This window comes from Pongo abelii, chromosome 1, assembly GCF_028885655.2.
Source record: "Pongo abelii isolate AG06213 chromosome 1, NHGRI_mPonAbe1-v2.0_pri, whole genome shotgun sequence".
NCBI classification, from domain to species: domain Eukaryota; kingdom Metazoa; phylum Chordata; class Mammalia; order Primates; family Hominidae; genus Pongo; species Pongo abelii.
This window is the reverse complement of record NC_071985.2, coordinates 229828541-229900629: the sequence shown is the minus strand read 5'-3', so window position 1 is coordinate 229900629 and position 72089 is coordinate 229828541. Positions and strand designations below refer to the sequence as shown.

At 47.2% G+C, this 72089-nt stretch overlaps 1 long non-coding RNA gene across 1 annotated transcript; it reads left to right on the top strand.

The window, feature by feature from the left end:
• Window positions 1-53091: 53091 nt before the first annotated feature.
• On the top strand, window positions 53092-58734 carry LOC129060523 (uncharacterized). The gene is made up of 2 exons (XR_008527335.1): window positions 53092-53229; window positions 58410-58734. It is a non-coding gene; the product is annotated as an uncharacterized LOC129060523 (long non-coding RNA).
• The last annotated feature ends 13355 nt before the right edge of the window (window positions 58735-72089 follow it).

The window sequence follows — 72089 nt, the reverse complement described above, 5'->3', positions numbered from 1 at the left end:
ATGGTTTATTAGGGTTTCGAAGTTCCTCCTTCCTTCCTCTCTCCCCTGCTGCCTTGTGAAGAAGGTACTTGCTTCTCCTTTGCCTTCCACCATAATTGTAAGTTTCCTGAGGCCTCCCCAGCCATGCAGAACTGTGAGTCAATTAAACTGCTTTCCTTTACAAATTACCCACTCACTCTCAGGGAAGTTCTTTATAGCGGTGTGAGAATGAACGAATACACTGAGTCAAGATTTATGCCAGGCATTCTGGCTCCCTGGCCTGAACCTTCCCCAGGAGACCACACTGCCTCCCAGACACTCAGCTCACTCCGTTCACACACTGGCCAGATGCACTGAACGGTCTTCTCTGCTTTCCAAACACGGGGGTGGACAGGGCTGAGGAAGGGCCCTGCTCATGTACTTGCCCGTGGTTGGCCTCTGAGTTTGAGGAAGGAAGATGCAATCTGTTCCCACCAAGGATGCTGAGGAGCCTTTTCCTTGAGAATCATGGCCAAGACAAGGAGCTGAGCCCAGGAAGCCAGATCCAAGCTGTAGGAAGGATAAATACATAGACAGGCAAAGGAGCCAAGGATGGCCAACCATCATCAGACGTAGGAGCTCCTTGACCAAGAATCCAAGTCAGAAAGTCTGTCTAGCAGTTGAGTAAATGACCAAGAGCTCCCAACAGCTGGGAGCTGGCCTGGCTGTATGGAGTAGGCCTTGGTGTTCTGTTGATCAGAAATGGTTTAACAGCATGTTAATATCTGACAAGGCCACCATGTCAGAGCACAGCCGAAAATGTCCAGTCCACAGAATAACCAATCCACCTGACCTGACCAATGTGAATGACTGCTAATTCCTTACCAATTGCAGCTTTGTCCTCACTCCATTGTTCTGGCCTTCTCCATACAAATACTAAGATATCAAATTATTAAATTATCTCCACTTCTTGGCAGCATCCAATCCAGGGCAAAGCCCCAAATTCCTCCCACAAATCACCTAATACAAGGTCAAAGCTCTAATCAGTTCTTTCAACCCCAAATCCCCTAATATAAGGTCAAATCTCTAATCAGTTTTTTCCTCCCCCAAATCACCTGATATAAGGTAAAAGCTCTAATCAGTTCTTTCAACCCCAAATCACCTAATACAAGGTCAAATCTCTAATCAGCTATTTTTCCTCCCCCAAATCACCTAATACAAGGTCAAAGTTCTAATCAATTCTTTCCTCCTCCAAATCACCTAAAACAAGGTCAAATCTTTAATCAGTTCCATCCTCCCACAAATCACCTAATATAAGGTCAAACCTCTAATCGTTCTTTCCTCCCCCAAATCACCTAATAGAAGGTCAAAGCTCTAATCAGTTCTATCCTTCCCCAAGTTACCTAATACAAGGTCAAATATCTAATCAGTTCTTTCTAACATGCTCTTATGAAGACGCTCCATGGCTTTCCATGGTGTGTGGTCTCCCGCATTGCAATGAGACAGTAAACTTAACTCTGTTTAACATTAAAAGTGTGTTCTTGGAGGGTTTGGTGGCAGGATATTGACACGGGAAAATAATCGTAGCTACCAGTATAAGCACTGTCTGTGCCAGGTACTGAAAAAGTGCTTTAGATATATTATCACATCCTTCTCCTCATCAAACTTTGGAGTACTTACTCTAAGAGGGGAAACTGAGACACAGAGGCGACTGGTTCTTGGTTGTGCATATCTATGCCTGTGTGTGTATTTATATCCATATTCAATTGTGGCCATCTGCACGTATACCTAGTTGCGTGCCTATTCGTGTAGCTCTATCTGTATCTATATTTATGTCTATGTGCATATCTAAATCTATACTGGGTTGTGCATATCTATATCTATATTTATATCTGATTATGTATGCATATCTGTGCATTGATCTATATCTATGTATTTTCAACTTTATCAGATGCTACAGAGGAGGGAACAGAGGCATGAAGATGTTGTATAACTCACCCAAGGCTGTCCTATTAGTCAGTTGTGGAGTTAGGTCTCGCATCCAGACAACCTGACCCAGCGTCCACCACGGTTCTGGACCACAGAGCACCTGTGTTTGTGTCCCCAGTGCTGAGAGCTGTGCCTGCACAAGGTAGGTGTTCACCAAATATACTTTTGGGATGAGTGAGTGCAGGCATGAATGAAAGAATCCACTACTGTTGGAAGTGTAAATTGCTACAACCCTTAGGAGAGTAATTTGACAATATTCAGTAAAATTAGAAATACTCACATTCCACAGCTCATAACATCACTCCCGGGATATAACTAGAGAAACATTCACACACCTGCACAGAGACACATAAAAGAGTATTCACTGCAGTACTGTTGTGCTCACGTGGGCTGGTGTGAAGTGGAGAGGAGTTTGGGGAAACACACGCTGCAAGTTCCCCAGTGGGGTGTCATGTCATACCACAGTTAAAACGGATACATTCCATCGGTATTTACCAAGACGGATGGATCTCAGAATTAATAATATTGACATAAAAGCAAATTACAAGAAGATAAATAACATAATAATGTTATTTATGTAAACCTATAAGTACTTCTAACAATACCATATATAGATATATCTGCGTGTGTGTGTGTGTGTGTGTGTGTGTGTATAGAAAAAGAAAGAGAAAAGAGAGAGGGAGAAAGAAGATGGAAGTAGAAGAGAGAGAGAGAGAGAGCATGAATCAAAACATGGATGGGAGGAAATTCCAATCTCAGGTGGGGCAGAGAGCTGGCACCTAGAGACCCAACCCTTTCTGCAATGTATTCATTTAAAAAATAGGTTTGAGACCAGCCTGACCAATATGTCAAAACCCCGTCTCTACTAAAAATACAAATATTAGCCGGGCATGGTGGCATGCACATGTAATCTCAGCTACTCAGGAGGCGGAGGCAGGAGAATCGCTTGAACCTGGGAGATGAAGGTTGCAGTGAGCCGAGATCGCGCCACTGCACCCTAGCCTGGAGACAGAGTGAGACTCCGTCTCAAAAAAAAAAAAAAGGGTCTGAAGTACACATAGGGACATAGGTCACACACAGGGTGCAGGTGCATGGTGTCTGTCTTTTTTATGTTTTTAAGTTTTTCATAACTAAAATTGTGTAAAAGAGAGAAAGAATGAATTAGAGTTTGCTTGACTAAGAGGAGAGGGAACAGTGTTCCCATTCATGCTGCTTCTGTAGGGGGCAGGGCAGTAGTGAGAGAGGAGGCTGGGGAGGCACGTGGGGCCAGTCCCGGCCTGGAGACTGACCGCATTAAGGATTTTTATTTTATATGAAGTGAAATGATGTCTGAGCAGAAAGGGAAAGGGGATGATTTGCCTTGTGCAAAGTTCAGTCTCCTTCCAAGTGAAGACAGGTTACAAACTGTATTAGTGTTGGTGGCTGCTGTGACAAATGGCCACACACGGGCTCAGAACAGAAGTTTATTCTCTCACAGTTTTGGAGCCAGGAGTTCAAATTCAAGGTGCTGCAGGTTTGTGCTCTGTCCTAGGGCTCCAGGGAAGGATTTCTCCTTGCTGCTTCCAGCTTCTGGTGGAGGGCGGCAACTCTCGCTCTTCCTTGGCTTGTAGCTGCATCTCTCCGCTCTGCCTTCAACATGCCACGACCGTCTAACCTCCGTATGTGTCTGTGTCTGCATCTCTTTCATAGAATCATGCCAGTTAGAATGGTGAGCATTAAAAAGTCAGGAAACAACAGATGCTGGCGAGGATGCAGAGAAATAGGAATGCTTTTACACTGTTGGTGGATGTGTAAATTTGTTCAACCATTGTGGAAGACAGTGTGGCAATTCCTCAAGGATCTAGAATCAGAAATACCATTTGACCCAGCAATCCCATTACTGGGTATATACTCAAAGGATATACACATATAAATCATGCTACCATAAAGACACATGCACACGTATGTTTATTGCAGCACTGTTCACAATAGCAAAGACTTGGAAACAACCCAAATGCCCATCAATGATAGACTGGATAAAGAAAATGTGGCACATATACACCATGGAATACTATGCAGCCATAAAAAAGGATGAGTTCATGTCCTTTGCAGGAACATGGATGAAGCTGGAAACCATCATTCTCAGCAAACTAACACAGGAACAGAAAACCAAGCACTGCATGTTCTCACGCATAAGTGGGAGTTGAACAATGAGAACATATTGGACACACGGAGGGAAACATCACACACCAGGGTCTGTCAGGGGGTGGGGGACTTAGGAGGGAAAGCATTAGAAAAAATACATAATGTAGATGATGGGTTGATGGGTGCAGCAAACCACCATGGCACATGTATACGTATGTAACAAACATGCACGTTCTGCACATGTATCCCAGAACTTAAAGTATTGAAAAAAAAGAAGGAGATCTATAGCTTAAAAAATAGTAATCACCAAGTTTAATCAATTAAAAAATAAATATTCTCTTAATTTAACAGAAAAAAAAAGAATGACACCAGCCACTCCATTTAGGGCCCATCCTAATGGATGATATAACCACATCTTAACTAATTACATCTCCAAAGACGCTATTTCCAAATAAACTCACATGGTAAGGTTCTGGGTGGGCATGAATCTGGAAAGACACCCTTCAACCCCGTGCACAGGGATCAGAGGGCAAGCAGGAGAGCAGCCCCTGGGTTATCAGGGTCCAGGAGAGCTGACGGAAGCTCAGAGCAGAGTGGCAGTGGAGCTCTAGTGGAGCCAGAAGTGGGGATTCTAGAAGTATTTGGAAGTGGTTCGGCCACCACTCAGTGATGGACTGGCTGTGAGGGAAGAAGAGGCATCTGCATGAGTGGATATCATGGAGAGTTGACCCGAGGGCAGTGGTCCAGGCAGTACCTCCTCTCCTGGGGTGAGCTCACCATTCTGCAGGGACACAGGCGAGACCACCTGGAAAGACAGGGCCAAGCGGGACTCTGAGGACCCCTCCCTCCAACCTGCATCTCCAAGCAGCATCTCACGGTGGAGCCAGGTCTTTAGTGGGTCCTGCCTGAGGTCCAAGGAAGAGCTTGGTTGCCTCTGGGATTGTTTCTAGAACGATTTTTTTTTTGTGGCAAGTGTTCAAGGGTGATGTGAAGCCTGGCCTCCCTTTGCTGGCTTGAAAAATAGGAGTCTGTGTCAACTGGGGGGGCTGGAAGTCACAATTAGGGGCCCACACACCCACCCAAAATAGCCCTGGGAAGTGGTAGGTGGGGTCCGGAAGGCAGCGGCAGGAGGCTTGGAAGTCAAGCCTGTTATTGACACAAATGAGCAACTACACCCAAGATGGGAATGCACAGCTGAGGCCAGAGCAGCCAGGCGGGGGTGGGGGGCAAATTGCCCTTGAGGAGCAATTCCTGCCGCGGCGGAGGAGATGGGGGCTCCACGGGGTCACCTCTAGCTAATAAGGAAGAGGGAACCAGAGTGCTTCCGAGAAGTCCTGCTGGCAGGTGGCCCGGTCCCTGCACCCAGCGTCCCAGGCCACCCCAGCCACTGCTCACTCAGTCCCACAGCTAGACTGTCTTGGCTTCAACCGATGGGAACACCACGTGGACTGACTGAAGCCAGGAAGGGGCTATACTGACTCACATATGAGTGCGGCTGGATTTGGGCTCAAACCAAGTCAACCCGTGGGCCTGGTCCTCTGCTCTCTGTGGCAGCCCCACTGGTGTCAGGCCCGCTGTCACATCTGGAGCAGCCCCGGGGACCAAAGGGCTCTTTTTCCTACACAGCTCAAGCTGCATCCTGGGGTTGATGGGCACCAGCCTGGTTCAGGCTGATGTGAGTGGATGCGGTGTGGGTGTGTCCACTGGGTCAGGTGGGGTCAGGTGGTGTCCTCTCCCCGTGACTTACTTAGAGAGGGATCGGGGCCAACCCACCACCAGGTGTTTCTGGAGGCAGGGCCAGTGGCTGCCAAGCCAGCAGAAATCACAACTGTTGGTTACACCGCGCACATCTTCTCCCAGAGAGGGAAATCCCACTGGACATTTCAATGGAAATCATTTAATATTAAAAAAATAGTTAACTAGGGGCTGGATTTGGTGGCTTATGCCTGTAATCCCAGCACTTTGGGAGGCCGTGGCAGGTGAATTGCCTGAGGTCGGGAGTTTGAGACCAATGTGGAGAAACCCCGTCTCTACTAAAAATACAAAATTAGCTGGGCATGGTGGTGCATGCGTGTAATCCCAGCTACTTGGGAGGCTGAGGCAGGAGAATTGCTTGAACCTGGGAGATGGAGGTTGTGGTGAGCTGAGATCATGCCATTGTAGTCCAGCCTGGGCAACAAGAGTGAAACTCCGTCTCAAAAAAGAAAAAGGCCAGGCGCGGTGGCTCACACCTGTAATCCCAGCACTTTGGGATGCTGAGGCGGGCAGATCATGAGGTCGGGAGATCGAGACCATCCTGGCTAACATGGTGAAACCCCGTCTCTACTGAAAATACGAAAAATTAGCCGGGCGAGGTGGTGGGCGCCTGTAGTCTCAGCTACTCGGGAGGCTGAGGCAGGAGAATGGCGTGAACCTGGGAAGCGGAGCTTGCAGTGAGCCCAGATTGCACCACTGCACTCCAGCCTGGGCGGCAGAGAAAAACTCCATCTCAAAAAAAAAAAAAAAAAAAGAAAAAGAAAAAAATAGTTAACTAGGTATAAAAATTGTTCCTCAGTAACAGGAAGGCAAACAGAGAAGAAAGTGAATGCAGAAGCTGCTCGCAGCCCCCAGGGCTGGGAGAACGCAGGGAAGAGGCTGGACTAATTCAGGTGAGGCCTTGGAGAAGGGTCCAGGCTCCGAGATGCAGCCCCCTGCTGCTGCCAGCCCTGCTGCGGACCCGCGGGCTTGGCTCTGCAGGATGAGAAAAGCTGCAGCCTGGTTGACCTCATGCTGTCGGGGAAAGGAAGGGCTGTGGAGTGAGACTGGCAGGAAGGGGGAGCCTCCAGGCAGGAGTCGCCTCCAGGCAGGAGTCGCCCCCCTCCTTGGTTCAGAGCCCATGGACCCATCATCAGAGCTTCCAGGAGCTGCAGGTGTGGGAGGGTGGGAGTTGGGTGGGGTGGGCCTGGAGTTTGCTGCCTTCGGTGTTTCTCTCCCATGTAGGTCTGTTCTCCAGACCTTCCCTCTCAGCACCAAATGCTGGCCCCAGGCATCCCTCCCGTCGACCCTGTCTCTGTGTCTCCTCTGCTACCTATTTCATTCCTTCTGGTTCTAGGCTGCAGCTGGCCTGAGTGTCCCGCCTGCCTTCCTCCACCCCACCCTTCTTCTGATGGGAGCCATGCTAGCGGCTACCACCTGACAAGCCTAGCATCCTCAGTGCCTCAGCCTCATTAGGTTTGTTTCCTGCTTACATTGGTCCTCTTGGAAGGAGTCACTGGGGTGCTCTGCAATGCACAGCCAGTCAGGGCCCCAGGCTGAGGGAGGCTCTGCTACCTCCAGCACATGGTCTCCAGGTTTAGCACATGGGTTTGCTAGAGACACGCTAACAAAGTAGCCCAAACGGGGGACCCAGAGCCAGATGAATGCATCCCCTCACAGTTCTGAGGTCTGAAATCAAGGTGTCTGCAGAGCTGGTTCCTGTTGAGGGTTGCAAAGGAGAATCTCTTCCAGCCTCTCTCCTAGCTTTGGTGTCTGTGTGTGTGTGTGTGTGTGTGTGTATACATGTAGATATATGTGTGCATGTGCATATATGTGTCCACATGTGTACATGTGTGCACCTGTGTTGTGTGCATGTGCATATCCATATAGGTGTGTGGTACACATGTGTGTGCTTGTGTCTGCATGAATATGTACGTATGTACGTATGCATGTGTGTGTGTGCATTTGTGATGTGTGTGCACACGTGCCTGCAAAGGCATCTCCTCTCAGATCAGGGGCCTTGGTCTGTCATGCTGGCTGCCAGTGGCTGGCCGTGAGAGCTGCAAGCTCTGCAATCAGCACAGAAGAGGGTCCTGCCAGCTCAGTGAGGAAGGGCAGGGCTCTGCTTCCATCGTGTTGGAGAGGACCTCACACATCAAGTCTGGCTGCTGAATGGCCAGGAGGGATGTGGCATCCTGGAGTAGTGTCACTTGCAGGCACCTTAGATACCAGCAGCCCTGAAGCAGCAAGGGCACCTGTTCTTCTTGAGGTTCCCTGGAGTTTGGAGGAAGGCCAGTGAGAGGACACTTAAATCCACAGTCACATTTGCCTCACAAGCTACAGGTAGATCCCAGGCTGCCAGCACCTTGGAAAAAGCTCTCCACACAAGCCCACTTCCCATGGATAAGGCTGATACTTTGTTCTTGGATCTGAGTGCAACGTACCAGCCACATATTATTTTGTCTGGACTTATTCCAGGCACTGGCAGGTGCCGGGGGAGCTCACTGCTAACCCTACCCACCTGCTGGTGTGTCAGGGTTGATGACCTCAGAGCCAAGAGGCGGTTCATCTCTGGACATTTTCATCGGCAGAGTTTATGCAGCAGGTACCTCTTGCACACTTGCTCCTTGGAGGAGGGCTACGGAGGCATAGTACAGGCCCTCCAGGAACTCAAGTCCACTGATGATGGTGGAAATAATAACATCCACGTTTGAAGCAGCTGCCAGCCCAGTGGCTAAGAATGTGGCCTCAGGAGCCAGGCTGCCTGGGCTCCCATCCTGGGACCACCACGAGAGAGCTGTGTGACTCTTGGCAATAACTTCACATCTCTGTGCTCAGTTTCCTCCTGATATGGGACGCCTACGTTCTGGGGATGGTACAGGATTCAATGAGTTAGTCACCCTAATGTTCTCATAACAGTGGCTAATGCACATAAGCACTCTATAAATGTGGGCTATTATTCCTAATAGTTGATATTTATCAAGATTTTATTATATACCAAGCACTCGATGAAGCATTTTACTTTTCTTATGTCATGTGATCCTCAGAGCAAATCTATGAGGTGCATGCTGGTGGGTGTCCAGCCTCAGGGCTGTGCTGGGCATCAGCCTCTCCTTGGTGATTTGTAGCTCCAGAGCTGCCTGTATAAACCCACAGTCTGCTGTTTGTCAATCACATAAGAGTGCCGTGGTGCTCTGTGCCTGGTGAGCACAGGGATGCTGAGCAGAAGGTGCTGGGCTGGGGCCTCCAAGTCATCGTGCCATAGTGTGCTTTCTAGCAACGGCATCCTCCAGAGGGGGAAACTGAGGCTCAGCACACTGGAAGAGCTTTCCTATGGTGGCCCCAAAGCCAGAAGGTGGCAGAGCTGGGATTTGAACACAGGCTTGAGTCTGTATGACACCAATGCACCTGGGCTTCAGCCACAGCACTGCTCCCCTGCCCACCTTGCCTGGCATCCCTGGCTCCCCTGCCCACCTTGCCTGGCATCCCTGGCCCAGCACTCAGATGGCTACTAGGCCACATTCACACTTTGGGATGTTGGCTGGAGGGAGAGTAAGTGGGAGATGAGTACGGAGAGGGTGAAGTTCCATCAGGATGCTTGGTGCTAGCCCTTGTTCATTCAAACACAGATGGAGATAATGCCCATTTCCTCAACATAATCACCGTGGATGCTCTAGGCAAGGGGCTAGGTGTGTGGTGCTGAATGAGATTTAGAAATAAAATCTTATCAGAAGATGCAAAATCCTTCTAAAACACCCCAAGCAGAATTGATCCATGAGGCAGCTTTCAGAGGCTGCTTAGTGAAGGCTTGCTTCCTGGCTTTCCTAAGGATAAGCAGGTGCGTGCTGACAGAATGTGCTCCCAGGAGAGGCACGGGGCAAGGGCCACCTGACCACGTGGGCACATCCCTTCCCACTGCAGGTCAGGAAGGGAACCAGGCAGGACTTCAAGGAGTTGATGGAGAAACAACCACATGGCCAGGGGCTGATGCCAAAGGGGCGTGGAGCCTGACACGGTGCAGGTGCTCACTAAGTGTGCGCTACAGAGTCTAGTGTGGGCAGGGGCTCACTGGGTGTGAACTATGAAGTCTGGTGTGGGCAGGGGCTCACCAGGTGTGCATTACAGAGCCTGGTGTGGACAGGGGCTCATCGGGTGTGACCTGAAAGGATGGACAAGGTCGGGGACTTCTCTCATCCAGCAGACTCTCCACCCTCTCAGCCTTGGAGGGACCCTGTGCAGCCCCCACCCCATGGCTTGTCACCCTCCCGTGACAGCATGACCTCCCTCCCTCTGAGGTGCTCAGGCCTCCTGGGCCGGTGGCTCCACCTCCTGCATGTGACTGATGGGTTGGTATTTACTCTTCACCCCATTTCAGTGCAGTTTACCTTCTTGCAGAGTCAAAAGGAGCAACACGGGGGTATCCTGAAATGAAGCAAAAGCAGTTCAACTCTGAGAAATCACAGGGGCATGGCTGACTGTGAGTGGGAGGGCTTCATCTGGTGTCGCAAACCCCCTGAGATCTGCTAAATTGCCTCTTTCTCACGACATTACATCTTCTTTTGAGCAGAGGGTTGGGGATCTCTCTTTCTCAGTTCACCCCCTGGGCTGCTCAGTTACTTCTGCCTGAGCCCCCTTACACTGCAGCCTCACAGAGCTGCCCCTTGTGTCTCCTGTTCCCTGTGGGGGGTGCAGCCCACCCCCCTCATTTGCCCCTGCAGCCCGGGGGCCCTGCACACAGTCATAGTCACATGCTGCATGGGAAGCAAGAGTCCACTGAAGGTCACCTTGCCCAGCCTCCCATCCTTCCGAGGAAAAGCCTGTCTGGCCATTATTGCCCCAGTTTATGAGTCCAGCCTGCTTTTGAACATCTCCCCAGTGGATGGACTCAGGATGGGTGCATTTTGCAGAGGGAGACAGGAAGAGCCTGCACAGCACGGCAGTGTCGCATTCCTTGGGGAATCTGCCCTCCTGGCGAGGAGGCCACAGAAGCATCAGTGGGCAGGGCTGGAGGCGGTGGGGCCAGCGCCATATGTGAGCAGTGACTGCTTGGGAAGAACTAAAGATGTGAGCCAGGAGTCGGGATGGAGAACGAGGCCTCTGACCAGCGACCAGCGTGGAGCCCTCTGGCTTCCCCGGAGATCCTTGCTGACCCCGTCCACCGGGGGAAGCCTCCTTCTCTCCCCTTCTCCCCTCGGGCACTCAGCAGTGCATTTCTTCTCAGCGCGGTCACCTCTGTGGCCACCAAGGACACCGACCTGCAGGGCAAACGCTGCAGCAGAAGCTCCTGGCACACTCCAGGCATCTTTGCCCCTTCTCTGGGTCCTTATGCAGACAATTCAACTCTGGAGGAGGGACAGAAAGAGAGAGAGAGACACAGAGAGAGAAACAGAGAGGGAGACAGAGAGAGAATGAGGGAGAGAGAGAGAGTGCGAATGAGAGAAAGAGGGAGAGAGAGAGAGTGAGAAAGAGAAAGAGAATGGGAGAGAATGAGGGACTCCAGGGGAAAACCATCTCCCTTCTGGCTCCCCCATCTGCTGAGAGCTCTTTCCACTGAATGAAACCTTGCACTCATTCTCCAAGCCCATGTGGGATCCGATTCTTCCAGTACACCAAGGCAAGAACCCACGATACAGGGAGACCTCTGTCCTTGTGAGAAGGTAGAGGATCAAATTGAGCTGGTTAATACCAGCCTGTAGATGGCAAACTCAAAGAGCGCCCTGGAACACATGCCTACTGGGGCTTCAGGAGCTGTAAACGTCCACCCTAGACACTGCTGTGGGGTCTGAGCCCCACAGCCTGCCTGTCTGCATGCTTCCCTAGAGCGCTGAGCAGCGGGGCACCAAACAAGCGAGCCCCACCCTCATCACACTCCCTGCGAGGGGGACAAGGGAACCTCTCCCATTTCAGTACATTGCTGTAATTTTTCTGTTTTAGCATTCGTTATTGTTAATCTCTTGCTGTGCGTAATTTGTCAATTAAACTGTATCATAGGTGGGTACATGTAGGGAAAACGTAGTGTATATAGGGTTTGCTACTGTCTGCGGTCTCAGGCACCCACTGGAGGTCTTGAAAGGCATTCGCCACAGATAAGGGGGACTCCTGTCTTCACTAAGGTGATCATTGCTGCTGGGGAGTACAGTGCCCTAAACTGTCTGTTGGGAGAGCCATGAGATCAGCCGAAGTGCCCCGTGGGGACAGGCCCCTGGTGCTCTGGGGTAGAGGAAGCACGCTTTCTGCAGGTCAGAACTTCACTCATTTGGAAAAACACGGCTGTCAGAATTACAGGGGGAAATGCTCTCAGTGTGCCGCATGCCGCCAGTGCCCGAGACACACACAAGTCGCAGCGTGGATTATTCTGGGCTCCCAAACGACACAGCAAGTCATGGTGGGTTTTTCCTCAGCTTCTGCCAAGTGTAATTAGGCTTTAATTAGGTGGGGCTCTGGTCACAGGATCACCACATGAAGCCTGGGGTGAATGGGCTTGTTGCTGGGAAATGGAAACAATTGTAATAACAGTAAATCTAAGATATATGTTATATCCTTAAAAACACAGACATAGCAATGATTAATCTGCTAACGCGTTGGGGGAGCTCAGGGAGGGAGTAGATGGGGAAACTGAGGCTGGAGTTAGCAAAAGCCCCTTTCTCTCTGTTTTTTCTCACTGGGAGGGTTGGAATCATGATGCAGGGTCTCCCTAGAATGTTTCTTAATCACAGCAGACAGCAGTGATGGGAACAGGAAGAGCCGGCTGGCGAAAGTGGAGTGGGCTTGGGGAGCAGCACTTGGCCCCCTGGGCCAGCGCCATGCGGGACGACGCAGCAGTCCCATGCCTGGACACACAGTTTTCATCCTGCCTGCAGCGCAGACGCTTCTCATGGAGTGCAGTAGAATACCAATAAGGAAATCATCAACATTTTATGTGGCTAAGAAGAGTCACAAAATTAACTTGCATTTATGTCATTATTTTTTAAAAACGATAGTGGCCGACATGGGCATAGCTCTTATTAAGTGCTGGGTGCATTTCTATGAGCTTTATAGAAAGCAACCGTAATGGGAGGAACAGTGTGACTCCAAAGGTCTATGTCCACCCAGAGCTTCTGAAGGTCACTGTATTTGGAAATTGGGTTTTTACAGATGTAACTAGTTAAGATGTGATTAGACTGGGTTAGAGTGGATCCTAATCCAATGACAGAAGAGAAGAGGGAAGACACAGTGGGAGGAGGCCCCATGAAGACAGAGGCAGGGGCTGGAGTGCTGCATCTGCAGACCAAGGAACACCATGGATTCTGTGGGCACCACCTGATGGGTATTTATGACTTCATCTGAAAATGGGACTGACTAGACTCAGAGAGGTTGAGTGGTTGGCCCCAGGTCACACAGCTTGACTCAGTACAGAGACCAGTTTTGAAGGATACCCTTGTGGATCCTCCCACCCCTACCCCAAGTAGTAAGGCTCTCTTTTTATTATTATTATTATTATACTTTAAGTTTCAGGGTGCATAGCGAGGCTCTCTTACTGGTGAGTGCCCTCATCCTCAAAGAACACAGGTAGGGAAGGACCTGCTGAATGTGGCTTTGCTTTCAATAGGATTATCCACACAGCTCAAAATTGCCTGATGGTAACTGACAGTTTATATTGTGGAGGTTGTTAGTACAATTTAGTTCAAGGCAGGTAGGGAGGAATCTATGGGGGGATGGACAGCTGCTCCCTCTTCTTCCCTCAGTGCTTGAGCAGCACCCACCTCTACAGGGGGTAAACTTTGCCACAAGGCATGTGGTTGTCATTAAAATAGCATTGTGCATTTAGCAATAACACCAGGCCTTTGTTCTAATGGGAATGTTGCAAAAAAAAAAAAAAAAAAAAAGGAAAGAATGCACTGTGTGGACTCAGGAAATGGAGACATCCTTCGGATAATCTGTGAGGAGCATTCTTAGTCTCTAACCAAAGACAAACTAAAGCACAAGGATTCAGAGGAGAAGAAAAACTGTAAATTCTCAGGTTAGATACTGTCCTCATAGTCAACCTGTCGGGGCAGCTTGTCATGTAGGGTTGAGGCAGATGGGGGCCTGGGGGGTGGGTGTCTGGGTGTGAGAAATGTGTTTGGAGGAGGGTGTGTGCCGCTGGAGGGCCTGGGGCAACTTCTTGGCCGCCTTCATGCCCGGTGCAGCAGAGCCTAGCTCAGGACCCAGAAGGAAGGGTTTTACTAAGTGCTGTCTCCCTGCCTCAGCCTGGGTGCAGACCAACAAGAGCTGATGGAAAGATCTTTCAGGATTGCACCAAAGGTTCTCCAGTGCTGCTGGCTTCTCCCAACTCCCTCCATTTTTGGCCCATTTCCACTGTTCCCCAGATGGCCAGAAGGTTCCAGGTGGCCTCCCATCTACCTGGGTACTCTCCTGCCTGCCCCACCTGTAGCACACTGGCCTTGCCTCCACCAGTAGCTCAAAGGAAGCACGGAACAACTTTTCTGGACTCCAGGGTACTTAGAACATGCTCCAAAGCCCTCACCGCTGTCTGCAAAGTTCACCAGCCTAATTTCAGGGGCCAGCAGCACCAGCCCCCTGGGAGTGGGTGAAAAATGCAGGTGCCCAGGCCCCATCCAGCCCTGCTGAGTGAGAACCTGCATTTCTACAAGGTCCCAGAGGCTCCTGCATGCTGGTGTTTGAGGAACCCTTGCACCCTGCCTGCCCCTCTGCCATGACCACCCATGCACCTCCTGCAAGCCACACCGGTCCCAGTTTCTGAAATAGAAATGCTCCATAAATGCTGAATAAATGATATAACAATGGGATTCTTCACTTCTGTTCTCAGACACACACTCAAAAGAAGTGTGTGGAGGTCGGATTCCATCAGGACCAGAATTGGGGCCATTGTCTTGTCCCAGGGTGGTCAGGGCAGGCAGCTGCAGCTATGAAGGCTCCCCCCAGAGCCCACTACCCACCTCTAGATCATCCTGGCACTGCAGCCCACAGACGCTAGCCTTCCTTTCTGTTTAATCCCAGCCTCGGTTCATTTAGCTGTTTCATGTAATTGGATTAATCATGTGGGCTTAGCCCAGTCTACTCAGACCAGCTTCGTCAGAGCTCAGGGTCAATTTTAAGTAACTATATTTCCCCAACTTCATTTCCCATAGACATTTCAATAGGATTTCTCTACCCATTGCTGGGAGTTGTAGTGTGGTGTGTTAAAGGATTACTCTGCAGGGTGCCCCTCTCCCTGTGGGGGCCGGTCTGGGTCTCCTCAAAGGTCTCAGGTCACAGTGCCCCGGAATGACCCCTGGGGTTCTGGCTCACAGGGACTTGCTCTCTCATCCCTGGCCCCTGGGCCATGGCTTCTGCCTTCTTTGTGTCCTCAAGGCTAATTCTGCAGGCAAGATCTGCTCTGTGCGCTCCTCTTTTCTGAGGCTGCAGGCTGGGATAGGTGCCCTCTTCCCCTCAGTGCCTGCTCTCAGCCTGCACTGACACTCAAATGCCCACTCCCACAGTGGATTGAATGGTGGCCCCATGTTCTAACCTCCAGAACCTGTGAACGGGATCTTAGTTGATGAAGGAGTCTTTCCAGATATAAGCTAAGAGCCTTGAAATGAGACCATCCCAGATTCTCAAATGGGCCCTAAATCTCATGACAAGTATCCTTATAGGATACAGAAGAGAAGAAGACACAGAGAGGGGAGAGAGATGGCTGTGTGGAGACAGAGACCAAGATGGAGTGATGCGGCCATCAGCCGAGGGTCACTGGCCGCCAACAGGAGTTGAAAGAAGCAGGAAGGATCCACCGCTAGAGCCTCTGGAGGGAGTGCAGCCCTGACCACACCTTGATTTCAGACTTCTGGCCTCCAGAACAGTGAGAGAATAAGTAAGTGCACGTCACTCTAAGCTACTGAGTTCGTGGTACTCTGTTACGGCCGCCTGGGTAACGAATACGTCTTCTGATGATGACCTCAGGCTCTGTGGGGCTCTAGCCTGTGTGTGCCTTGCTAAGGTCAAAGTCACAGTCAAAGGGCGGGCATTTGGAAAGAGAGGTTCCAGGCACAGCTGGCAGAGAGGGGAGAGGGACATGGAGGAGCGGGGAGCACCTTAGTCACCCCCAAAGTTACATGGCAGGGCAGAGAAACCCCCAGTGCAGAAAAGAAACGATTTGAATAAAGGCAACTGCGTGCCCTCCTTTGGGGTCATCTTGCAGAGATGTCCCCAGCTGGTCCTGGGCTCAGACCCAGCAGCATTTTGGGAATGAGAAAGGGCACCCTGGACAGGGTCTTGTGAAAACACAAACATCTCTCCTGCCGTGAGGGGCAGCCCTGGCTTCCTTCCCTGTTGGCTGAGCCCTGCCCATACGTGACTTTAACCTGGCACAAGGGTGACTTGAATGCCACTGGGAAATCACCTTGGGAGCTTGCGCTCTTCCCTGACTTGGGAAAAACACAAAGCCCTGTGCAGTGCTCAGCGGAGATCACAATGTGGTCTATTCCTGTGCTCCGCCGGCCTTTGAGTCTAGTATTGATTTTGCTGGGGCTTGTGGTCCAGAGGTTGTGCTGGGTGACATCTGAAGCCTTTTGCTGGAAGCTTTTGGAAGCTCTTTAAGTCCTCACTCTGTGAACTTAATCCAAGCTCTCTCCGCAAAACTCTCCTCTCTGGGGCAGAGCAGGTCAGTGGGAGGCTGCGGGGTGTGTTGCCTTTCTGTGATTTTATTTTCCCTTCGAGGATGAGCTCATGAGACTGCACAAATTCCAGGGTCATCGTAGGGATTTAGCATTTCCAAGTTAGCCCAAAATGTGACACTGGGGTCACTCCAGTCCCATTCAGGACGTGCTTGAGCAGTCACCTCCAACTCTCAGTGAGACTCAGTGGGGCAGCCAGCCCGGGGCGATGGCCACTCACACTTCACTGTCCTGCACCGGGAAGGAAGAGACTTGGGTCCTGGTTCGGGTTGGACATGAATGCCAAGTGCATACTATTTCCGGGATTTTAGCTCGGATCACCACCCTGGTATTTGTGTTGCTCTTTAAATTAACCTTCTCTTAATTCATCAGCATAATATAGGCATAAACTAGAAAAGAAAGAGATGCCTCTGAACTCCGTTTCCCAGCAGGCTTCGAGAGACAAGTATCCTACCTCCCTTCCCCAGGCCAGGACAGGAGTCTCGGTTGTCCTGGAAGGTCTCACGCTTGTCCACCTGTCAGCCACTGGAGCCTGCTGTTCTCTCTTCCAGAGTCATTCCTTTGGACTAAGCACCTGGCCCCCCCCTCCAACCCATCCTTTTGAAAGCTGTTAATTTTACTAGTGATCCATGTTCATTGAAGAAAATTAGGTAAGGCCCTGTTAAATGTAAATATTTTACCTGGGATGTCTGCCATGTGAACACATTTTTATCCATTATCTCCCTAATGAGGAATCATTCATTTGATTAAATAGCTGCCCCTGGCTGGGCCAATGAATTTTACTGAGTGTAAGTAACATTTATGGGTTTTTTGCCACAGTCTGGGAGCTAACAGGGATGTGTGAGACAATATCTGTGACTGCTGCTTGTCTCCTTTCTTCTTTAATGATAGATTCCCCCAAATTTTAGCTGCACATAGGATGACCCAGAATAAAGCCGACATTTTCTAGCCTCTTTTGCTGCTGTACGTGGCCACAGCAGCCCGTGGACTATAAGTAGATGTGGGACATGCAGCTTGGAGAAGTGGCTATAAAGGGAGATAAGCATTCCCTTCCCTGCTAGCTGGGATGTGGATGCGATGACTGGAGCTAGAGCAGCCATTTTGGACCACAAGGTCATACTGGGAGAGGAGACCATGTACAGCAGAGCAACAAGAGGCGAGGAGTTGTGGTCTGTGGCATTTCACATGGCAGGGCCACTGAACAGCCCTGGAGAAAGAGAAACAAGCCTATTCTTGTCTAAGACTCTGCTACTTTGGATTTTTCCATGAGGTACAGCTGGCATACCTCCTAATGAATAACCCTAAACCTAACTAGCCCAACATCATAGAGCTCCCCAGGTGCCCAACTTTGGAGGCTGTTTGCTAAATTGTGAGCGTCTTCAGTACTCAGCACCACACTGGTGCACAGTAAGCCCTCTGTGAATAGTTTTTGGATTAATGAATGAATGAAAATAATATGGTTTGGATCTGTGTCCCTGCCTAAATTTCATGTCAAATTGTAATCCCCAGTGTTTGGGGTGGGGCCTGGTGGGAGGTGATTGGATCATGGTTGGGGGGGTCCTTCATGAATGTTTTAGCACCATGCACTTGGTTCTGTTCTCATGATAGTGAGTGAGTTCTCAAAAGGTCTGGTTGTTTATTACTGGGTATATACCGAAAGGAGTATAAATCATGCTACTATAAAGACATATGCACACGTATGTTTAGTGTGGCACTATTCACAATAGCAAAGACTTGGAACCAACCCAAATGTCCATCAATGATAGACTGGATTAAGAAAATGTGGCACATATACCCCGTGGAATACTATGCAGCCACAAAAAAGGATGAGTTCACGTCCTTTGCAGGGACATGGATGAAGCTGGAAACCATAATTCTCAGCAAACTATCACAAGGACAGAAAACCAAATACCATGTATTCTCACTCATAGGTGGGAATTGAACAATGAGATAACTTGGACACAGAGTAGGGAACATCACACACTGGGGCCTGTCAGAGGGTGGGAGGCTGGGGGAGGGATAGCATTAGGAGAAATACCTAATGTAAATGATGAGTTGATGGGTGCAGCAAACCAACGTGGCACATGTATACCTGTGTATCAAACCTGCACATTGTGCCCATGTACCCTAGAACTTAAGAGTATTAAAATAAAAAAGAGTGTATTTCCTCCCTCCTCTCTCTCCTTCTCCTGCTCTGACCATGTAAAGCCTGCTGCCCTTTCACCTTCTGCCAAGATTGTAAGTTTCCTGAGGCATCCCCAGAAGCAGAAGCCTCTTCCTGTGCAGCCTGCAGAACTGTGAGCCAATTAAACCTCATTTCTTCATAAATTACCCAGTCTCAGGTATTTCTTTATAGCAGTCTGAGAATGGACCAATACAGAAACAAATGTCAGAAATTTTAGTCTGGCCACCAAACCCTTTTTTTTTAGCTGGGTTATTTTTGAATGTGTATATATGTAAGTAATATATAAATATAAATATTATACAAAGCTGGGTCCTTTTGAACAACTTTCTGGCTCATAGACAATGAAATTGTGGCCCCAAGAATTGAAATGATGGCATGGCCTGCTAGGGACAGTGTAGGGTCAGGATCTGTCCCCAAGGCTGAGGGAATCTCTGTCCCCCTGGCCATGTGCCTATCCCTGGCTGCTGGAGAGTGGTGGTTTCCCTGGCCTGACTCTAACGGGGCTGTCCCTGAATTTCCCCCTGGCCCGTGCCAGCTGTCTTTCCTGACCTGCCCCTGACTGGTCATCGAATTGACTTCTTCTCTCCCTCCATTCCAGGAGCTCTTATCTCTAGCTGTTTCCTGAAGCACCCTAAATAGGAACAGGATGGGGCAGGGACAAGATGCTGGAGTCACATGGTGACCCGGGCAGTGGATGGGCTGCAGAGAGACTTCAGGGTCCTCCGGGCCCGGGAGCCTTGAGTGTGTGGGAAGATGCAGAAGCAGAGAAACCAGCTATGACAGGCGCCTGGGCACCCCTCCCTTTGCTACTACTCCACTCTCTCAGATTGTCCCATGGAGCTCGGTGGCCCACTCTTCTGGCCCCACCCAGGTGGGCATGCCAGGTGCCCACCCACTGTGCAAAGGCCCCGGGGCCCAGGTGTTATGGTGCAGCATGGCCAGCAGATGAGGGATCCAGAGGGCTTCTTTGCTGGTGGGGATGAAATTGGGCTAAGGCCGTAGACGAGGGGGCTATGGACTGTTTGTGTTCCCCAAATGCATATGTTGAAATGTAACCCTCAATGTGAGGCACCTGGAAGTGGGTCTTGGGGAGGGAATTAGGGTTAGCTGAGGTCCTGAGGGTGGGGTTCCCTCAATGGGGCAAGTGCCCTTACAGAGGAGGATGCCCAAGCCCTGGCTCCATCCACCATGTGAGGCCACAGTGAGAGGGCACCCTCTGAAATCCAGGAAACAGCCATCACCAGATGCCACACATCGGCCTGCACCTTGACCTTGGATTTCCAGGCTGCACAACTGTGAGAAGGTGTATTTCTGTTGTGTAAAGCCCCCCAGTCTACGGTGTTTTGTTGTGGGAGCCTGAGTGGACTAACACAGTGGAGGACCCAGAGACAGCAGTGGGTGGAGAGTATCCAGGCAGAGCCACCCCTGCTGCAGAGGGCCCGGGGCAGAGACCCTCACGGAAGGCCCGAGGAAAGGAAGATGGTCACTAGGCCCAGCCTGCAGGGACATGGGTGAAAGGGCTCAGTGTGAGTAGGGACAGAGCATGGTGGTTGGAGCGCATTATCGGATATGTGTGGAGTGAGGATTTCACACAGGTGTAGGTGAATTAGGACCTCTGCAGGCGGGCTTGGGAGCTGTACTTTAAAAAACTTTGTTATAGGTTAGATAGTATCTCCCTGAAATTCACAGGTTGAAGTCCTAACACCCAGGCCCCATGAATGTGACCTTATTTGGAAATAGGGTCTTGATAGATGCAATAAAGTTAAGATGAGGCCAAGACAGTGGGCCCTAATCTAGTGGGACTGGGGTCTTCACACAAAGGGGAGGTTTGGTTACAGACACACACACAGGAAGAGGGCCACGTGAGGACAAAGGTAAGAACTGAAATGATGCTTCCATAATCCAAGGAGTACCAAGGATTGCTGGCAGCCACCAGGAGCTGCGAGAGGCACGGAACACATTCTTCCTCTGAGCCTCCAGCAGGCCAGAACTTGCTCTTGGATTTCTGGCCTCCAGACTGAGAGCATGCATTGCTGTTGGTGAAACCTCAGCCCTGGTGCTTTGCTGCAGCAGCCCCTGGGTTCTCATATGGGCCACTTTGCAGATTCCAGCCTGGGAACCCGGAGAGCACTGGGAACCATCAAAGCGTGCTGGAAAGTGTCACCCTTTCTCCACTGTCCTCAGTCTGCAGGAAGACTTCAGCTCCACAGTGAATCCACAGTCCTGGGAATGACATGTCACGGTGGGACTCTGCCCTGGGCTGGCGAGAGGGGCCAGCTGGCCCTGTGTGTCCTTGTCCCCTACCTCCGACGGCTGCTGGGGTCACCTGCAGGATCTCTGTGTGGGACACTCCTGTTACATTGGTTGTCTTGTCCTGGGCACATGAGACACCACCTGAACACCTCCAGGACAGAGAGCACATCTTCTTTTGTATCCTTCAGACATATGGTGTTGTGTAAGGCAACAGGTCTGCCAAGACGTCACGAACTCCTCTCCATGGTTGAGGCAGCTTTCCTCAGCTCAGGATGCCGCTCACTGCGGCGGCTGTTAACAGATGGCCAGGGGAGAGGCAGGCACTGGCAATCAAGCTTCGGTGCTGAAAGTGTGGCCCAGGCCTCATGTTCCCTTTCACGCTGATGCTGATCTGAACGTAGCCAGCGGGAGCTGTTCAGGTGGTGGCTGCTGCGAACTGGGTCCCAAAACAATCCTCCAGGAAGAAAGGCTGCAGGGAGGACCATGTGGGTGCCTGTCCCCATCCTCCCCAACCCCCACATGTAATTCTAAGTGCCCTTTGAACAGGAAAGGGCTTCTGAGTGTTTTTCAGAGGCCACCCCCTAGTGGGCTCATAGTTCCTAAACACCATGCCTCCCCAAGGTTAAACATATATTGCTGGGGTCCCTTCCTCTTTGGGGGGCCTGAGACACCCCCCCATTGCTTGGAGATAATGGCTTTTTCTTTTTTCCTTTTCCTCAGCTGCTAAAGGCTCCTAACTATATCTTCTTCTATCACTGTAATCAAAAATGAACTTTAAGCAACTTTCTTTCAGAGTAATTTATTTAGCCTTGCAGACAAGCTAATTTACAGAGGAGCAAATGTCATGGGTACATCCTGGACTCCTTGTTTCTGTTCTTGGAAGACTGGTCTCAGAGAGCGGTGGGTTTATAAGCAGGTGCACAGAGGTCAGTGGGGGTGACGGAAGAGGGTGAATAGGATGCTGTCGGGGAGAATGGAGAGAAGGGAGGATGAATTTTGTGATTTGGCTGAATATTACTGTTTCAAGACATCTCACTTTTCCTCTCAAATGGTAAAGGCAGGCTCAGAGAGGAAGGCAGGGAGATTTCTGAAAGGTCAAAGCCATAAAAGCAAAAAGATCCTAATTCAGGGCTTTTCGTGTTTCTAGAACATTTTATAAAAGTCAGGAAGGAAAATCTCCTGCCTCCCTGGAGTCCTTTGGAACAAAGGAGCCGGGTGGTAGGTCTTGGTGCCCAGTTATTCATTCATTCAATCATTTCTTTTTCCCAGCAGGCATTTCCTGGCAACTTATAAGCAGCAGCTTCATGTGATGGTGTAAGATGTGGCTCGGTCCCTGAACGTATGGCCTTGGGCGAGGTAGCCTGTGACCCTCGGTTTCCTTATTTTTTAAATTAGTGAATGGTTTGGCCAACATTTTTTGAGTTAATTGCTTCACATGGACCAACATCTTGAAATCCTTATAGCAAATCTGTGAAGTAAGCACTATTATTTCTTCCATTTTATAGGTGAGGAAACTGAGGAAGAACAAGGTTAAATAACTTACACCTAAAGCCACATAGGAGTAATTCGACACATCCACACAGCTTGATTCCAGAGTTTAGGCATGTCTTCTGTCAACCAGTGGGACATTGTTTATAAAATTAGGGCAGTAATGCCCACTTGAGAGATGTGTGGGTGTGTTGCATGGGGGTGGGGGGCAGATTATAGGAGATGATGTGTGTAAAGTATCCAGTACAGGCCTAGAAGAGTCAATAGTTGATGAATGGTGGTGATGGTGATGTGATGATGATGGTGATGGGATGGTGATGGTGATAAAGGTGACGATAACGGTGATGATGATGATAATAATGATGTCAGTGATGATGGCGATGGAAGTGATGGTGACTATGATGATGATAAGGACGGTCATTATGACAAAAGTATTGTGGTGATGATAGTGACGTGATGGTGGTGATGATAATGGTGAGGATGGTGATGATGATAATGATAATGGCAGTGTTGTGATGAAGATTATAGTGATGTTGGTGATGACGATGATGGGGATCGTGGTGATGATGGTGCTGTGGTGAAGATTAGGATGGTGATGATGATGATGATAACAGTAGTGTTGGGATGAAGATTATAGTGATGATGGGGATGGTGATGGTGATGGTGTTGTGGTGATGATTAGGATGGCAATGATGATGATGATAAGAGTAATGTTGGGATGAAAGTTATAGTGATGGTGGTGATGATGGTGTCATGGTGAAGATTAGGATGGTGATAGTGATGATGATGATGATGGGGATGATGATAATGTGATGAAGATTATAGTGATGGTGGTCATGATGGTGTTGGTGGTGATGGTGGTGATGATTGGGATGGTGATGATGATGGTGTCGTGATGAAGATTAGGATGGTGATGGTGATGATGACGATGATGATAACAGTAGTGTTGGGATGAAGATTATAGTGATGATGGGGATGGTGATGATAATGTTGTGATGAAGATTATGATGGTGATGGTGATGTTGGTGATGATAATTTATCATTACATGCGAGGAAGTGCCAAATCCTCTGGTAGTTGCCCAGGATGCATAAATGGAAAGTACAAGCCTGATCACAAGGACTTAAAGCCTAGTGAAAAGCAAGAAAACCCAATGTCCACAAAGTCTACCGCAATAAACGCATGACAGAGAAAGACAGTTTGTGCCACATTGGTGGCCATGAATGTGAAGATAAGTTGTGAGATTGGGATATGTGTTGGAAGCAAAACCAGTGATGTGTGTCGATGAACTGGATATAAGGCAGGGTTTTTCAACTTTGGAACTACTAATGTTTGGGGTTGGATCATCCTTTGTTTTGCAAAGTGGTCTTTTGCATTGTGGAATGTTTAGCAGCATTCCTGGCCTCGGCAAGCTAGATGACAGTAGCATTCCCTCCCCAGTTATGACAACAAAAATTGTCTCCAGATCTTGCCTAATGTTCCCTGGGGGCCAAAATCACCCCAGTTGAGAACCACTAATGTGCAAAAAGAAAGAAATTGGGGATGGTTCTCAGGCCTTTGGCTTGAGGAACTGGGTGCACAGTGATGCCATTTGCTGGAAGGGAAATTTTGTCTGTCTTATTTATGAGAGTGTCCTCAGCACCTAGAACAGTGCCTGACCCATGGTAGGTACTCAATGGGTATTTGTTGAGTGAAAGAATAATTGAGTGGGGAAGATGGTGGAATAATAGTTGTGTGTGTGGGGAGAATGGAAATAGATGGTGTTGCTTCAGGCAAAGAGAGTTTGAGATTGATTGGACATCCCACTGCAAATACTGAGCTGTCAGTTGAGTATATGAGACTTCATGGGAGAAGTCAGGAGCTAAATCTGGGGGGTCATCAGCACATCCATGGGATTGACAGTGGTGGGACCATCTGAGGTCTCCTAGGGCAAGAGGGTAGACATTGAAGGGAAGAGAGCCTGGGAAAGAGCTCTGGAGTAGTCAGACACTTAGAATTCAGGGAGACAATGAGCAACGTGCTTGGGACACTGAAAAGGAACAGTCAGAGAGGTCAAGATCAGACAAGGACAGGGAGATATCATAGGAGTCCAGAGAATAAAGTGTTGAATGGAAAGAATGGACCACCCCATTGATTGCTGCTGAGAGAACAAGTTGGTGAAATCAGAGAAATGCCCATTGGAATTGGTAACGTGGAGCTCAGGTGACTTGAACAGAAGTTGATTTAATAGAACAGTGAGGACAGCAGGCTATTTGGAATGAGTTCAAGAGACTTCAGGCAGTGAGGCACTGGAGAGGGCCTGTGAAGTTTTACTGTAAAAATTCTCAAAAAGTGGGGTAGTAGGTAGAGACAAATGTAGTCTGTAAAAGAAAAAGAATTATTTGGACACTTGTTAAAACAGCAAGGAAGACTTCACTTAAGGCTATTGCAATGGGGGAGAGAGACTGAGCTCAACCCTGAGTACAACAGGGACCAGTGGAGATTTATAGCCAACAAAGAGAGTGAGGGGGGGTCAGTGGATAGAAAATTACTAAGAGGAGACATCAGGGTGAGGGGATTCTAGTTAAACTGGATGAACAGGATGGGTGAGGAGATTCTCTCCAAACTGACCTAGCAGGATTCTTGCTAAAAGCAGGCCAAGGTTAAGAAGAGGGCTCAGGGCAGCCTGGATAAAGTTTGATCAAGGAAGAAGACCTTGTCAGGGGTCATGGGCAGGTTTTTAAAGAAGGGAGATAGGGAACATTTGGTATGCTGATGGGGGTGGCCCTGTGGAGAGAGGTCTGCCACCCTGGTGCTAACCCCAGTGGGAAGGATGGCAAGGCAGGTCAGGACCTGGCATCAGGCTTTGGATGGTTGCTCTAGCCTGTTCCAGAGGCCATAAAGCTCTTGGCTGTTCACAAGGGAAGCCGCAGATGGGCTCTGCTCCCTGCTAATCTCCTCATCATAAATTTGGCTTTTAGGACAAGCTGCACTAATTACCACATTGCTCTGCCTTGGCTCTCTGTGAGGCTGTGGCAGGGCTGCTAGTGGGTTTACTAATCCAGCACAATAAATTGATCACTGACACGGTGGCACTGGGTCCAAACAAGAAGACAGAGACTCCTGCACCCCATCAGGAATGTCCCTGCACCCTTCCTCCTTCCAGATTGACAGGCATTACCTGTTTTCTTCTCTGGATGCGGGGGGAGTGGCTGCAGCCCAAAGATATCTCTTCATTCACCACTGGGTAAGGAGAGAAAGGCCTTAGGTGACCTTCCTCGTCAGTCAGCTCAACCCTTGCAGAATCAATGGTCACAAGATCGAATTGATCCAAAGGTTGAATTGTACTCTTGACAAAGGCTCCAATAAAAATGTGCAGTTGGAAGGCTGCTCCTCCGTTGTCTGCAGTGAGTGTGAAGCCTTAGTGAGGTGTCTGGCATGTGATCAGTGCTCTGTATACATTTGCTGCTGTTTCTATTTTTGTTTTTGTTGTTTCTGTGAGTCCATCACCTGACTCCAATGGTATGAGATAGGTCATTTGTCAGCACAGTTCCCTAATATTCTGCAGCCAACAACTTCAGTCCTCATTCACCTTTTCCTAGGATTCTAGAGGCCATGGTTAAGGGCAATGAGGAAGCAGTGGGGTTTGTGGAAAAGGATCAAGCAAGAAGAGGTGTTTGGGGAAACCTAGTCTAATGGCGGAGGTCAGAATGGGTTCATGAAGGAAGTGAAGCAGGGGGCTCATCCTCCTTCTCTTCTGGTCTGGCCATTAAGAAGTAATAATCAAATGATGCTTTGTAGAGACCTTTCTGTATCTGAGCAGTCCTACTCAGAGGGGACCATATCAAGAGTGGACGTGAGATGAGGACATCACCATGTCCTTTGGGACACATGCACTAGAACCAGTTCAGTTGCTCTGCTCCCACTTGCCATCCGTCCACCCACTTGCTCATCCAACTGCCGCAACTACCACCATCCACCCACCCCCATATCCACCCATCTACCTACTCATCCACTCATTCACCTATGTACCCACCCATAAACCCATCTGTCTATTCATCCATTTAACCATCCATCCACCCACCCATTAACTCATGCACCCACCTACCAACCCACTCTTCTATTCATCCAACCACTCATCCATCCACCCACTCATCCACCCATCCACCCACCCACCAACCCATGTATCTATCTATGCATCTACCCACCCATCAACTCATGCACCCATGCACAAGCCCATCAATTCATTGATCCATCTACCCATGTATCCATTCACTTGCCTATCCACCTACCTCAACCACCCTTCCATCTACCCAATCCCATATCCTCTCATCTATCCACCTATCCACCCATTCACCCATGCGCCCACCCACAAACCCATCGATCTATCCATCCATCCATCCACTCACCCATCCACCCACCCATCAATCCATGCACCCACCTACCAACCCACCCATCCATCCATCCCTCTATCCACTCATCCACCCACCCATCCATCCACCCATCCACTCATCCACCCACCCACCAACCCATGTGTATCTCTTCATCTACCCACTCATCCACTCATTCACCCACCTACCAACCCATGCATATTAGTTTGTTCTCACATTGCTATAAAAATACTTGAGACTGGGCAATTTACAAAGAAACAAAGAAAAGAGGTTTAATTTGCTCACAGTTCCACAGTCCATACAGATTGCATGGCTGGGGAGACCTCAGGAAACTTTCAATCATGGCAGAAGGCAAAGAGGAAGCAGGCACATCTTACACAGCCGGAGCAGGAAGACGAGAGAGAGGGGGAAGGTACTACACACTTTTAAACAACCAGACCTTGAGATAACTCACTCATTATCATGAGAATGGCACCAAAGGGGAAGTCTGTCCTGTGATCCAATCACCCCCCACCAGGCCCCACCTCCAACATTGGGGATTACAATTTGACGTGAGATTTTGGCAGGGACACAGACCCAAACTATATCACCATGCATCTATCTATCCATTTACCCACCCACCAACTCATGCACCCACACCCAAAAACCCATCTGTCCATCCATTTACCCATCCATCTACCTCAACCACCCTTTCACCCACCCACACACCCCAACTCATCCATTCATTCATCCACCCATCCAACCACTCACTCATCTTCTATCAACCAGTCTGCACACTTATCTGCCCTCCCATCCATCTACCTATCAGACTATTCATGCATCCATTCATCCATCCATCCATCCATCCATCCATCCATCCATCCATCCATCCATCCACCTACCCACCCAGTTATCCATTCAGCAATGATTGTTGAGACCATTCTGTGTGCGAGGCAGAACATATATGGTAATCCACCTTCTTTCTCATAAAGCTCTCACTTATACCCAAAGGATCACAGCAATGTGCAAAAGCCAAATCAGAGGTATGCACGATGTGTTATTCTAACCCTGAGGGGTAAGTGCTTATATCTGGGGAAGTCAGGAAAGGCTCCTTGGAGGAAAATTAACATTGAAAGGAACATGGCAATTAGCCAGGCAGAGGCAGGGTATACACATTTACAAATATAGTGGGGCAAGGAGCCCAGGGTTATGGGGACAGGGGAAGTTGCAGATGTTTGGCTACATGGCTGGACCACCAGGTTTGTGTGAGTTTGCTGGAGTGGTGAGCTGGAAAATCACATCTCAAAGGACACTGCTGAGTTATGTCATTGTGTCTGGATTTAATCCTGAAGACAATGGGAGCTACTGGTTAATTTCACAAAAGATATGTCATGATCTGTCTTGTGTTGTGAAAGATTGCCCTGGAGAGATGAGACCTCTCCATTATCAGGACCAGAGCTGGAAGTGAGAGGTGGGGGGTAGTCAACCAGATGAGAAGATCGAGTTCTGCAGCCATTGTTGAAATCAAAATAGTCATCATCATTGTCACTGTCATCATGCTCCCTATGTGCCAGGTACTGTCCTATGTGCTGGGCATGAGCTCCCTCATGGAGGTTTTCCAATGCCCCACAGGTGGGCACTTTTATTGTCCTTATCTTATATCCAAGGAAATGAAGGCACACAGATCTTAAATAAATTGCCCAAGATCGCTCAGCTAGTAAGAGGCAGGTCCACTTCTAGCTGGACAGTGGGACCCCAGCCTCCTCCTCTTGGTCAAGATAGGGTGCAGTGAGGTAGGGAGAGTGGAAGAGGAGGGCGGCCCATCTGAGAACTAAGTCTCTGATTCTGGATGCCATTCCTGAGGCTTTCTCCCCCAAGAGGGTGGCTGTGTTAGTCCATTCTTGCGTTGCTGTCAATAAATATTTGAGGCTAGGTAATTTATAAAGAAAAGAAGTTTGATTGGCTCACAATTCTGCAGGCTGTACAGGAAGCATGGTGCCAGTGTCTGCTTCTGATGAGGCCTCAGGGAGCTTACAATCATGGCAGAAGGTGAAGGGGGAGAAGGTATATCATGGCGAGACAAGGAACAAGAGAGAGAAGGTGAGGTCCCAGACCCTTTTAAACAACCAGATCTCGCTTGAAATAACTCATAGACTAACTGAGCAAGAACTCACTCATCACCAAGGTCTAAGCCATTCAGGAGAGATCCATCCCCTTGATCGAATATGTCCCACCTCCAACACTGGAAATCACATTTCAACATGAGATCTGGAGAGGATAAACATGCAAACCATATCAGGGTATATCTATGACCGTGAGCTTTCATTAGGCTTGACAAGAAAATGGACTAAATCAGTGGAAGTTGATGGAAATGGAGCCCCCAATCCTCAGCTCACTGCTGATTAAGAATCTCAAAGTGCATTGGTCTGTTCTCTGCTGTTTTTTCGTGTTGTTGCGGCTCTTGAAGACAACCAGTCCCTGATTGGGCTCTGCCCCAGTGAAACCCACGAGTGTCCTAGCAGGATGGTCACCTAGGATTTTGATGGTGCCACACACAGAGAACCCTGAGGACTGAGGCCATGGAGCAGGAGGAACTCTAACATGCTGTGGGGGTCATGAAGAATGACTCCAATACTCTGGTAATTTTGTTTGGCAGGTTTTATAAAGTTCAGCCTGCATCTTCTCTGTGACCCAGTACCCCATTCCTAGGGATTAAGGATTTACTAGAGAATGAATATGTATGCCCACCCAAAGATGCATGGAAATGTCCATAGCACCTTACTCAGTCACATTAAATGGGAAACTACCCAAATGTGCATCAAGCAGGTGAGAAGAGAAGATGATTGTGGTGCATCCACACAACAGTATACTCCTCAGAAATAAAAGAGCAAACTACGACCCACACTACAGGAATGAATCGCAAGAGCATGGTGCAGTGAAGGAGCTGACTTAGAAGATTGCCTGCTGTGTGATTTCATTCACAGGAAATTCCAGAAGATGGAGAACCGTCTATGGTGGCAGAGAGCAGAACAGTGGTTTCCTTTTGGGGGCGTATTATGCTACTTAGTGGAAAGACAACATGGGAGCTCTCTGGGGTGCTGGAAATGTTCTCTATTTCCTTTTCTTTTCTTTTCTTTCTTTTCATCTTCTCTTTTCTTTTCTTTTTCTTTTTTTTTTTTCTCTCGCTCTGTCGCCCAGGCTGGAATGCCATGGTGTGATCTTTGCTCACTGCAAACTCCGCCTCCCGGGTTCAAGCAATTCTCCTGCTTCAGCCTGCCAAGTAGCTGGGATTACAGGAGTGCACCATCACACCTAGCTAATTTTTTGTATTTTTAGTAGAGACGGGGTTTCACCATATTGGCCAGGCTGGTCTCAAACTCCTGACTTTGTGATCTGTCCGCCATGGCCTCCTAAAGTGCTGAGATTACAGGCATGAGCCACTGCACCACACCTGGCCAATGTTCTCTGTTTCGATGGGGCTGATGTTTATATGGGTATATTTATTTGTCAGAATTTATAATTTGACCTTTGCATTTTACTGCATGTAAATTATACTTTAAAGAATAACAAGAACAACCAAAAAAACAAAGAAAACAGGGAGGAAGGAAGGAAGGGTAGGAGGCAGGCAGGGGGAGGGGAGGAAGAAAAAGAAGAAACAGGAGACCCCAGGCCCATCCAGGGTGGGTGTGCACAGGCAGACTTGCTGGTGTGGGACCTGCTGTGTGTGTCCAGCTGAGACAGGAATTCTCAGGGCCTTTTCCCCAGGCCCAGGCCTCCAAATCACACTTGACTGATGAGCCTGGTTTCTGAGTGAATTCCAAGGCAGCCTAGGATGGAGATCTGGGAGACAGGAGCAGGTGTATATAAGAGGCGGTCATGTGCCCTGAGGTTCAGCTGAGCTGTGGGGAGCAGTCGTCCCCTGTCTTGCAAGCCCCCTTGTGCTGTGAGGACATCCTGGACTGTGTTTATACCACAGAAAAGGGGGCAGGTGTGCCTGGTTCTGTGTGAATCCACCTCCCCATTGCCCTGTATCATTCCCAGGTGCAATGAACTAGGTGAGCAATGAAGCCTCCGTGTGCTGAGACTCTTACCAGCAGGAAGTGGGTGCCTGGGTTGGACACATCAAGGAGACCATTGTGGGGTGGCAGCCGGAGAGCTTGTGTCTATAAAGGCTTGTTCCAGGGCTTGGTGGAGTGTTGTTTGTGGGTGATCTCATTAGCCTCTCACCCAAAGAAGCTGTGGAGGTACAAGGTCAATGACAACTTGGGGTCACACTGCAGCAAGTGGCAGGGTCAGAGAGAATTCCAGGTCCCTCAGATGCCAAGTTCCATGGTCTGTACTTGTCACTATATGACCTCAGGGTCCAAGATGTGGGCATGAGGAGCCACGTGGACTGGGGACATCTCAGGAGGACTAAGCGGCTTCCTCCAACCCGGGAGTCCTAAGGAGTGCCTGTCACATCCCTGCCTGTATGGAGAACTCCCTTCTTTCCTTCTAATGACAATGGTCATCCTCGAGGGAACCTGCCTGTCTGAAAGCAATGAATCACCTGGAGTCAAACTTACTGGAGATGCGGCCGAGCAGACGCTCCAGGGTCCCTGGTCTGTTTTGAATTTACGGACACTTTTCATTTTCCCAAGTGGAATCAGGGCTGTTTTGCTCGGAAGCAAAAACTTCGAGCCCCGCTGCCCATGGCAAAAGGAGAGTTGAGGATTGATGCCCAGCCCAGCAGAGAATGAGGACAAAGGAGTAAAATGCGAACACTCAGCTAAACTAGTCCCTGCCCAGGCAGCCAAACCAGACGAAGCTGTCGATTCAGGTGCCCAGAATGCCTGGAAACACCTGGATTCTCCCAATTTTATTCAGAAGCCAAATGCGTTTGCCTACAGAGAACAAAAATAAATCTTTCTTCTGGTAAAGGAGGAAATTAGCAAGTGCCAAGTGAAAACACGTTTTCTCTTTCCCTGGACTTGATTGGATGAGACCGTGAACAGGCAAAAGGAGCTAACAGGCCTCCTGGCCCCGGAGCTGCATCCAGGTGGGAGCTGTTGAGGCCTCAGCTATAAAGGGAGATGGGAGGAGAGGAGGATGAGTCTCTTCCCGTGACCTTGAGAGGTCACGATGCCAGGGCTGGAGGCCACTGTGGCTCGCTGTAACATTTCCAGATGTTAATGAATATTTCAGGAGTGGTTGTGAAATTCGCTAAGTGAAATTTATTTCCCTTTGCTCTAACTTTAGAAATGAATGTCCCACGTCTCAGCAGGACTGGCTCTGCTGTGCCTTGCTGGCTGTAGTGCGAATCCACAGACTTTCCACTGAGTGATAGCTGATCTGAGCACAGTCATACAATGTCCATCACTCATCAATCTCTCTTCTGAGAATCTGTTCTGCTGAAATGATCATAGATGCAAATAAACATTTGTGTGCAAATCCATTAATAGCATCATTACTTAAAATAAGGAACAAGTGGAAAAACCTAATAATTAGGGGAGACATTGATTGTGGCTCATTGACATGATGGATTATCGTGCAGCTGCATGAACAATGTTTTGAATAATTTTTTATCACAATAAAGAAACATTTTCCCAACAAAATACCTAGTAAAAAGAACATATGGCCAGGCATGGTGGCTCATGCCTATAATTCTAGCACTTTGGGAGGTTGAGGCTGGAGGATCCCTTGAGCCCAGGAGTTTGAGACCAACCTCAGCAACATAGGGAGAACATGCCTCTACAATTTTTTTAAAAAATTAGCCAGATGTTGTGGTGCATGACCATGGTTCCTGCTACTTGGGAGGCCAAGGTGGGAGGATAGCTTGAGCCTTAGAGGTCAAGGCTGCAGTGAGCTGTGATGCTCCAGCCACTGCAGTGAGCTGCTGTACTCCAGCCTGAGCAACAGAGCAACCTGTTTCAAAAACAAGAAGAAGGAGAAGAAGAAGAAGAAGAAGGAGAATAAGAAGAAGAAGAAGAAGGAGAAGGAGGAGGAGGAGGAGGAGGAGGAGGAGGAGGAAGATATACTATATGATCTATACTAAGTATTACGCCTAAACACCATGTTGGTTGTCTTTGTGTGGGTTGATGAGAAGTTTGAGCTCCATCCCTAATCTTTACAGCATTTTTCAAATTTCCTTAAATGATTGTATATTGATTTTATGGTCCAAAGCACAATGTTGTGGAAACAGGATAGGTCATTGTTGCACAATTTTCCCTCTTGACTTCTTCTTTCTCCTGTCTTTTCTCCATAACCCTTTGATAGGGTTGGAAACAATGTCACACATTAAAGTAATAATATTTTGGAATCAATGTTATGACCCTTCCACCCCCAATTCTCCTAACAATTTGTGGTCAATTTCTCTTCTCCCCACATTCTCTCTTCTCTGATTGTCATTAGATGTGGGGCCTCCAGGATCTGGGCTCAGGGTGGTTGTCAGCTTTCACTTTGAGTAGTCAGATATTGGTCAAAATGCAAGCATAAGGGATGGTTTTTGGGCCCTGACCAATGATGCTGAATTTTCCAAACTGAAAGGAAGAAAAGAAAGATGACAGTGCTGTCAGCACCCAGCTGAAAGTGGTGAATCGACATTTCCTGTCTGTGTGTGTCTTTGTGAGAACCCTGTGCTCATCTGTGGTTTCCTAACTCAGGGAGATAGATTTGCTTTACAGGTAGTTTTCCCTTCAGAAAGAGTCTTTGGTGCCTTTGTGTATCCACTGCAATACTTTGCAAAACAAAATACACACACTGGGCACTTTAAACAATAAAATTGTGTTCTCCCACAGTCCTGGAGGCCAGAAGTCTAAGATCAAGGCGTGGGCAGGGCTGGTTCCTTCTGAGGCCTCTCTTGTGGCTTGAAGGTGGGTGTCTCCTTCCTGTGTCCTCTCTATGTGTGTCTGTGTCCTAATCTCTTCTTACAAGGACACCAGCCAGATTGGATGACTGCCCACCCTACCCAGTGTGACCTTATCTTAACTAATGACCCTGCAATGAGCCTATTCCCAAATAAGGCCACATCCTCAGGTACTGGGGCTTAGAACTTCAACATAAGACTACGGAAGGTTCATAATTCAACCCATAGCACCTGAGATTTGTGTTCTGTTTCTTCAGCAAGATTCTAGCAAATTTACTTTTGGCAGGAAAAGATTCTTATTTGGTGGGAGGCCAAGGTGGGTGGATCACTTGAGGTCAGGAGTTTGAGACCAGCCTGGCCAACATGGTGAAAATCTGTCTCTACTAAACATACAAAAATTAGATGGATGTGGTGGTGCATGCCTGTAATCCCAGCTACCTGGGAGGCTGAGGCAGGAGAATCATTTGATCCCAGGAGGCTGAGGTTGCAGTGAGCCAAGATCACATCATTGCACTCCAGCCTGGGCAACAGAGTGAGACCCCTTCTAAAAAAAAAGATTGTTATTTGAGTGTTTAAAAAACTAACTGGTCACTCTTTGAGGTTCTCTAAGAAGGTTGGGAAGGAGGGGTTCCTATTTTAGAATAATTGTGGTAAAAATTAAGAACTCCAAAGGAAGGTGAATGTTCACAAAGCTCATCACTATCTTGCAAATAGTTGGTGCTGAGTAACTGCCCAGTGAATCATCAAGTCATGCTACTGAGAGCTCTTTATTGATGGAAACTGTTTCAGGCAGAGTCATTCTCCAGCATCAATGTGATGTCATTTACATCCACATCTTTATAAATGTTCAGTAACTTTACTGTCACAGGTTTGTCTTACTCATCACCTGGGATGTACAGAAAATATGCTAGACTTTGACGTATTTTACAGTACATTAGTTTGAGTGGGAACTCCTCTGAAGCAACTCAAATCTAGCTCTTACTAAATTTAAACATTCCTTCAAAGGGGCTTTCACTTCTGGATGCAGACATTCATACGGCAAATATTTATTTTGTTGCAATAGGGTTGCAGGCTGTGATAACAGTGTAATGAAGACTGTGCCCCCACTTCTTCAGAGGTCTGGCTTTTGTTCTGGCTTCTGCAAGGTGACCTCTAACTATTGGGGGAACCCATCCCCAATATTTCAACATAGGTTCTTTCTATTTTCCATAAGTGTCGGCTGGCTGAGAAATAAAGAGAGAGGATACAAAGAGAGGAATTTTACAGCTGGGCTGCTGGGGGTGATATCACATATTGGTAGGACCGTGATGCCCACCTGACCCTCAAACCAGCAAGTTTTTATTAAGGGTTTGAAAAGGGGAGAGGGTGTAAGCACAGGGAGTAGGTAAAAAGATCACATGCTTCAAATGGCAAAGGGTCCAACAAAGATCACAAGGCAAAGGGCAAAGGCAGAACTACTGATAAGGGTCCAACAAAGATCACAAGGCAAAGGGCAAAAGCAGAGCTACTGATAAGGGTCTATGTTCAGCGGTGCACGTATTGTCTGGATAAACATCTTAAACAACAGAAAACAGGGTTTGAGAGCAGAGAACCGGTCTGACCACAAATTTACCAGGGCGGAGTTTTTTCCCACTCTAATAAGCCTGAAGGTACTGCAGGAGACCAGGGTGTATCAGTCCTTATCTCAACTGCATAAGACAGACATTCCCAGAACGGCCATTTATAGACCTCCCCCCAGGAACACATTCCTTTCCCAGGATATTAATATTAATATTCATTGCTAGGAAAAGAATTTAGTGATATCTCTCCTACTTGCACATCCATTTATAGGCGCTCCGCAAGAAGAAAAATATGGCTCTTTTTGCCTGACCCCACAGGTAGTCAGACTTTATGGTTGTCTTCCCTTGTTTCCTAAAAAATACTGTTATTCTGTTCTTTTTCAAGGTGCACTGATTTCATATTGTTCAAATACACATGTTTTACAATCAGTTTGTACAGTTAACACAATTATCACAGTGGTTCTGAGGTGACGTACATCCTCAGCTTACGAAGATAACAGGATTAAGAGATGAAAGTAAAGACAAGCATAAGAAATTATAAAAGTATTATTTGGAAACTGATAAATGTCCATGAAATCTTCACAATTTATGTTCCTCTGCCGTGGCTTCAGTGGGTCCCTCCATTCGGGGTCCCTGACTTCCTGCAACACTAATCCCTTGGAATTTCCCAAGTGATAGGAGCAGCAGTGTTTTTTCTGGGGACCTCTGCTCATGGTGTGGCTCAGGGCAGACCCCTCAAGACTTTATGCGGATGAGATGACTCAAGATGGGGGCTGGCACACCAGAAAGACCAACCACGTGATTAGAAGGTGTCTGCTTTGGGACATGGGAAATCAACTCCACTTCATGGAGGAGGGGAGGGCTGGAGTTTAAGTTCAGCCTCATGACCAGTGGTTTAATCCACCTTGTATTAGCCCATTGTCACGCTGCTAATAAAGACATACCTGAGGTTGAATAGTTCATAAAGGCAAGAGGTTTAATGGACTCACAGTTCCACATGGCTGGGGAGGCCTCACAATCATGGCAGAAGACAAAGGAGGAGCAAAGTCACATCTTAAATGGCTGCAGGCAAGACAGTGTGTGCAGGGGAACTCCCCTTTATAAAACCTTCAGATCTCATGAGACTTATTCACTATCATGAGAACAGCACGAAAAAGACTCACCCCCATGATCCAATTACCTCCCACCAGGTCCATCCCACAACATGTGGGAATTATGGGAGCTACAATTCAAGATGAGATTTGGGTGGGGTCACAGCTAAACCATATCACACCTCAGTAAAACCGTAGATGCTCACATTCAGGCGGGCCTCCTGGGTTGGCCATACTTGGCACATATTTTCACGAGTCCCTTCTGGGAGAGGAAGGAGAGCATGTGACACCTCCCCATGCAGGGCTTCCCAGATGCCCCAACTCTGTGTCTCTTTCTTTGCTTGTTCTAATTTGTATCTTTTTGCTGTCATTAGAATGTAGTTGTAACCATAGCATTGCCCTGAGTTTTGTGATTCACCCTCTGAAATGAGGGTGCCCTGGGGACTCCTAATCTTGCAGCTGATGTCTGAAGTGAGGGCAGCCTTGTGGGGACTGTTGCCTCAGCCTGAGAAATTTGACCAAGCTCCTTTGTGATAATTCATTGAATTCATTTTTTTTATTTGCTCACACATTTCATTTCTTACAATTTATATTTAGGTTCATAAAATTTAAAAAAATTTAATTATAAAGCATTGAAAAAGACATTTAATTACCATGTCAGACTGGCCTCCATTCCACATGAACTAATCCGTAGGAATATTAAACTAACGTTTATTCAAGACCTGTCTGCATCAGGGACAGTGGGAAGTGGGGGTCCATGCCAATTGGCATGAGGCATGGCCCTGCCCTGGAGATTTCAGAGCATATTTCTGTCAGTCTGGAACCACTGCACAGTCTATTAATATACATTATAATATATGTTATTTTGAATCATGTAATTGTTTTTATTTATACTTATGGGTTTCCAGTCTATTAATGCCATGCCCAGATGTGCGAGGAAATCCAGTTCTCTCTAAGTGTGTGGCTTACCTCCCCCATTCTACCTTGCTGGGTAGCTGGTGGGGGTTTCAGGATGGGATGAGTGGGAAGCGAGGAGCAGGTGGGCTCTTCGGAGAACTTCACCAGTGATGGGTGAATTTGGGAGAAGGATCAGCTGCTTACCTTTGCGTTTGCCTGAACATGAAGGGGCTGTGCTGTTGTCCATGCTCCACTGTGTGCTGACTTTCCCTGGGGGGCTGCAGGGCCACCTTCAGGCTGGGGAGCCTGTTTTGATTGTTTATCTAAACTGCACTCCCAGCTGACTTTACCAGCAGCCAAGAGCTGTACTTTGGTCTTTCTGTCTCTGACACATGCATTTTCCTCTCAAACCATTCCTTCTGAACCTGAGAAGTATGACAGGTTGAATAGTGTCCCCAGTGAAGAGGCACTGGAGTCCTAACCTCCCATACCCTATTTGGAAATAGAGTCTTTGTGGGTTATCAAGTTAAGATGAGGCTATTAGCATGGGCCCTAATCCAATATGACTGGTATCCTTATAAAAAGGGAAATTTGGACACAGACACACACACACAGGCAGAACCCCATATGAATGTAAAGGTAGATGGGGGGTGATGCTCTACAACCCAAGGGATGTCAAAGATCGTCAGCAAACACCAGAAGCAGGAGAGAGGTATGAGGCAGAGTCTCCCTCCCAGCCACAGAAGTAGCAGCTCTGCCAACACTCAGTGTTGGGCTTCTGGACTACAGGACTGTGAGAAAATACATTTCTGTTGTTCCAGGTCACCCAACATGTGGTATTTTGTTCCAGCAGCCCTGGGAAACTAATGCAGGAAGGTAAAGAAAGGTGAATTATGTTGCTCCTTAAAAACCTCAGTAGTCTCTTTACATAAATTTTGGGTCTCATTTTGATAAAGAGTTGAGGCTTCCATGGTGTCCATGCTGGGCAGGGTCATGGACCTTCTCACCAACTCTTCTCCCCCTCAATACCCCAGAGCAGAAATGCCACTGGACACACCAACTGCTCTACACTTAACAGGTAGCAAGAGAGTCCCCTCCACTGGGGAAGATGCTCAGTGTGACCTTTGGGCTTGGTCCTGATGTGTTCTACAAGATAAGACAACTTAGAAAGTCCCATTCTCAGAGCAACATCTAGGTTTCACTTGCCTTGTTTTGCTGAATAGTTCTAATAAACTCAGCTCCAAGACAAAGTGTTGATGCATGGGCTCTTTATTCCCTGAGCCTGGGTTCCTCAAGGCAAGAAGTCTTGTGGCTCAGCCTTGGAGGTAGAAGGCTGCAGAACAGGATGTTATAGGAGATGCAAATGCTTGCTGGATGTTTGCATGCATGGGTAAACATCTGAGCACCCTCTTGGCCACCAACTGCACCAGGACGATGGACAGCAGCCCACCCGCACATCTCCACTTTGTGTATTTGTGCTTTGAGAAGTATGTACGTTAGGATACTTTTGAATGTGTATTAGTCTGTTCTCACACTGCTATAAAGAAATACCTGAGATTGGGCAATTTATAAAGAAAAGAGGTTTAATTGGCTCACCATTCCACAGGCTGTACAGGAAGTATGGCTGGGGAGGCCTCAGGAAACTTACAATCATGGCAGAAGGCAAAGGGGATGCAGACACGTCTTCACATGGCCAGAGCAGGAGGAAGAGAGAGAGGGGAAAGATGTGACACACTTTTAAAGAACAAGATCTCATGATAACTCACTCACTATCATGAGAACAACACCAAAGAAGAAGTCCGCACCCATGATCCAATCACCTCTCACCAGGACCCACCTCTAACATGGGGGATTACAATTTGACATGAGATTTGGGCAGGGACACAGACCCAAACTTTATCAGACTGCAAATAACAGAAGCCCTGAATAAAAAGCGTCAACATAAGATGTTTGTTAACTCGCAAATGAGAAGACCAGGGGCAGAGTAGTTTTATAGAATCTGCAGTTTCAGTGTCATGATGGCATTATCGAAGGCCCGGAAGATTCCTGTCTTTTGCTCTTCCATCAGCGACACCCAAGCATGTCACCCTCCAGGGTGAAGCATGTCTGCTGTAATTTCAGGCTTCACAGGCAGACCTGGGTCCCCTGTGGCTCATACTTAGTTTTATTTTTCAAACTAGGGAGGAAAATGCATCCCCTATGCCCACACCACAGCAAGTGTTCCTCAACTCCACTGGCCACAGTGGATGACACTTTGTTGCCTAGACTGGCCCTTGGCCAGGGGAAGGACTAGTTCAGACCAATCACATTTTAGTCCCAGGGGAGAGAAAGTTTCCATCTCCCCAATCATGTGGCTGCAGAGACTCTGCTGCATGAGGAAGCAGAATGGCCCTTTTTGGGATTGGAGCTGAATTGTCTGCAAAGAAGAAGTCATGGTGACCTGTCTTGGCCAGGAAACAGGGCAGAAATAGGTGAACAGACAGGTGTAGCAAAAGCATTCAGAGTAGAGTCTGTTTTAGGATTTAGATCAAAGATCATGATCTGGGCCTTTAAAGGTCTGATATGGTTCGGCTGTGTCCCCACTCAAATCTCATCTTAAATTGTAAGTCCCACAATTCCCACATGTCATGGGAGGAACCTGCTGGGAAGTGATTGAACTATGTGGTCAGGTCTTTCCTGTGCTGTTCTCTTGATAGTGAATGAGTCTCATGAGATCTGAAGGTTTTAAAAGTGGGAGTTTCCCTGCACAAGCTCTCTCTCTTTGCCTGCCGCCATCCATGTAAGATGCAACTTGCTCCTCCTTGCCTTCCACCATGATTGTGAGGCCTCCCCAGCCATGTGGAAATGTAAATCCATTAAACCACTTTTTCTTCCCTGTCTAAGGTACATCTTTATCAGCAGCATGAAAACAGACTAATATAAGGTCCAACAGCCAAATGATCACCCTTTTCAGAAAGCATGCACTGTAATTGGGTTTCTGTCACTTGCCACCCAAAGAATCCTACTCTCCACAGTGCATTGTTGGAAGGATACTGGAGTCCAAAAAAGAGTGTAGAGCTTGTCCAAGAAAGCAGAGCTTTGGGGACTGGAAACAGGATTTAATCACTGTCAAAATTCTCTCTTGTTTTCATTCATTGCTGCTTCTTGACTTGGTTCTCTCCGACAGGACATGAGCATCTCTATGGTCCAAGGAACAGAATCAGAAGCAGCCTCTGAATTCCATGGCTTCAGTTCCTTGGCACAAGATACAGGAATGTCTCAGTACCACTCTGTGCCACAGACTTGGTGGCTTACACAACAGAAATTTATTTCTCCTGGTTCTGGAGAGCAGAAGTCTGAGGTCAAGGTGATGGCAGGCTCTGTCCCTTCTGAGGCTGTGAGGAAGAGTCTGTTCCAGCCTCGTTTCCAAGCCACTGGTGGTTTGTGGGCACTCTGGTATTCTTTGGCTTGTAGAGGCATCACCCTGATCTCTATTTTATCTTCAGATGGTGTTCTCCCTGTGTGTTTGTGTGTGTGTGTATATGTCCAAATGTCTCCTTTTTATAATGACAGCAGTCACATTGAGTTAGGGGTATACCCTACTCCAGTGTGACTCCATCCTAACTTAACTACAATAATTTCATCTGCAAAGATCCTGTTTCCAGAGAAAATCACATTCTGAGGTTCCTGGAGTTAAAAATTGTAACATAAATTTTGGAGGATACAGTTCAACCTGTAACATGCTCCAATAGAAAAAATTCCAGGAGAACTCTAACTGATGTTGTATGCTCACCCATATCGCCAGGGAACCATGGTCTTTAACCTGGAGTTGGAAGGGAACAGTCCTAGAGAAAATAAACCACTGAGCAATCAGGGGTCACCTGGAGGCCATGGTCCTACGAAGATAATCCCTTTCCAACTCCGAGAGAAGACAGAATTTCATGGAGATCACCACCCTGGACATATCTATGACTGTTCTATAGAGGCCCACACCAAAGCCCTCCAAGCTTTGTTCCTTAGGCGACACTCGGGCTCTGGCTGGGGTTGCTCACCCCTCACCACATGCCATCTGTCTGTTCTCACACTGAATGAAGATGGGATGGCATATCATCCTGGTGGAGATGAGAGTGATGACCCCACCAAGGACTCAGCTGGTGACTTCCTGATATGAGGGTAGAGAGGCCCAGAACCCAGTCCCTCTGGCTTGTCCTTCTACCCCAGGGAGGGTGTGGGGTCTGCCACTGCCAGGGGATGAGTGATGGGTGGGGTAGATGCTCTTCCACGTTGGCCTCTGGAGCAGCTGCACCCGAATTGCTCTTCAAAAATACAGATGTTTGGCTCTTATCTGAAAAGGGTCTGAGTCAGGACCCAGGGCCCAGGGATTGGTAGGTTTTGGAATCTCCCCTGGGGAGCTTGACACTTGACCATGCCTGAAAAATGCTGATGTCCTGGAGCAGCATGAAAAATGCTGATGTCCTGGAGCAGCATGAGTGGTGGGGTCAGGGGGCCCAGAGGACAACATCCCTGCCTCTTCTTGGCTTCCTGACCCTGGGCAAGGAATGGCAGCAATGCTGGCCACTGATCCCCTATGGTTTCTGTTGCTTGTTAATTTCTTCCTATATCCCAAGCGCTTGACCTTCCCCAATCCATATCGTGAAGAAGGTGCTGTTGACAGGCAGGATAGCAGTGACGGAGGGTGTGGCCTGGACCTTGCTGGCTCAGCTGGTGACCTTGGGCAGATTCCCTTGGCTTCTTTATGCTTCAGTTTTCTCATCTGTACAGTGGGAATCAAAATAATAGCACTGGAAATATCACCAGGTTATTTGTGAGAATTAAATACTTATATATTTCACCTAGGATGGGGCCTGGGTTCATTTTTGCTATTTTGTGTTAATGTATCTGTTTTGTGTGTGTGCTCTTGTGCGTGCCTGTGCCTGTATGTGCACATGTGTGCATGCATGCATGTGAGTGTAGGTACCTTTCATGTGCCAAGCACTGTTCTGGTGCAAAGATGCAGTCATGAACAAGAGACAAGAATTGCTGCTTCCAAGGAGTTTATATTCTTTTGGGGGAGACAGAAGATGAGCAACATGGAAAAGGAAACTATACAATGTTTTCCATGTTACGAATGCTGTGGGGAGATATGGACCCTGGCGCAGGGTGGGGCTGGGGACAGGGCTGCAGTTCACTCTGGTTTGGTTAGGAAGTGGAATGGGGGTGGTGAGGGTGAAGGGGAGAAGAGGGAGGTGAACATCAGTCAGGGCAGGACACATTATGCTGCTGTAACAACATCCAAAACCCAGGACCTCCTGCCATGAAGACTTATTTCTTCTTCATGCTATGTGTTCATCCATGTCAGTGTGGCTCTGGTCTGGGCTGTGTCATCTTTCGTCTAGAACCAGAATGACGAAGTTAGCTTTCTCCAGAACATTTCTGAAATCATAGTAATGAGAACAAAAACTGCACCATGTGCTGGCTCTTAAGCTCTTCTGCAGCTGGGAAACAGGTTGCTGCTGCTCACATGTCATTGGGTGGACTGGACCTGAACTAACTAACTTGACATCAAATGGGTCAGGGAAGCCCCCTCCTCCCCTGGGGAGGGCCTCTGCTGTGTGAACAATGATGCAGCCCACCAGCAAAGACTGAGGAGGGATCTGAGAAGGTGAAGGCTGGAGCCACTTTGCAATTGTGGGAACTGAGGCACACTGAGCTTGGTGACTCACCGAGGGTCACCTGGCTGTGAGTGTTGGTGGCAGAGCCTTGGTTACAGCTGAGATTGGTCCTCCATGTTCAGAGCAGGACCATTAGCGCCTACGTCCCCTGAAACTTCTGAGCATCTGAGACTATTTGAATGTGCCGCCTCTGAATCTCATGCTGAAATGTGATTCTCGATGTTGGAGGTGGGGCTTGCTGGGAGGTGACTGGATCATGAGGGTGAATCTGTCGTGAATGGCTTAGCACCATCCTCTTGATGATGAGTGAGTTTTTGCTCAGTTAGCTCACTTGAGATCTGGTTATTTAAAAGTCTGGGACCTTCCCTACCTTGCCCACCTCCAATTCTCTTCCTGCTTCTCTCTCCATCAATACATCTGCTCACCCTTCACCTTCTGCCATGATTGACAGATTCCTGAGGCCTCACCAGGAGCAGATGCCAGCACCATGCTTCCTGTACAGCCTGAGAACTATGAGAAAATTAAACTCCTTTTCTTTATAAATTACTGAGTCTCAGGTATTTCTTTATAGTGATGCAAAAACTGCCTAAAACAGTGTCCTTGGTCCATAAAATGGGCTAGCTGTGATGACCGGGCAGGGCCGTGGAGAAGATAGAGGTTCACTGCACACAGTGGCACCAGCTTAGGGATGCTATATTTTTATATCATCTTGGCTGGGGATTTCCTACTTGATTTTCTAGTGAGTTCTCTTCAAAGTGGCCCTTGTCACAGAACTCCAGGGTGTGGATTGGCATCATCATTCTCCCAGTTGGCACTGCCTGCTGTCCAGCCCCTGCAGGCCACATGGAAGCTGCCTCTCTCTCCTCCACACCAGCCAGTCCTTTCCAGCACAGCTTGGAACTAAGTGCGATTGGCAAGGTGAGCTGGCTGACTGACTTTTGGGATAGGCCCACACCAAGCCTACGCCCAGCAATGCCTACACAGGTCTGGCAGGCTGGCTCTGTGGCTCCAGGCATGTGGGCAGGATGGAGCAGGAGGGACAGGGTTTGTCTTTTCCTAATCACCTCCCCTGGTGCAGCCGGCCATGCTGGACTGTGGTGACCCCAGAGCCTGGCTCCCTGGTTGGTCTCACTTTCTCCTGTGCCCTCCCTGCTACTCCACAATCAAAACTTGCCTAAGAAACGTTCCCTCCGAAACGTTCCTACCTAAGTCGGTTTTCCCAGCTGTCTCCTCTAACCAGCTGTGCGGTCAACTAGAGTTGCTCCCTACAGGTTAATTGAGAGCGATTCTTCAGCTTCCCTGCCTCCTTCTCTTCCCAGGGTGCATCTCTGCAGGGGACTTAACACCTTATTCTAGAACTATGAAAGGTGGGGTCTATAATGAGTAAAAGGAGGACCATAAGAGCTGTCTTTTGCTGGGTTCTGCACTCAGCTCTTTGCTTGGAGTGTCTCCTTTAACCACCCTGCAAAGTAGGACCTATTGCCCCCATTTCACAAATGAGGAAGCAAATCTCCAAAGACTGTGTCACTGCCCAAGGAGTGGGACTGAAGTGGCCTGGATTTGGCCTCAGCCACACCTCTCTGGGATGCTATGTCCCTAACAGCTGTGCTGGGATTCCTAAAACGGGGCTTTCTAAGTGACTTAGGTCATATTGACAACTTGCCAAGACCCAGGCTTTTTCTTATCTCACAAAACAAAATCATTTTGCTCCTCCCAACCGTTGACTCTGCTGTCACTTGTCCTTCCCCCACCCACATTTGTGGAATCTTTAAGAATCCCTCCATCTTGGGCACAGGCCCAGGGGTTCCCAGAGGTTGCAGTGAGTGGAGACAGTGTCCTGCCCTGGTGACTCAGTCCATGCATCTATCTTCTTAACCTCTCAGCCTGTGGGCTTTCCACCCTGGTTGCCCTCTGGCTGATATCAAGGGTGCTGGTGACTGAAAATGGACAGTTCTCCCCCTGATCTCTTCCTGGGAAGATGCACTGAGCCACTGGTATATCCTCACTCTCTCTGACCATTCTTTCCTGTGTCCACTGCAAAGAAGTCCAAAGCCCTTTTGGAGCCGAGATCCTGGGCCCACATCAGGGACTGGCAGCTACACCCAGTCCCTCAAGAGCCTCACAGTTTTGCCCCATGCCTGCCCTGCTTAGCACTTATGTGGACTTCAGCCCACAGGGCCTGCACTTCCCAGCTTGCTGATTGGCTGTGTCAGAGCAGAGGGCCAATACATGTGCCCTAGCATGACCTTTTCACTGGACTGGTGACTGGTCAGTCATGCTGTGTAGCCAACCCCATCTGTTGGGCTGCAGTGGCCAGTTCCTCATCTCTATGCCATTGGTGTCCTGAGTGCTGACACTCTGTGGAAAGTCTTGATCGTAGAAATGGCCCAAGATTGGGAACAAAGTGATATGGTTTGGCTGTGTCCCCACCCAAATCTCATCTTGAAGAGTAGTTCCCATATTCCCCACATGTTGTGGGAGGGACCCAGTGGGAAGTAATTGAATCATGGGTGTGGTTACCCTCGTGCTGTTCTCGTGATAATGAGTGAGTTCTCCTGAGATTAAGGGGCTTCCCCCACTCTTCACTCTGCACTTCTCCTTCTTGCTGCCATGTGAAGAAGGACGTGTTTGCTTCCCCTCCACCATGATTGTAAGTTTCCTGAGGCCTCCCCAGCCATGTTGAACTGTGAGTCAATTAAGCCTCTTTTCTTTATAAATTACCCAGTCTTGGGTATGTCTTTATTAGCCATGTGAGAATGGTCTAATACACAAAGTAAGGATGTCCCAACTCACTACTCCTGTCAATATCATACTGGAAGTCCTAGCTAATACAATCAGAAAAAGAAAGGAAATAAAAGGTATACAGATTATGAAGAAAGAAATAAAATTGTCTTTGCTCACAGGTGAAATGATCACTTAAATAGAAAATATGAAAGAATCTGCAAAAACGAAACAAAACAAAAACCCTCCTGGAACTAATTAGTGATCATAGCAAGGTTGCAGTATACAAGGTTAATATACAGAAGTCAATTGGTTTTCTATGTACCAGCAATGAACAAATGGAATTTGAAATAAAAAACACATTACTATTTACTTTGGCACCCTCTAAAATGAATTACTTAGGTGTAAATCTAAAAAAAAATTGTACAAGACCCATATGAGGAAAGTTACTAAACTCTGATGAAAGATATTTTAAAAAACCCTAAATAAATCTTGCCTGTGCATAGATAGAAAGACTCTATATCATCAAGACATCAGTTCTTTCTACCTTGATCCATAGAGTCAATGCGATCCCAATCAAAAGCCCACAAGTTATTTTGTAGATATCAGCAAACTGATTCTAAAGTTTATATGGAGAGGAAAAAGACCCAGAATAGCCAACTCAATATTAAAGGAGAAAAACAAAGCCAGAGAACTGAAATTACCTGACTTCAAGATTTACTGTGAAGCTGAAATAATCAAGATAGTGTGGTCCTAGTGAAAGAATAGACAAATAGATCACTAGAACAGAATAGAAAGCTGAGCAACCGTCCCACGTAAATATAGTCAAGTGATCTTTGACAAAGGAGCAAAGTTAAAATGACCAAGCAAAGATATAATCTTTTCAACAAATGATACAGGAATAATTGGAAATCTATGTGCAAAATAATGAAACTAGAAACAGACTCTACACACTTCACAAAAATTAACTCAAGATGAACTATAGTCCCAAATACAGAATGCAAAACTATAAAACTCTTGGAAGATAATATAGGGGAAAATCTAAATGATCTTGGATATGGTGATGACTTTTGAAATACACCAAATGCATAATCCATGAAAAAATAATTGATAAGGTAGACTTTATTAAAATTAAAAACTGTGCCTATGAAAGACATGTCAGGAAAATGAGAAGACAAGCCACAGACTGGGATAAAATATTTGCAAAAGACACGTCTGATAAAAGATGTTTATCCAAAATGTGCAAAGAACTCTTAATACTCAACAATAAGAAAATGAGAAAATGAACAACCTTATGTAAAAAAAAAAAAAAAAGCCAAAGACCTGAACAGATACTTCACCACAGAAGGTATACAGAAGGCAAGTAAGCATACTCAAAGATGTCCAACATCATATGTCATTAAGAAATTGCAAAATAGTAGACACCACTACACACTTATTAGAATAGCCAAAATCCAAAGTGCTGACATCACCACATACTGATGAGGCTGTGGAGCAACAGGAATGCTCACTCATTGCTGGAAGGAATGCAAAATTATGCAGCCACTTGGGAAGGCAGTTTGGCAGTTTCTTACAAAACTAAACATTCTTACCATATGATCCAGTAATCACACTTCTTGGTGTTTATCCAAAGGAGTTTAAAACATGTTCACACAAAAACTTGTGCACAGATGTATATGGTAGCTTTATTCATAATTTCCAAAACTTGGAAGCAACCAAGATGTCCTTCAGTAGGTGAGTGAATGAAAATATCTGTGGCATATCCAGACAATCGAATATTATTGAGTACTAAAAAGAAACAAGCTATTAAGCCATACAAAGACATGGAAGAATAACCTTAAGTACATATTACTAAGTGAAATAAACCAATCTGGAAAGGCTGTGTGATTTCAACTATACAACATTCTGAAAAAGACAAAACGATGGAAATCAGTGGTGGCTAGAGGTTTTGTGAAGGAAGAGATGAATAGATGGAACACCAGTATGGAGGATTTTTAGGGCAGTGAGACTTACCTGGATGATGCCAAAATGGTGGACATGTGTCATTCTGCACTTGTCCAAATCCATAGAATGACCAGCACCAAGAGCAAACCCTGGACTCTGGATGATAGTGGCATGTCAATGCATGCCCATTAATTTCAATAAGTATACCACTCTGGTAGATGGTGCTGATCATGGGGGAGGCTGTGCAAGTGTATGTATGGAGGGTACTTGGAAAATCTCTGTACCTTCTGCTCAGTTTTGCTGTGAATTTAAAATTGCTCTAAAAATAAACTTTGTAGTTAAAAATAGGAGTTTTTGGAGTGATGGAAATATTCTGTATCTTGATGGTGATGGTGTATGCATTTGTCAAAACTCATCAAAATGGTGAGGTTCATTTAATATAAGTTATATTTCAAAAAGGCTGATTTGAGAAGATCAGAATTGTCCCTCAAATCTGCTTCCCTGCAAAGGCAGCATTTTTACCTGCATTGTGTTTTATGATTTTGACTTGGCTAATCATAGAAAAGGATGAGGTTTCTACAATTGCTGTGACAGCTCTGAGTTTGGGTCTGTGTACTAACTGCATCACCATCAGGAGCGGAAGCTCCAGGGGCCCACCAGAGTCATCATGGGTGTAGGATTAATGTGTGTGATCAGCATCTGCCCAGACGCGGCCCATGTGCCAAGGGGAGAGTGAAGGAACAGCGGGCACCAATTGCAAGGCTGGGGAGCAGGGGCCTGGCAGAGGTTCACCCTCTGGCCAGTTCAGGGCAATTCAATTGAGTTCAATTCAGCATAGGTTTGCTGAGGCCAGCTATGCAGACCCTGCTGCCAGAGCCGGTGAGGCAAGCAGAGAGGATGAGAACATCCTCCTTAAGGGGGTGGTCTGGGAGGCAGACATATACTGGGAGCAATGGTTTGTAGCTGGGGTGTCCCCTTTCATGATCTGTGTTTTGGAGTGTGGAGCAGAGGAGCTAGGGATGTCTAACTGGGGGAACTGAGGGCAGTTCCCTGCCATGGCGTCTTTACCTGGGTCTTGGCGTTGGGCAGGTTTCCACAGGTGACAATGCAAGAACGGCAAACCAGGAGGTGGAAAACTTGGGGTAAGGGATGTGCTATGTGTGAGCACATCTTGTGTGAACAAGGTAAGCAAAAACAGCAGAAAGAACCAGAAAATGGACCAGCATCTTGGGGCTGACACCCAGGTGTCCCCAGGTGAGCGGGAAAACCCCCTCCCAGCCTGCCTCCCTATCACGTGGTGTGTCACCTGCTCTGCTGGTTTTTCGGTCTGAATGTCTGTGTCCCTTCATATGTTGAAGTCCAAACACGTAAGGTGGTAGCATTAGTGGGTGGAGCCTTTGGGAAGTAAGGAGGTTATGGGAGTGGAGCTGCCATAGTGGGATTAGTGTCCTTATAAAAGAGGCCCAGAGAGCTTCCTCACCCCTTATACCACGTGGAGACTTAGCGAGAAGGCGCTGTCTATGAGCCACGAAGAGAGTCCTCATCAGGAACTAAATGAGTCAGACCCTTGATCTTGGACTTCCCAGCTTCCAGAACCATGAGCAATACATTTCTATTGTTTATAAACCACCCAGTTTATGGTATTTTGTTATAGCAGCCTGGACAGAAGAAGACGGGGGCAAAAACTCTCTTCAGCGTGTGGAGCTGACCCTCCAGCTATAGAGAAAAGAGTGGGTCCCAGACTCACTGAGCACTCCTGAGGGGCAGTAGGCTGGGGCCTTACCTATGCTGCTTTATGCCAAGAGTGTACTTGAGCCTACAGGGATGCACAAGGCTGTCTGATGCTGTGAATAGCAAAGTTGAGCTTTGTCTCATGAAGACCACTGGGCTGTGGGATGTGAATGGCCCGGAGCTAGGGGGTTCTTGCACCAGGATAGGCTGGAGGTCAGTAGAATGGAGCCAGGTGGTGACACAGTAGGAAAGGAAGGGGACAGATGCACAGAGCACTTCAGAGGTGGAGTGTATCATTCTTCAGCGCAAGCTGGACGGGAGCCGTGAAGTGAGGATTGCATGGATCTTTCTAGGACTCTCAGCCTGGGTGACTTGGAGAATAATGAACAATAATAACTACATGTGACTATTACTGAATGCCTATGTGTGCCAAAGAAGTTGTACAGAATGCTTAGATAAAGAATTCTAATTTTAATCTTCGCAAACCCTCCAGCTGGGGAGGGCTGACAAAACAGTCTCAGGGAGGGTAGGTGTCCCACCCAAATATCCAGGTGGGACTAGAATTCAGAGCCCCCACTCATGTTTGTCCACTCCTGTCACTCAGCGGAGCGGGGGTGATGTTCCAGGCTTGAATCTGGGTGCAGAGATTCTGGGTTTCAGATCCAAGCTGACAGTCCCGAGAACGACCCAGCAGGTGGCTTGAGAGGAGTGTGGAGCTCAGGAGGCAGCAGGTGCAGCAGAAAGGGGACTGGAGGACCATGAATGTGTCCCCTTGGAGAACATGGCAGAGGCAAGGGAGGAGGTGGTGAAGGGACCTTGGAGGAGCTGTGCAGACGCAGGCTGCTACCTGGTCCCCTCTGCTGCCTCCCTGACCTCCCCTCCCCTCTTTTTCAAACCATCTTGTCTCTCCTTTCTCTCCATTTCAAACTACTGATTTCCTTAAATAAACTGTAGCTTAGACATAACATTTCACCAGTGAAAATTAAGCACAAAAACTCCACCTGATTTTTTTTCTTTTAAGAACAACCCAGATCTAAGCAAAACTGGAGCTTTGATTTATAAAATCACTCTCCCGGGCACACAGAAGGAAAGATGCAAATGAAAGCTACTGTTTGTAGTGAACATGCTGAGTACATGACTACAGTGTTCCTTCAGCCAGGGGGGATGCAGCTGGCTGCAAACATTCGTGAACCACTGGAAGGGAACACAGGCAGAACAAAGGGCTGAGGCATGGGGTGAAATCTGATGTCTTCATTCCCTCTCCCACAAGAAACAATCGCTGGCGAGTGCCGCGGGCCTTTGCAAGACAGGAACAGGCCAGGGATCCAGGAGGGCGCAGAAATTCGGAAAGTAGTTAATATCAATTTTGTCATTATATGCTACTCTCCCTAAAGCAGAGCCGCCTCAATGTGCTTTGGGGTCCTCAACTTCCTTGGCTATTTAATATAAGAACCCTACATTGAAATTTGGGTGGGAAAAACACTGAAATACACGAAGAGAAGTTAGATAAGATTGGCAAAGTGAGCAGCGCAAATTGATAAGCAGCTTAGATGGGGCCCGCCAATCAGCTGACGTCCTCCAGGGTCTCCAGGTGACCTGGGTTCTTCTAGGTTCGTGGTGGGAGCTGGAAATGTTCCTGCCGAAAGAGATTTGGAAGCAATTGCGGGAAAAGTCCTCAGGGAGCCGAGGGCATGCTCATGGGGTTCAGGAACACCCCACTCACCCCCTTTACTCTTCATTGTCCCAACTTCAGCAAAAGCTCAGGTTTTCTTTTAGCTGGGGCCAGGGCCAGGGCAGGTGGGAGCCAGCCAAGCACCACCCCCACCTCCACAGCCCTGGGCTTCTCACTCCTCCATTCAATTTCTGTGCAGCGACTAATTATACTTGACTAGTTGCCAAACATCCTATTTTGGTGCCTGAGCTCATATGACTGAGCTGTGATAACAAGGCTGTCTTTTTTCACACCAACTGAGTCATGAATAATGATCTTATATAGATATTTTTGGTGTGGGTCAGAATTTTGTTCTGTTTCTAAATGTTCCCTTTTTCTTCCTTTTAAAACCAGAGTGAGGCTTGAATGGCAGGCAGCTAAGCCTTCCCGAAAAAGGGTCAGAGACAGCTTTGATGCCAGGGTCTGTGGTCCCCCTGGGAGCCAGGGCATCCCTCTCCTCACTCTTTTCCCTCCTCCAAACACAAACTTCCCACAAAACCAATTTTATGTGCCAAATGTTCCCCAACGCTGCAAATCTCGGTTCTGTGAGTGACATTGATTGAAAGACATGAAATCAATCACAACATTTATTAAGTATGTAAAATGTTGTACAACACCAGGGTTTCATATTGAGGAGTAAGCAGCACTAAATTAATAACTTCTGAGACCTTGGGGCCACAAAATAGCCAGCAGATAGGCCTCGGGGAAGAGCAAATGAATCAATGTGATCAATTATTTGTCATTTACAATTTAAATAAGCCCCGGGGATAACGTTAACATCGCAGTCAAAATTGGATAAGCCTCTCAGTGATATCTGGAGCTATTATTTTGGGACCAGGTCAGTCTTTTATTCATGCCTCACTTCTAAATTCCGATTATAGATGGCACTTGATCCATAGCCAAGGAAGCAGAGTGAGGATGCTGGAGGAGGGAAGGGTGCCCAAGAGGCAGCAGACAGGAGGGAAGGAGGCTAGGCTGCCTGGAGTGTCTGCTCCACAGCCTGAGGGTGAAGAAACTGCTGGGTAGAAATGAAGCCCTCCAATGTGTGACTTGGCAAAGGTGGATATTTGAACACAGTCTACGGTTGACTGAGCTGCTCAGATTGTCCTAGGGAAGCTTTTCAGAAAGTGTATGAGCCTTTTTTAGTATTATTTTTAAAGAATCGGGTTGTTAATGGCAACCATTGAAAAGATGATTGAATAACTGCATGATGCAAGCAGTGTGCCGCCGGGCCTGGAAATGGAATGGGAGCATATCCATGGCTGTAGAGGTGGCATTCCGACCTCTCGTGTGTGTGTGTGTGTGTGTGTGTGTGTCTGTGAACATCGGTCAGGCCCGTCTCCCCTCTTCCAACCTCAGTGACTGAGAAAGAAGAATGGCTCCTATGGACAGGTTACCCCTAGGGCTCCAGTGTCCCACTCGTGGGGATGTTTTGCAACCCCCAAGAGAAGCACCCTTTGGATAAGTATTTGTGAGCATTGAAATAATCCTCAAAACATGTCCTTTGTTTACCCCCACCCCTCTCTAGTTAACGACATAACATTCAAGTCCTTTTGCCATCTCACCTAACCTTGTATTCAGCTTAGCAGCAGTGTGTGCTTTGAGTAGAAGCTCACACAGAGGGATCTCCAAGAGCTGATGAAGCAATCAATTATTTGGCTTCCAGAGTTCCCTTCCAGTGCTGGGGAGAATCGGCAATCCCCCCTTTCCCTGCAGAAAGAACATGGTGCTCTGAGTTTCTGGTCCATCGTTCTCCCCGGAGGGGCTGCTGAAGCCACAATGCTCCGTTCAGTCTTCTCAAGAATTGGCAAGAAAGAGCCTTGTGCATTGAAGGCCACTGAGGGCATGTCCTCCTGGGTCTGCAGGGCTTTCCTCAGGAGACAGGACTTTTCCAAAGCCTTGGACCCATTCACCAAGGTAAGCAAAAGCAGCAGAAAGAACCAGAAAATGAACGAGCAACTTGGGGCTGACACCCAGGAGTCCCCAGGTGAGCAGGGAAAACTCCCTCCCAGCCTGCCTCTCTATCACGTGGTGTGTCACCTGCTCTGCTGGTTTCTTGGTCTTCTTTGGATTGGGAGTCCATTTGAGGAGCTGAAGAAAGCACAGTCCTGCTTGACTGCTGCCCCCAGACAAACTCACAGGATTCCACAGTCATGTCCATGGCACCTTGGAACCTTCTAGGGCAGCATAGCCCCCTGGAATGCTCCAGGGTGATGAGAACATTCTATGCCTCTATTGTCCAGTGCAGAAGGTAGCAGCCACATGTGGCTATGAGCGCTTGGAGTATGGCCAGTGTGGCTGAAACACTGACTTTCTAAGGGTATTTAATTGGGAATCCTGGATTCAGGTCAGTGACCTTTGGCAAATGAAGAATGACAGTAGGTTCTTACGTGTTCACTCATCGGCGCATTGACCTTCACTTTCAGCTTAGGGGCTGGGAGCAGGTAGGCTTAACAGAGGAGTGTGAGAGTGAGGGTCAGGGATGATGGGGTCATGTTTGTGCAGCGTCCCATCCCTGTCCCTGTCACTATCACCATCATCAAAGCAGCCCCAAGTGCCAACTAGCCCTTGGGTGGAATCTTCATCTCTGGGTCCCGATCTTCTGTACATGAAGCGGCTGGACACACATTCATCTACATTCACACCTACTTGAAGATGGGAACCAAAAAAAGCCAGACATTGCAGGCAGCCTGTCCATGCCTCTGACAGTGGTGATGGGGACTTGATCGGCTGTGCTTCCTTTTGGAGGCGGTCAGGGATGGGCATTGTGAACAAATAGGGAAAGGTCCTTTTTGAACAATACTGACCTTTTATGACCCCAGATTCCCCCAGGAACTGCCTTTTCTTGGGCCTTTATGAGGAAGAGAGGGACTTCTTTTGTGAGCTTTTCTAGGAGAAGTGAGTATCTTTGAAAGGAAAACAATTATTTAAAAGGAAAATGCCTTTTACCAACGTCTAGCTCTAGAAGCCTATGAACGAATTACCATGGGAAACAGGCCCTCCAGGTGGCATTTTAGAACAAAGTCAGGAGTGACTGTCGCTGGCAGTTACCTATAGTGATGAAATAGGACAGTTCCCTTATCCCCCTTGCAGGACATCCGACAGGGGTGTGCCCCTCTCCTTCGATCACCCGCTGCTCAAACCCCTAGGGGAAGCATGCAGATGGGCAGGTGCACAGGCAGTGGGGAGCACTTCTGGGCTCTGGCCCCATGGCAGCCTCTAGGGGTAGGTGTCTTTGACTCCCAAAGCCCAAGTGGGCATGTGTTACCAAGCCCTTTTAGATTTGCTGTTTGCAGACAGCTTGTGTGTTAATCAGCTCAATGAACCCTCTGCCTTAACCCAAGAGCAAGGCCAGTGTGACAGGCTTCTGTATTCTGAGTTCTTGCCCAGTGTACCGGAAGAATTGGATCACACGTGAGCTTGAGGGATGAGTGCAAGGTTTTATTGAGCGGTGGAGGTGGCTCTCCAGGAGACAGATGGGGAGCAGGAAGTGGGGGATGGAGTGGGAAGGTGGTCTTCCCCTGGAGTTGGGCCGCCCAGCAGCTGTATTCTTCTCCCACCGCCCTTGGCTGAACTCTCCTTGGCATCTGGACGTCCTTCCCCATCCCTCTTTCTCTGCCATGTTGTTCCGTTGTCACTCACCTGCTGGTTCTGACATTCAGCTGTTTGTGTGTGTGTCCACTAAGGTCTCGGGTCTATATGGGGGAAGGATGGGGAGTATGGCAGGCCAAAAAGCAAATTTTGGGGTGCAAAAACAGAAATGCCTGTCCTCATTTAGGGCTGTGGCTCTTCAGGCTTGAGGGTGGGGCTTTTGCCTGGTAACCGCCCTCTTCTACCCAGTATTTCCCTGTCCCCTGTCCATTTCAGTGACACCAGCCTGCATGTGATGTGTCTGTCCTTTGTGAACAGAGCTTTCAGCCCTGCATCCCAACAGACATTTCAGAGGTCTGTTCTCCCAACACAGCCCCTCCTCTCCTTGCCAGGGCACTCAGTGTCTCTGCTCTTGAGGTCAAGGGCCAAGAACCCAATTCAGAGGACACTCTGCTGTGATGTCTCCCAGGGCTGCTCCTGTTGGTGGGAGCCTCACCACCCTGGGACCAGCCCCAGAACCCCAATATCTTCACACAGCCCTTTCCCTCCATGGATGTGGCTGGCCCTAAAACTACTGCCATGTGTGGCTCCTGAGTCTTTTCATGGGGGTCAGAACATTTCCGCCATGTAGCTGCCTCTCCAGAGCCAGGGACAGCCTGTCCTCTGAGTGGGGGTCACCATGGGCCACCCCTGGAGCTCGTCTTTGTGTTGCCAGCACCAGGCGGCACCTTCCACTGTGCTCTGGGCTTTTGGGTCCCTCCACAAAACAACATCTTGATTCTACCTTCTCCCGTGCCTCCTGCTAAGAGCCTCAGCCTTCAGATTGGGTGGGATTGCTGGGGATGGGGGAGGCTTAAGGCAGCAGAGGAAACATGGGCCTTAAATGGGAGTTTGGAGGGGCTAAGAAGGACTTAGAGGCCCTGGAGACCCCAGATTCCAGCTCTGCCTACTTGACCATGGGGCAAACCCATCCACTGGGTCTACTAAGAGCCCCTCCCTCCCGGCACTGTGGGGAGATCTGAGGAGTTGATCTGTAAAAGCCCTCAGCCCTGCTGTGCTTGGAAAAAACTCTCCCCAGATCTGAGTGCCACATTTATCTTTTATTTTTCCACAGGTGATCTGGGTGGTGGAACTTCCTTCTTCATTTCCCCTGCCCCTTAGTCTACACTAGAGTAACCCCTTGAAGATTCCTCACAAATAAACACCTGCCCAACCTTGACATCGAGGTTCACCCTTGTGTTTGTTGGTTATCCCACCTTGGCAGGAACCCTTCCCTCCTGTGGCAGGGGGCAAAATGGAACTCAGTTTACCTCCTCCTTGGGGGAAAGGAGTGGATAAGAGGATAATGGAAGTATGTGTGAATTAATTAAATTAAATTAAATTAAATTCAGATTATAATTAAATTCAATTCACATTTTAAACTAAGTAAATTAAGTCACATTAAAGTCAAATTTTATTCAGCCAAATTTCTCTTAGAATAAACTCAATCTTCTTTGAGGTTAGTTTTAAGACGATCAACTATTGGTCAAGTATTTGTTGACTTCCTCAACTGTTAACAATACTCTGCTAAGGTGTTGAGATGCAAAATAAGCTGTATTTTACCTCCAGCTGACAGGAGGATGAGTTCTCCCTTCCTTTCCTTTTAATTTTTTCTCCTCTGAGACAAGGTCTTGCTCTGTTGCCCAGGCTGGCATATAGTGGTACAATAGTAGCTCACTGCAGCCTCAAATTCCTGGGCTCAATCGATCTTCCTGCCTCAGTCTTTTGAGTAGCTATGACTACAGGTATGTGCCACCATATCTGGCTAATTTTATTTTACTGTAGAGACAGGGTTCTTGCTGTGTTGCCCAGGCTGGCCTTAAACTCCTGGCCTCAAGCAATTCTCCTGCCTCAGCCTCCCAAAGTGCTGGGGTTACAGACATGAGCCACCGTGCACAGCCCTTTCCTTTTTCTTGAAGATGACATAGCTAGGCCAAGGAGCCAAGGTTTAATTAAATGCAAGAAGTAAATTCAGAACAATGTAAGATGTCCAATTGCATGATGGCGTGGAGTCTGTTTCCCACAGCACAGCAGTAACCCCATCCCTGGGGCATCTGGGCACAGCTGGTGCACACCAGGGACAAGACAAGCAGGGTGGTCTAGAGAGTATGGCCTTCTCCCTGGGAGGCTGTACCCAGTGACCAAGACCAGCTCTGGTTCCTGGGCCTGGGCCTCATGGAGTGGCCCTGCTTCTTGGGGGAACTTATACTGTCTCAGATTCTGGGCCCTAGGCTAACCTTTCTCCCACTTTGGAATTTGGTCCAGAGTTTGAGATTAGCATGATGTGAATGGAATATGAAAGTCTCCTGCAATTCAGCCACATAAGAAGGAGAAAAAGAAAAGAAACAAATGAAAACTTCCTCATAACCCTCATTCCTTCAATTTGGGCTGCAAATAGCAGTGACTTTCTACCAGACACTGTGGTACAGAAAAGGGGAAGAGTCACCGCCTGGTGGAGAAACCTGACACACACTCCTCCACCAGGTGAGCATTAAAGTCACCACAAAAGTGATGCCTCAGGTGCCCTGGGTCTGATGCGATGAGAATAGCAACTTCACCTCTAGGGTCTTCCTTCCCTAAGACTCATAACCCCAGTCCAATCATGAGAAGATCATCAGACATCAGACTAGAGGAACATTCTATAAATGCCTGGCCAGTCCTCAAAACTGTCAAGGTCATAAAAAAACAAGGAAAGCCTGAGAAATATTGCTGAGCAGAGCCTGAGATGTGACGACCAATGGATGGGATCCTGGGACAGTTAAAGGATATTAGGTAAAAGCTAAGGAAATCCAAGTAAGGTATAGATTTTAGTTGATGTATCAATATGGGTTTGTTAATTGTTACAAATGTAGCATACTAATGCAAAATGCTAGCAATAATAGGAAAAACGGGATGTGGGGCGTATGGGAACTCTCCAAAGTGTTGTTGAAATTTTTCTGTAAAGCTGTAACTATTCTAAAATAAAAAGCTATTAAACATTTTCCCTCCTTTTACCAAGAATAGTCAAATTCATAGAGACAGAAAGTAGAAAGATGGTTGCCAGGGGCTAGGGAGGGAGCACCAGGAATTAAGGATTAATGAGGACAGAGTTCAGTTTTGCAAGAAAGAAAAGCAAAGCAAAGTCCTGTGGATAAATGCTGGTGAAGACTGCACAATAAAGGGAGTGTAAATGTTATCGAACTGCATACATAACGAAGGCTAAGATAGTAAATTTTTTGTTATGTGTGTTTTACCATGAATAAACAATTTTTTAGGTTTTGACATTTGATTTTTTTTTCCTTTTTAAGTTCTGGCACACCTGTGCAGAACGTGCAGGTTTGTTACATAGGTATACATGTGCCATGGTGGTTTGCTGCAACCATCAACCCGTCATCTAGGCTTTAAGCCCCGCATGCATGAGTTATTTGTCCTAATGCTCTCCCTCCCCTTTCTCCCAACCCCCCAACAGGCCCCGGTGTGTGACGTTCCCCTCCCTGTGTCCCTGTGTTCTCATTGTTCAATTCTCACTTATGAGTGAGAACATGCGGTGTTGATTTTCTGTTCCTGTGTTAGTTTGGTGAGGCTGATGGTGAGATAGTATGGTGATTCCTCAAGGATATAGAACCAGAAATACCATTTGAGCCAGCAATCCTATTACTGGGTATATGTCCAGAGGATTATAAATCATTCTACTATAAAGACACATGCACATGAAGGTTTATTGCAGCAGTATTTACAATAGCAAAGACTTGGAAACAGCCCAAAAATGCCCATCAGTGACAGACTGGATAAAGAAAATGTGGCACATATACACCATAAAACACTATGCTGTCATGAAAAAGAGTGAGTTACTGGAAACCATCATCCTCAGCAAGTAAACATTTTTTTTAAATGTCCCTCTTCATCTTGTCATTGCAGCCTTGGCCCCTAGCCCCCCAATGTGTGCCATGGAGTGTCTTGAAAGCCTGCCTACACCTGTCCTCCCAGCTTTGCATTCCTTTTGGGTCATGCAGTTCAAGAGCAAGACTGCACTCAACACCGCCATGCCTTAGGAAAACATGTGTTGACCGCACATCTCCCACTTCCCTGTGGACTCAACACCCAGTGGTTTCTGCCTGGTGCTGAACAGCTTCTCCCAGGCTCCTAAGGAGCCCCCAGTGGACAGATGTGTGGCTGTCAGCAGCTGATCAGAAGAGTCCTCTTGTAACACAATTGGGGAGAATAGATTTACCGCCTTTGCAAACATTTCTGATTCCTCCATGAATGTTTGTGAGCTGGGCGGACGGTGATGACTGATTAGTCGTGTGTGCTGGGCCCCCTGTCCTGGCATGGAAAACACACAGGTGCTGTCCTCCATGCAATTACCCTTCACTGCTTTCTAGCGGTGACTTATTTCCACCGATAGCGCTCCCCTGGCCGCCTTCCCTCCGGGTGACAGCTCTTCACCGTGTTATGTGGCAGACTTCCTCTGCGCATGATAAATAGTCCTCATTTTCTTCCCAACAGTCCCACAACCAATAAAAAGCGATAAAAAGTGAAATGACACACAAATTGCATCCCCAAAGGGCTGTAAAGGCCCAAGATGTTGCTGCATGCAGTGATCAGATGAGATTCTTTGCCTTTAAACAAATAACCCTCGTTAACAAAGAGAGGTATTCAAATGAGGAGGAGGCAGGGCCTTGGGGGGCCTGGGCAGGGCAAGCAAAGGTCAGTGGGCTGATGCCAGTGCACCTCCAGGTGCTGGAGGCTCCAAGCGGATCAGGACGCTTCTTTGGGATGATGGCAGATGACCCAGAGACACACCTGGCAATTTTGTGCCATAGTGAATGGCCATGTCATTGCTCTGGGTTTTGGGTTAGTGAAAATGATATTGCTGCAGCTTTTTAGAAGCCTCAAGAAGCACTGATCTCTGGTTTGTGTGTGCCATAATGATCAGATGTGACTGTCCCCTAGAATCTCCCCAGGAACCTTAACAAGAACAGATGCCCAGATCTTGGGCTCAGTGATTCTGATTCTGTTGCTTTTGGAGGATTCCAGCATCTCTGTTTTTAAAGGGAAGTGCCCCCAATATGCAGCCAGGTTAAGAGCCCTGGGAAACCCAGGGTCCACACCCAGCATACTGGCAGAGCCTGTTAATGTTCAAAGTTCTCCATTCTCTAAAGTGATAGACTATCAGCTCCTCTCCCTCCTGGCACCCTACTCATGGGAATATGCAGCCTTCCTGATTAACCAGAGAAGAGGAGGAGGAGGGAGGAGAAAGCAGTGAATTCTGCCCAACTACCTATACCAGTTTAACTTCCTCCTACCTACTGAGTGCCAGGTACCTGCTCAGTCCCTCTTCACACCAGCCCTGTGTGGCATCACTGTCCTCTTGGTAAAGATGAAGAATTAGGGCAGCAGCAGGAACCCAGGCTGCTCCCCACCCATGCAGACCACACCCGGTTTGGAGTTGGGGACAAATGATTGGGCATGAGTGGATGCTGACGGGAGATGCTAGAACAGTCTACAGAGCTGGGCATTTGCAGAGTGAGCAGCCAGGGAGGCTTCCAATGAGAGTCAGGCTTGGAGGTGGCTCTTGGAGGCTCTCTGTGCACCCATAGGTGGGCTGGCTGGAGGAAATAACATACTAGAAAGTGTAGTGTTTGAGATAACAGTTAGGAAATACCAAGTTACCAAGTGGAGTCACCACGGTTTGTTTTAAATGTGAACAATATCTTGCCTTTGCCAATATCTTATCTTTGCCAAAACGCTTTTCTAGAATGAGGGGCCTGAGTGTGCATTAGCATGGGAGGATCCCTTCCTCACCTCTAATATTTCAGAGGGAAAACAGTAAGGTAGGCTTTTGAGCTATAGGACACACATCAGCCCCAAGCAAGCACCGAAAAGTGCAGGTGTGGTTGCCGCCTCTGGTGTGCCCCGCCCTCTCTGGGAAGCTCATTTTCCTTCTGTGAGCTGCAAGCAGGGTCCATTGTCCTGGGTTTGGAGATGGCTGCACTCGCACCATCAGAGGTGGTCTTGCCTAGAGTCATTTGCTCGCACCCACACTGGCACTTACGGCTGCATCTCCTGCATGCCAGACAAGTCTATCATCCCCAGGAGGCACAGAATCATCACTCACTGCCACCCCAGCAGGGCCCCAAGGGGCCAAACAGGCAGGGGCCTCTAAGCAGAACGAGGGGAACCCAACACATGTTGGTGAAAGGCAGATCGTAAAACTAACCCCAGAGAGACTTTGGCTGCCAGCTGCTTACAAGGGAGTCATGGTCGTGCCTTCTGAACTGTCCAGGCTCCAGGATCAGTTGAGCCAGACGCCCGGCATCACGGTGGCTCTGACAATGAATCTTCTGAACTGTCCAGGCTCCAGGATCAGTTGAGCCAGACGCCTGGCATCACGGTGGCTCTGACAATGAATCCACATAATTCCCTAGGCCAGGAGACAGACAGGAATAGTTTTAAATTCCAAGCAGGGTTGAAACAAAAAGACAGTTCTGGGTATTTATTTTTTATTTTTGAGACAAAGTCTCACTCTGTTGCCCAGGCTGGTGTGCAGTGACACAATCTCAGCTCACTGCAACCTCTGCCTCCCAGGTTCAAGCAATTCTCCCACCTCAGCCTCCCAAGTAGCTGGGATTACAGGTGTGCGCCGCCACACCTGGCTAATTTTTGTATTTTTGTAGAGACAGGGTTTTTACCATGTTTCCCAGACTGCTCTTGAACTCCTAGGTTCAAACTATCTGCCCACCTTTGCCTCCCAAAGTGCTGGGATTACAGGCTTGAGCCATGGCGCCTGGCCCTTGGTATTTCAGCTGACAAGGATCCCGCTTCACCAGGGTCCCTGGAACCCAGGCATCGGGTTGAGTGAGGTTTCACTCCCCACGGACCAGAGAGAGAAGCCAGGGAAGACTAGAGTCCAGCAAGCATCACGTGGCCTCACTGGTGTGTTGAACACTTGGCAGTCACTAATATTTCAGCCTTAATCAAGAAAGCTAGACTTTTAGATGGGTATCAGGCCACCTGGGGTGTTCTAGCTGAGAATATCAAAACAGATGTGAGGACTGTGAGGACAAAACAAGGCTGAAACAGTGAAAACATCTGACACCAGTGAGGGCTATGGTCGAGTCACACCACTTTCATCTGGGTGACTTTAAAGTTCCCCTTTAACAGGACCGTAGATGGCAGGGATTCCACCGTGCGTAGTGTGGATGCCCCAAAATCGGGATGCCGCTGGCGGGTGTCAGCAATGGGTTAGGCTATTTCTGGTGCAGACCAGCTGGTTCTCCCAGCCTACCCCCGTGACGTGGACTCTGCTACCTTCCCTGTCAACATCGTCAGCGGAGGCTTTGTATAATTTACTCATTCATTCAGTAAGCATTTACATACCTCGGTAACATTTCCTCATTGGATTTAAATTGCTGGAGACTGTTGTCTACGTTGGTGGGCCCGTAAGGAGACTAAAACAGACTCTGTCCCATTTTACGGCTAGTGGGCTGAATGGGAGGAGGCCACCCATCCACAACAGGGAGAGAAGTGGGCTGTTTATGGAATGATTATGATGAGCCTTGCACCGTGGCAGTCGGGTGCCCTGCGGTTTTTAATGTTTTGCTCCACCCTGTCGGGTGGGTGTTATTTCTTCCCATGGCAGGTGGAGATATGGAGATGGGAAAGGTGGAGCAATCTGCCCAGTCAGGACTCTGACTTTGCTCCCTCTCTTCCCATATGTGAGGTTGCCCCTGTGCTACATACACACACTGTGGAAAAAGAAGCACCCCATGGGTACTGTAGGAATGCTGGCAGAGCCCAAAGAGCTCACCTGGAGATCAGCACAGCCTGGAGATAAGGCACAGTTCGGGCATGAGTTGGCCCGGAGAGGATGCGCAGGGTTCAGACAGCAGAAGAGACATTTCTACTGCCTGAGCATCAGGCACCTTGCCATTCTGTCCACAATGGGAAGGCTGGGAGGGAATTGCCAAGCAGGAAGAGAATCACCTTCTCATTGTAGACAGAATGGCAAGACCCAAAGAGAGGTGGGAGAATGTGGGCCATCATTACAGTATGGCACGTGGCCTGGAGTCCACCTCTCATGCAGGGAAAGAGCAGAGAGAAAGATACAGAGCCCTCGGGGTCATTCTGCACAGCTCAGGTGCCCTTTGGGGAAAGCCTGTGTCCTGGAGAGGGCAAATCACCGTGCATGCATCCATGCTGTACAGGTTTATAAGATCCAGACATGGCTCTTTTCTGCAGAGGCACCAGCCCCTGAGGTGGCTGAGACCCCAGGTCCCAATTCCTGCTGCTGTGCCCTTTCCTTGATAGATCAGTCTCTGCGGAGCTTCCCACGGAGCCCACCGTCTCGCCTGACCCACGACTTCACACTTGCTCTTCCTCCTTCTTGGAATGTTCTTTCCCTGAATCTTAACACAGCTGGCACCTCTCATCTTTCCCCTCCTCAGACAAGACTGGCCTGCCCACCCCCACCTAAGGCACGTACTTTGTGTCATAGCAGCCTTTTTAAGTTTACCTGCGTCTCATCTAATGATCATCTCACTGTTGTTTTAACTTGTATTCCTGGATGCCTGGGGATGCTGCCCAGCCATGCATGTGTTTATTGGCTGCCTGGAACCCCTCCACCGTGGCTTGCCTGTTGACAGTCTTTGCCCGTTTTAATGTTGGGTTGTCTTTTTCTTATGATTTGTAGAATTTCTTCATGTATTATGAAAAGTATTACTATATCTTATAATCACCAGTCTCCTCCCCTAATAGCTATTTCTTTTATTTATGATGCCTTTTGTCTGTGGTCACCAGCCATACAGAAGTTATAGTTAGATACAGTCAACTGTGATAACCTTTTCCCATGTGATTTCTGCTTTGGTCTTGTTTAAGAAATCCTTTCCGATGTGGTATGCTGAAGGTGGCCTATCATTTCTTCTGATGTGGTATGCTGAAGGTTTATTTTCCATGTTTGGTTTCAAATACACTTAGGGCTTATTTCTGTACATGAGGTGAGCATCTATTGTATATTCTTTCCATATGGCTGGACGGTTGTCCCTGCACAATTTATTGAATGGTCCCACAGATTTGTAATGCCTTCCATATCAGTTAGGATAAACATGTACCGTGAGAAACACAAAGCCCCAAGATAAATGGCTGAAACTAGGTAGAAGTGTATTTCTCGCTCATGTGTGAATCTGGGGCAGCCTTTCTTGGGCCAGTCTGCTGGCTCTGCCAGGAATCCAAACTCCTTAATCCCTAGGGTATGACTGGAGCTTTCATGGTCCAAGATGAAGTTCCCACCAACCCCTGAGTTTCCAGGTAGCATGATAGAGAGAAAGAGGGAAGGAGGGTCAAGGACAGGTATCAGCTGTATGTATTCTAAGCCACTGTCCAGCATTTCTGCTTCTTCTTTTAGCCAGACTTTTTTTTTTTTTTTGCAAAAGGTTTGGAAATTCTAAGTAGCCCATTCTCAGACTTAGAGTGGACATCCAGCAGTCTCTACCACATCTTCTGTATCTTATGCCAAAGTTATATATATGCAAATATACATTTCTGGATTTTTAATTCTGTTCTGCACATCTAGTTGCCTATTCAAATACGATAGCCCTTAATTACCATGGATACATCTTGACAGATAGAACAATCTATCTATAGACAGTGATGTGTCTTGGATATTTGTCCCACCCAAATCTTATGTTGAAATGTAACCCCCAATGTTGGAGATGGGGCCTGGTGGGAGGTGTTTGGGTCATGGGGGCGGATCCCTTATGGCTTGATGAGTTCTTTGAGATCTGGTTATTTAAAAGTGTGTGGTACCTCCCCCTGCCTCACTCTCTTGCTCTTTTCCTTGCCACGTGAGACGCCTGCTTCCCTTCGCCTTCTGCCATGATGAAAGCTTCTTGAGGCCTCCGCAGAAGCCGAGCAGATGCCAGCACCATGCTTCCTGTAAAGCCTGCGGAACCATGAGCCAATTAAACTTCTTTTCTTTATAAATTACCCAGCCTCAAGTGTTTCTTTATAGCAGAGCAAGAATGACCTAACATAGATAGAATGGTGGAGATGAGCATCTACTACTTTCTGTCTTCCGCCCCACATCTTCCTGGTTCTTCTTTTCCTCTTCCATATGAATTTTAGTGAGAATTCTTGTATCAAGTACGACAGCACTTTTGATTGTGGATTTTATTGAATTTCATAGAAATTATAGACACATTTGGGGAAGTATTGACTTATTTATGGTATTACTCTTTCTACCTATGAACACAGTAAATCACTCCATTTATTCAGTCTTCTTTTATGTCCTTCAATAATATTTTATAACTCTCTTTTCTAGCTCATCTTTCCTTAGATTCATTCCTGGGTAACTTACAGTTTTTGTGGTTTGGGTAAATCTTTTTTTTTTTCTATGACACTTTTGGATGTGCTTTTCTTAACATACAGAAAGACTTCCGATTTTTGTACATTGATTTTGAATCTAGAGTCACTTACTAGTTTTAATAGGTAGTAGAATGTCTTTGGAATTTCTCTGTTGACAGTCTATTCATCTGCAAACAACGGCATTTTGCCTTTTCATCCCAATCCACATTCTGTCAGTTCTGTTCCTTACATTGAATTGGCCAGCACCCGCGGAAAAGTATCAGGAAGGCACTATGATAGCAGTATTCTAGAAAGTTCCTGATGTCATTATCGTTTCGTGACTCTAAAGTTTCGTCATGAAACTCAGTGTTTGCTTTTTCTCCTTCTCCTCAGCACCTTTTCCCCTCCCCTTCCTCCTCCTCTTCCTTTTGTGTTACTCTTTATCAAATAAAGGATGTCTTTGTCTTTTCTCTCTCGTTTTGGATTTCCTAGGAGGTTTCTGGTTTGTCAGCATTGTTTTGTTTGCTTCTCTTACCGGCTGCAAATCTGTACAGTTCTGCAGCAACCTCAATTCTTGCCTCCTCAGAAGAAAGAATTCGACTGAGGCGCATAAGGCAGAGGGAGAAACTGAGGCAAGTTTTAGCGCAGGAGTGAAAGTTTATTAAAAAGCTTTAGAGCAGGAATGAAAGGAAGGAAAGTACACTTGGAAGAAGGCCAAGCGGGTGACTTGAAAGATCAAGTGCGTGGTCTGACGTTTTGACTTGGGGTTTTGCATGTCAGCATGCATCCAGGGTCTTGCGTTCCTTCCTCCCTGACTCTTTTTCCTTGGAGTGGGCTGTGCACATGCGCAGTGGCCTGCCAGCGCTCGGGAGAGGAGCATGCGCAGTGTTTACTGGAGTTGTGCGCATGCTCGCTTGAGGCATTTTTCTCTTACCAGCGCAATGTCCGTAGGAGGTCATGCACCGGTTAAACTCTGCCATTATGCCTCTTACTGGGCATGCTCGAGCCCACGGGCCCAACTCCTGAGATCCCATCTGGAAGCTGCTGATCACCAGTTTCAAGTGTTTCTGTTTATTGGGAGACTGCCTTCCTCTGGCACTGGCAGTGACCAATTATTATTTTAGAGAGATTGTTAACTGCCTGCTCATCACCTGATGAATATCAGGAATGTGGCCTGACATTCCTGGTGTGTGTGGTGGGGGGTACTAGGGGAGCTCTCTCCTACGCTGCTCGTGTCTGACTAGATGGATTCTGCAGAGTGGAAGTGGGAAACTCCTTCTGACCCTGGCCACCTGTCTCCACGTGAAGGCAGATCCATTTGAGTGACAGTCCGAGGCAATACGTCAACTGCCTCTCACTTCCCAAGACAAATAAACCCACTTGACCTTGATGTGCTTTTTGTGAATACATTGTGAGATTGGACTTTCGGATATTTTATTTAGAATTTTTGCATCTATATTCTTTGGGAGGTAGGCCTATAATTTTCATTTCTCATCATGTCCTTGCTCAGTTTTGATATCAAATTATACTGGCATCAGAAAATGAGTCAGGTATTTTATTTGCTTCATCTATTCTGGAACAATTTGTATAAGAAGACAATTTTCTGTTTCTTGAGGCTTTTGTGAAACTCTCCTTGAAAAATCACCGGAATCTAGTGTCTGAATAATTTTTGTAAATTTTATCTAAAAACCGTTTCTTCTAGGTGTTCAAATTTATTGTCAAAAAGTTGTTCATGATAGTCCTATGATTTTTAACCTTACTTTTGCATCTCTTTTTATGCTCCTAGTGATGCCTTGTGCCTGCTTTTTTCACCATGATCTGTCCACTCAGTTGACTATTTTTTTTTCATTAGTTTCCAAAGAAATATCTTTGGTTTTATCAATCAGCCATATTTTGTTTGCCTTTTCTGTTTTCTTAATTTCTGCTCTTATCTACTGTTGATTTTCTTCTCCTTCTTATAGGCTTTCTCTTATTTTAGTAGGTTCTCGAATTGAATGATTAGCTCGTTTATTTTATAACATTTTAAAATGCATTAAAAGCTATAAATTTACTTAAAGAATTGCTTTAGTTATGTCTTATGAGTTCTGGCATAAAGTGGGATTTCTTTCAATCAATTCTAAATGTTTTGTTATTGCTACTATGATTTTTCTTTAATCCGTGAGTTATGTTATATGTAGTTTTAGTACATCTTTTTATACATATTTGTTATAAATGTTTGTCTGCTTTTAGCATTACTCTTTTAAATGGCATATAGAAGGATTTTTAAGTTATCTAATTAGTCTCTGTCTGTGATAGGTAATATTGTCACATTTATTGTAAGTATTGGTATATTTATTTCTATTTTTGTTTTTTATAGATACTAGCTTCTATTTTCTCTATGTCTTGACTTGTTGTTTTTGATACAGCTTTTCTTATATCTTTTTTCCCACCAATTTGGAAGTTATTATAGTATATCTCTCCATATATTTTAGCTGGTAAACTTAAGTTGTTAACATAATAACTGTCTATTTTTCTAACAAAGTCTAAAGTTATTTGACGTTTCCCTCCTTTTCCAGTTTTCCCCACCCTACATTCTTGTTTTACATTTTAATTCAATACTCTTAAATACAAATTTCCAATTAGTGGTTAAACACATTCAGCAAAATACTTTCATTATTATTTTTTTGCTCAGTATTATCTCTAGCAGACCACTCCTTCCCCTTTGGTTCACTTTTCTTCTTGTTGGAATATATCCCTCAGTAGCTTTCTTTGCAACCATCTGAGGATGGTAAATCATGTTTTCTTCCAGTTCATATTTTAAAAATATCTTGGCCTCTTTTGCCCTCACTCTTGAACAATGGTTTCACAGGGTACATCGAATATGGCATTTGCAGTTAGTTTTCTTGACACTCTGAGGCTATTTATTCATTGTCTTCTAGCATCTATTGTCACTGAGGAGACATTTGTTGCCAGTCTCATGGTCATTCTTTTGTCATGATATCTCTTTTCTTTTTGGTACCTCTAAATATTTTATTTCATCTTTCTGCACTGCAACAATGTTTCATCATAATTCATGTATACTTATATATATATATATATACACATTCATGTATATACTTATCCTACTCAGTGCTCCAAGTGTTTCATTAGCTGAAATTTCCTGCTTTTTCATTGAATCTAGAAAATTTCTAGCCATGTTTACTTCAAATATTGTTTATTTGCCATTCCCCTTGTTTTCTCCTTCCTGTGTGGCAGAATCTCAATTTCTTTTCCATATCTCTTAACTTATCTCTCATAAGATAAGATTTTTTCTCCATGTGCTGCATTTAGAAGGAGCTTCACAACACTGTCTTACAGTTCACAAATCTTTCTCTGACCAGCTTCATATCCATTTGTAATTTTAAAAAGTTTCAGCCTGGGCGCAGTGGCTCATGCCTGTAATCCCAGCACTTTGGGAGGTTGAGATGTGTGGATCACTTGAATCCAGGAGTTTGAGACAAACCTGGGCAACATGGAAAAATCCCATCTCTACAAAAAATACAAAAATTAACTGGTTGTGGTGGCACACACCTGTAGTCCCAGTTACTAGGGAGGCTGAGGTGGGAGCATCACCTGAGCCTGGGAGGTTGAGGCTGTAGTGAACTGTGATCACACCCCTGCACTCCAGCCACCCGGATGACAGAGTGAGACCCTGTGTCAAAACAATAAATAAATAAATAAATAAATAAATAACGACTATATGTTTTACTTCCAGAATCTTGAATTGAGCTTTAAAAAGTGATCTGTTTTTAATTCATATCTAATTCATAATCTTTCCTTATTTTTCATATATTTCTTTCTTTACATCTTTGAGACCTTTAGACCTTTGAGACCATAGGGTATTCTATAGACATCTCGAGGTTTCCTGTTGTTTGCATTTCATTGGTGATGAATATCTTAACTGATAATTGTCGCTTTAGTGTAAATCTTCTTCATGCTGTTCAGAACCTTCTATTGAGTGGGTCTGTCTCTCCCTTCTGCCCTCCACCCAACCCCATTTGGTGGTTTTGCAGGTGCTTTTTCTCTGCCCCTGAGAATCCTGGTCAGAACCACATTGTATTGGAGGCCCCTGCTCCAGCCTGTCAGGATCCTGGGGAGAGCACAGGTGCAGTCATAGGGCAATTGGCAGCCTAGCCCAAGTCTGGACCACGTGGCTGCTCTGCTTCCATTGGGACCGGCTCTCCCCGGCCTCCTTTCACTCACTCCAGGTTTCATACATGAATCTGGCTGGGGTCTTCTGCCATATGGGGTGCCTGGGTCCCTGTCATTTTCAGGAGTCAGATCCCTGCCACTTCCAACAGACTCTTGCCCTGGAGCCCTGCATGTCCACAGCTCTGCCTGCTTCTAACACTTGCCTCTATTGCGGGTACACGGAGCGCCTTCTTTTCGTTTAGAGCATTGGTAAGTATCTAAGTATAAATTCGACTGACCTTTGCTGTGTTGGAGAAGAGAGGACAGTTCCAAGTTTGAACTCAGTTGTAAAGTTTCCTAGCAGTCCAGCCCCACATCCCTCCAGGGCCTGGCTCACTGGAGATGTTTCTGAGTAGGAATGATCAAAGCAGAGTCAGTTCCTCCAATCTCATGTATTTTAGTGTTTTAGGGTACTAAGAGTCTTCTCCCTCTGAAGTTATAGACAGGGAGCTTTCCAGTGCAAGGAAGACCCAGGGCACAGTCTGTTCCTGTAACCCCAAGGCCACCAGGAGTCCACAACCAGGCTCCTTATCCAGTGGGGAGAGTGGAGCCTGCAGGAGAAGGAGGCAGGACCCATCAGAGGCCTGATGGAAACAGGGTCCCCAGCACAGCTGTGTGGGGGGCAAAAGCCATGAAGGGGGATAATGAGGCTGCTCTTGGATGGGCTGGTGATGCCGTCTTTCCTAATGAGATGTTAAATGAAGTTATGGCAGACACAGACTCCACTGATTTGGGAAAAGATGATCAATGAATTCCCATCTTCAAGTGCACTTATTAGCTGCTGCCTGACATGACAGACTGAAAAACTTGGAGTTGAAATTAGTGGTGTCGGTGTGTCATGACCCAGCTCAGTCTGAGTGGATATGCGTGTGTGTGTGTGTGTGTGTGTGTGTGTGAAAGAGAGAGAGCGAGCATTTTCTTAAATAACTAAAATTCACTCACAGGTGGCTCCACATTAGAAGCATCCTATGTAGCTGTTCTGGCTGCAGCTGCCCAAGTCTGCCTGGGCCTCCTGCATGAGGTCACGAGTCTTAATAAAGCCACTGACCCACACATTTGGAATCGTACTGACTTTTCACAACTAACAGCCAACACATTGCCAAGAAGCAATTCAATTGTTGAGGATATCACATCATGCCAGGGAAAGAGAGATGGAATTCAGAAAGCCTGGGATATTGCAGGTAATTACTAAAGCATGTAGTTTATAGATCAATTTGCTCCATCTACTCAAATCCAAATAGTCTAGGACCTCAACTGCATGAAAATCTTTGTAAATATTTGTGTTAAAAACCCCTTGGTAAACATTCCCTGTGGTGCATTTGGAGCACAGACAATAAAAGATGTTTTGTTTCAGTGCCTTCTTCCCATGATTTAAAAAGGAAATGGGAGAACTGTGCAGTCACACTGCCATCCTGCATCCACACAGAATCTGCTCAGCCACGGTGGAGCATCTATTGGTGCACCGAAGGGGATGGCAGGGGCCCCAACACACAACGCAATTTATATCAAAGCAAGGAGTGGCCAAGTTTTCTCTTTCTAAAAATCCAGTTGCTTTAATTTCATGTTTAATGTGGCACAGACCCTATCCTATAAAGACAGCGTGAAAAATTGAGCAGCATTAGACTGTGCTGAGGTGATAACATTGATTAAAAAAAACAAAAACGGTACCTGTAATCCCAGCACCTTGGGAGGCCAAGGAGGGTGGATCACAGGAGGTCAGGAGTTCAAGACCATCCTGGGCAATTTGGGGAAAATCCGTCTCTATGAAAAATAGAAAAATTAGCTGGATGTGGTGGTGCATGCTTGTAATCCTAGCTGCTTGGGAGGCTGAGGCTGGAGTATCACTTAAACCTGGGAGACAGATGTTTCAGTGAGCCAAGATCACGCCACTGAACTCTAGCCTGGGTGTCAGAGCAAGACTTGGTCTCAAAAACAAGCAAAAAAAATTAAAAAAAATAAATAAAAAGAGGTAGACACGAAACTGCAGTTACAGTGACCAATAGTCATCCATGTTCATGTCTCTTTAAAAATTAGTATTGTAAAAATGTGTGTATGTATATGGCCTCTACTGAATTGAAAAGACCTGACATTGATAATGCATTTCATAACGAATATAATTTAATGATGTGATGAACATAATGCATCCCTAATAATCTCATGATGCTTTCTTTCCCTCAGCAAATAATTTTAAGCTTAGGTCATGTGTTGGAGGCAGGGGCACTGTGGAGAACGTGCAGGAAGAGCTCTCTAACAGGACTTAATTTTCATTCTAGTGAGGGGGGCTGGTGGCTTCAAGAAACAAGTCAACAAAGGAGGTTATTTCAGGTTGTGATCATTGCTAGAGAATAATCACAAAGGGGCCGGGAGGTGACAGGTGAGTGCATGGGGTGAGGCAGCTCTGAACCCTTCTCTTCTCCATGGCAGGTTCTCCCCATTCTCTCTCTCAGTAACCCCCATTCTTCATTCACGAGGCTTATTATCATTCTCTCTTCATGAGCCCCATGCGGACAGGGGCTTTATCCATCTCCTTTGCTTGGTCATCTCTGGGTCCAACATCCAGCCTGCCTGTGGCCATTAATATTCTGCATGAAGGGATCAGTCTACAAACAGAAACTTTGGCTGCCTGGTCTTGTCTCGTGATGACTTTGGAATTATCGTAATCCCATTCTTTTTAATTATTTCCACCATTCTGCTGTATGCAGTTTATGTTACAATTATACGTTGGCGACTAAATCTTTAATTGTCCTCTACTCATTTCATGGATCACTAGGAACCTTTTTCCCAACTAAATTACTTCTCAAGGGCAGGGATATGTCTTCAATTTCTTTATTACTCCTCACCATCAACGCATTTGAGCACTAATGTCTGGACCGAGCCCAGTGCTCCATCTATACTTGCCGACATTGTAGAATGTGTATTATTCCCTGCGCAGTCAGTGGGGCTCTGCCGCTGGAAGAGAGAGGAAGCTTGGATAATTGAAATATCCCCATCTCAGACATTACCGACTAAGGTTAGGTAAGGGCAAGTCAGACTGACTTTCATATCTTG